This window comes from Coffea eugenioides, chromosome 1 (assembly GCF_003713205.1).
Source record: "Coffea eugenioides isolate CCC68of chromosome 1, Ceug_1.0, whole genome shotgun sequence".
In the NCBI taxonomy this organism is placed as follows: Eukaryota; Viridiplantae; Streptophyta; class Magnoliopsida; order Gentianales; family Rubiaceae; genus Coffea; species Coffea eugenioides.
The window spans coordinates 47,694,087-47,758,042 of NC_040035.1; the positions used below are offsets into that span (position 1 = coordinate 47,694,087).

Consider the following 63,956-nt stretch of genomic DNA (forward strand, 5'->3'; position numbering starts at 1 on the left):
ATGGTGATAACAAGATCAAAACAGCAAGTTTTTGGATACATTAAGGATAGTATCAGTAGAAGAATGAAAAGCTGGAAGAACAAGTTGCTTAGCCAAGGAGGGAAAGAAGTGTTATTGAAGGCAGTTTCCATGGCAATGCCAGTTTATACAATGTCCTGTTTTATACTCCCTAAAAAATTGTGTAAAGAGGTGACCTCCATGTTAGCTAACTACTGGTGGGGAGAAAAGGATGGAAAAGATAAAATGCACTGGTGTTCATGGGGGAGATTGGCTAAAGAGAAAAAAGATGGAGGATTGGGGTTTAAAGACTTGCAGACTTTCAACAAAGCCTTGCTGGCTAAACTGGTATGGAGATTGATTTCCAAACCAAATTTATTAGTCAGCAAGGTTTTGAGAGCAAAGTATTTCCATAGGGACTCAATCTTTAAATGCAAAGTCCCAAAGTGTGCTTCCTGGATTTGGCAAAGTATGATGAAGGTGAGAGATTTTGTGCAAAATGGTACTAGGAAGAAGATTGGCAATGGCAAGTCTACAAATATTTGGGAGGATAAATGGATCCCAGGAAACAAGGATTGGAAAGTCACAACTGCAAGGCCTCAGAATTGCAATATCAGAAGTGTAGATGAGCTGATCAGTGGCTTTAGATGGAGGAAACCTTTGGTATACAGAACATTCAACAGGAAGGATGCTGACGAAATTCTGGATATCCCTATAAGTATCTCAGGAAGTGAAGACAGCAACTACTGGATACATAGTGGCAATGGCATCTATACGGTCAACTCTGGATACAAGGCTTTGAGCAGAGATGCAACCCAACACATAGGAAGAGGAGTTGATGAGGCAGAAACGAGTTCAGCAAACTTCAATGGAAAGCAATGGAAGTGGCTGTGGAAGCTAAAAGTCAAAAGCAAAATAAAACACTTCATTTGGAGGAGCCTAAATGGGCTACTGCCAGTTAATGCTTTGGTGTTTAATAGAACTCACCATGGAGATCCAATATGTGAGGGTTGTGGAGAACATAGTGAGTCTATTGAACATATGTTTTTTCAATGCAGCAGAGCTCAAGAGGTATGGAAAATGGCCCCAATACAGTGGGATGGGCTATCTGGACAGTCAGGGAATTTTAGAGTTTGGTGGACTGCATTGCTAGAAGCTTCATGTAGGAAAAAGGGGAGGGAGCATATAGAGCTTACCACGAATATCCTTTGGCAAATTTGGAAAAGGAGAAATGAATGGAAGTTTAATGCTAAACGAAAGCATCCTTGGAAAACAGTCAATAAGGCACAACAGGAATGGCAGGAGCAAGCTTCAGCTTGGAGTACTGAGACAATGACCCCTGGGGATGCTGGAAGGGAAGGTGACGAAGTAGAACCAATGGAGGTACGAAGTGATGAAATGCATATCAAATTATCAATTAGTGTACAGGAACAATCCAAAAGGGTTGGTATTGGGATTTTAGCAACTAACCACAGCTATCAGGTGGTGGCAGCCTGGGCACTAGTTGATAGGATATCAGTTAATCAGTTGCAGACTATAGCAGAAGCTGTGAAGATGGCCATTATAAAGGCCAGACATCAGCAATGGCAGAAAATCTCAGTCCATGTTCCCAGCCCACAACTGCTGAAAGTGTTTACGTCAGGAGTGGCTAAGGATATCAAAATATCTACTTTGGCTGATGATATTAACAACCTCAGAGCATTGTTCCAAAAATGCTCCTTTTGCCTAGATAGGAGATTAGATAAAAGAAGTGATTTGATTAGTGATTATGCCTTAGGCATTCTTCAAGATGAGGGATGGATTAACCCTCAGTGTTTCTAACACTTTTGTATAGAACTCATTGGGCCTTTGCTCATATAAGTGTACATCTTTTGCCAATCAATACAAAAACTACCGTTGCAGAAAAAAAAAAAAAAGAACCCAAATTTCAATCTGAATCAAATCACCAATCAACCTGATTACAAATTTCGGGGGTGTAATTGATAGATCACTTGGTTAACTCAACTTGATATTCATGTGAAAATTAATGAATCTAAAAATAAAAAATTATAACATAAAAAAGAAAGATTAATCTTTCCTACATTATCATTGTATATACTGACGGTTTTATGTACCACCATATCATTTTAATTTAAATTTAAACACCAAATTTTATATTTATGATACACATCTAGATTCGCAAGCGGATATACTAACAGTGCATGAAAAGATTTACCAAAAAAAAAAAAACTCTACTATTCCAGGACAAAGAATGGTCTTTTATGTTATAATTTTTATTTTTTTGGTTTAATAAATGTCATGTGAATATGATGAAGTTGACCGAATGATCTATCGATTCTATTTTCGAAATTTATTACTGAGTTATTGGATGGTTTGATTCATATTGGAAATTAGGTTCAGGGATGTAATAGCTCTAATTTTTAAATGTCAGGGATGAATTTGCTTCATTTTAAAAATGAGGGATGAAAAGAATATTTTGCGAAATGTGAAGGATGAAACATGTCATTTTCCCTAGTTATTTTATTTGAATTCGAGAAAGAATCTAATAGCTAGTTATTTTAAACTATTAAGAATGACCAAAGTATAATAACAAAAAATGTACATGTCCAGCCTAGGTTTGGGCCACAGTTTCCATCACATTTTGTGTTGGCTCGACTTAGAGTCCGTCAATTTACCGTACAGCCCAAGCCCAATGCTTGTTAAAAGTCCCTCCATTGGAACCCGCCACCTGCTCTGTCCAAGCGGCTTAGAGTGCAGAGATGATTAGAAAATCCTCAGCTTGCTTTGCTTCTGCAACTACAATTTCAAGAATCGTTCGCAGAGGTGAGCTTTCAACGTTATTCCTTAAACCCTTTAGTCCCTCCTCAAAAACCTCGACCCCACTCCCAACCCCAGTTGATAAATTTCTCAAAACCGACTGTAAAAATGCCAAAGCCAACAACATCAACGATGCCTTGGACCATTTTGATCACATGCTTCAAATGCATCCCCCTTTACCCATGTCATATTTCAATTCGTTGTTGGCTGCTGTAGCTAAAAATAAGCATTATAATCATGTATATTCCATGTATGGTAGAATTTTGGACGCTGATTTAGAGCCTGATTTTATCACTCTCAATATTTTGCTTAATAGTTGTTGTACTCTGCAAAGGGTCAGTCTTGCTTTTGCTGTTTTGGGGGTTATTTACAGGAAGGGCTATAGGCCAAATATTGTAACTTTTACATCATTGATCAAGGGTATGGGTTTGGAGGGAAAGATTGGTGAAGCTGTACGACTTTTCAAGAAAATTATTGAGTTAGGTTGTCAACCTAACATTAAAACTTGGGGAATCTTGATAAATGCATTATGTAGGAGTGGACACTCGGAGAAGGCACTGGACCTGCACAGGAAAATGGGGAGTGGGACTGTTCCTTCTGGTTCTAAGTTTAAGACTAATTTAGTTTGTTATAGCACAATCATCGACGGACTTTGTAAGGAGGGTTTAATGGATAAGGCCAAAGAACTCTTTTTGGAGATGGAGGGGCAAAGGATATCTCCAGATGTGGTTGTTTATAGCTCATTGATCCACGGTCTGTGTGATGCGGGTGAGTGGGAGGAGGCTAAAGGTTTTTTCATTACCATGCTGGACCGGGGAATTCGTCCCAATGTTGTTACGTTTAACATCTTGATAAATGCACTTTGCAAAGAGGGGAAGCTGAGTGAGGCAAATGGGTTATTAGATTTGATGATTCAGAGGGTTGAAAATCCTGATGTTATTACCTTCAACACATTGATGGATGGACTTTGCTTGGAGGGTAAGGTTGATGATGCAAGGGAGTTGTTTGTTTCAATGGCTGCAAAAGGCCATGAATGTAACGTGATAAGCTACAATATATTGATCAATGGGTATTTCAAGTGCAGGAGGAGTGATGAAGCCATGAGGCTTTACAGAGAGATGGTGCAAAAGGGATGTAAACCAATGATTAGCACATTCAATTCTTTGCTAACTGGCCTTTTTCAAGACGGTATGGTTGAGGATGCAAGGAAATGTTTTGCAGATATGCAAGTTTATGGCATTACACCAGAGTCTTCTACTAATAATATATTACTGAGTGGATTTTGCAAGAATGATTGCCTTATGGAGGCCATGGAGTTGTTCCACAATCTGGAGAAAAGTGGATGTGAGCTGCAGATTGAAACCTTCAACTGCATCCTGGATGGGTTGTGCAAAGGAGGAAAACTCGATATTGCCATTGAGCTATTTGGCACATTATCTGAGAGAGGTTTGGTGCCAACTGTTGTTACGTATTCCATCATGATACATGGATTTTGTAAAGCTGGTAATTTGGAAAAGGCAAGTAATATGTTTTTGGAGATGGAGGAGAAAGGTTGTGCTCCTAATTTGGTCACCTTCAATACGCTTATGCGAGGTTTCTGTATTAGTAACGAGGCAGATAGAGTGATTGAACTTCTTCAGAGATTGGCAGAGAGAGAGTTTTTACCAGATGCATCTACTTTGTCTGTGGTGATAGACTTGCTGTCTAAGGATGACAGACATATGAAATACCTTAACCTGATACCTACCTTTCCTATCCAGGCTTAACCATAGAAAACATGCTAAACTATAGCAGCCTACATTGTATATTATTGGGAGAGATGCTATATAGGACAAATTGTTCATGTTGCAGTTCGGCGGTGGAGCCATAGAAGCATATATATTGGTATTAGTCATATGGGGTTATGCAGTATGTGTACAGGCAATAGTTTGGAAAACTTGTTTTTGCCAAAGGATGTTGATGATGCTGCAAAAGGGTCCACCTTGACTTAATGAGTGGTAGGAGGTTCAGGCACGTCCATGCTTGATTATTCCTTCCGTTCCTATGAACATGATGTGGTGGAGAGTAGCTGTACATTCAAAGAAGTTAAAAATATTTACGAAGCAAGTATATGAAAACCTTGATCTAACCCTTGTTTCTATTGTACAACACTTGCTTCAGATTGGTTTCCTCATGGTCTCCAACAGCAGTTTTAGACTTGTCTACAGTACCTGGGAACCGCTTAGTCTTGACGTGTGGCCTGAACTACTTTCAGGTATTTGCAGTGGCCTTGATAAACATTTTCTCCTTAGGATATTATGAACTTAACGAAACAATATGTTAATTTCTATTTCGTTCCAGTTTGAAGAAAGCTCATGATACTTCATATTTGCAATTGGATATAGTTTAGAGCAATGCCTGCATCCAGTTTCCATATTTGGACCAGTATACATGCTCACAGAAGGAAGAGGAGAATCCCCTTAATATTGCCAACAAGACTCGGTACTTCTGAATCAGATGGCTTGTGCTTTACACTCTGTTACTTGGAAATTGGAATTGAGTGTATAGCCATATCGCGCATGCAAGGTGAGCTTAATCTTTATAGTAACGTATATATGTGGACTCCCTCAAAATTGTTAATGAAATTCTGTGTTGGATCCTCTTCTCTCTTTCCTTTCTTTCCCAGATGCCAAGCAAACAAATAACAACACTCATCGGGCAACAAAAGCATGGCAGTTCTATGAGATTGGAAGAATTACTCTTACCGAGTAATGATGGGAGAAAATTAAAGTGCTGAAGTTAAAGTTTGTGAGTGATTAAAGTTTAGGTGTGGCTTTTATAATTTCAATGCCTGGTGATAGTGATGCTAAAAAAGATCTGCCTTTTGATTGGATTTCTTATGTTAGTGGTCCAATTCTTTCTTTGAGCTATTGGACTACGTATATGAACAAGTCAAAGAAGGAATGAAATACAGTAGCAGTAGCTATTACCTTCCAAATAGTAATAGACTTCATTCGCTTGTTTTCACACTTGGAACACCTATTGTTTGATGTTGGTCCTTGTGAAACCATTTGTTCCTTTCCACCAACTGGTTACATATAAGGTCGTGATATGGTGTTTGTTTACACCCAAAAGAAAGGAGAAGACAATTTTTAAAAAAAAAAAGGGAAAATAAACCATGATCTGGTAATGTATATATGGATGATAATCACTTAAAAATACATGCATTTTCCTTGTCAGAAGGAGGTCAAAGCTAAAAGAAAAGCAGATGCTAGAGGACAAAAAGATGGAAAGAAAAAATGAGGGTGGCGAGCAGTGGACCTTTGGTAGGTGTAATGGAAAATGATATTAGCATTTGTAAAAAAGGTCTTTAGTACTCCATCTTCCCTTTAAAAGCATAAAAAGAAAAGATGGGAGTATCAGAGACTTTTCTAGAAGTGCCAATAACATCTTCCGGTGTAATTTGGTGTTGACAGAAATGTGCTGTTATCGGAATAGTATAATAATTATACGCACAAAAACTGACCTATTGGGTGGGCTTATAGCCTGAAACTTGTAATGTTGTCACTAGCCTGAATTGTGGAACAGACATGATGATCAACTGAGGCTTGCAGATGCATTGACGGACAGAAGAAAAATTTCATCAAACAGTCTAAGGTAGAGAAATACCATAACACGCCTCAATTAAAAGAGGAAGAACCAAGCAAACCAAAGAGAAGGCTTATGCACGCGCATCTTCTTTTCAGCAAAGAAGTTTTTTCGATAACCATCCTTGTCAACCGAATCCTGCAACTTGGAAGGGAAGATGACACAAACGGCACGCATTGGAAATTCGGTCACAGAACCATATCCTTTGAGCCCTTTATCCGTCTAAAGACACGAGCGTGAATAACAAGTTCGATTGCGTTGTACGCGTATGTGTGTATGTACATTATTGCATGGAATCATATTATTACTAAATGAGTTTTCCCATTTTTCCTACTTGACAAAACTTTCCTGTCGCGCCCACCGCCCAATTTGCCGAGCTACAGTCCTCCCGAGAAAAATTTTCCGCTCTCTCCTTTTCTTTTTGTGGAAGTGATGTGATGTGATCTTCTTCTTTCCGAGTCTGCAGTTAATAGTAGCGGAAAAGCATAAGAGAGGAATGGATCACTAGCAATCGTTGCGTTAAAATTCAAAGCCAGATCCAATTTAGACAAGTCTTGGGTAGGGGAACACAGGCAGGCATCGATCCCAGCTGATCAGAGAGGACATGGGGTTCTCATTTTTTAGGCAATAAGCCATGAAACATATACTCTGGAAACAAATTAAGCAGACATTGGATCGTGATGTACTGACAACTGCAAAGCACAAAACAATGGACGATTTGAAGGATCTAAATTAGAAATCCAGGCTGTGCATGACAATACAAATACATAGGTAAGATTACAGTTACAACGAAGTTGGCTGTCTAACCTTTCACCTCCACATGACAAATTTTACAAAGCGATCCAATCCAATGCAGTCAATATTCAATTCGCCACATGCAACTCGAAGCTACCGTCTTACCATCTATATATATACATATATATATATGCACGTGTAGACAAACACGCACTCGCGGGGCGCAAAATTACCTGAAAGCAGTGATCATCATGATCATGATACACACACACACACACACACCTTTTATCTATACCTGAAAGCAGTGATCATCATCATGATTTTATATGCTTTCCGGTTGATCATCTTGCTTTCTTCTTGGAGGGTTCGGGGACACATACCATCGAGATTAATCCCAAATCAACATCTTTTGTACCTTTTACGTCGGAAGATAAGAGAAGCCTGCAGCCATAAAATTAAATTAGGCTGTATGGCTGTGGTGGTGCCCTCCAAGTTGAGGGGAATGAAGCCTGGTCCGAAATCATTCAGGGACAAACCTCTCAGCTGCATATATACTGTACTCGAGCTCCTCACGAAGGATTTCGAACCAGACGACATTCCCCTCAACAATTATGAAGGGGGTTGCATGAACAACTGTTGGACTTGAGGAGGAGGAGGAGGAGAGTAGTAGTAGAAAATGGGAGGAGGAATCAGCGATCCATCCATCACAGGGTTGTGATTTTGCCATGCATATTACTTTCCAATGGGGTCCTTATATACGTAAGGTGTGAGGAGAGAATCTTTGTCGGGTCACATGACATGGAGTCCACTTTCCAGTTTCCACACCACCCCCGCACGCAATTTCTACACATACGTAGGGAAACAATTCATTAGCAAATCATCTTACACAGGATATAGAGATGTTTGTTTAGCAGTATACTAAGACGTATCATATCATTACGTGACTTTTCGGATAGAAGATAAAACAGGATTTTGCTTCTCGGGTCACAGATCTGATCTAGTGGCTTCACCTCGTCCTCTACTAATTATAATTAGGTCAACTCAAAAGGGAGTCGCTCATACATACATATATATGTAGTTACCTTACAAAAGTAGGTGCATGATTCAAAGGTCTCGCATACCATTCAACAGCCCTTATACAAATTAATTCTTTAGAAGATTCGCATTCTGACTGCCATCTAAAGTTTCCAAATTCCAATAGCAAGTTCTCACCTTCATTTCATTTAACTATTGCAGATGGCTTCACAATCATGAAGTCAACGCCTGCATCAATAATATACAAGGTTATACAATCATAATGTTGTACGACTTTAAGGATTTCATGATTCCATATCCTTCCAAGAGTGTTGCTGCCAAATAAACTGATCAACAAGTCTAATCGTCAGACTTGCTATATGTTTGTTAAATTTGATCATGCATATAGCATTAACTAATTTTTTTTTTTACCTTAGATTGTTTTCTTGTCCAATATGTTAAGAACAACATTTCCTTTCCTAAATTAGGCTGCGTCATGAACATTTTTAAGGTACTTAATTGATACTTATTTTAGTTACGGTCATCAAGTAATATATCTTTATCCGATATTTATTTGTTCACAGAACCTCAGCATAAAGCTGAGTGAAGGTGCTTTCACGGTTGACTTGATTTAAAGGACATTGACATGTTGGTGCTTATTCTCAAGTAAAGGATATGTCTTTTGCTTCCCACTAGGGTAAAGGGAAGGTGGGTATTAGCGAACCTTAATTGATAATGATGATGATGATGACCATGATTTGAGCATATGTAGCTACTGCCGATGCCAAGCTTAAATTGCAAGCTTGGTAGAGCTACTACAGGTTGGCCTGTTGGGGCCTTTGTAAAATGAAATGAAATGAGCTGAAGCGGAGAAGAGTGGGAGAATGGAGAAAGTAGTAGATCTTGTTTTGTTAATTTGCTTAATTGGCCTTACCAAAGGATGAATGAGGTCGATAGATACTTCGTTGAATTAGGTGAAGCGTTTTCTTTCCTTTCTTCCTGTCGATTGTGCATGTGAGAATGACTTCCCGTTTTGCGGGGCATGCCACCGCAAGAAAACACATTTAAATTTTCATGCTCATATCTATTCTTAAAACCTAAAAATATTTTCGTTCCCGGATCTATTCTTGAAGCTTTGAGATATAGCTATACCTACATGATTTAAGAATTCTGACAGAAGTGTTCACATCTGTAATTGATTTGTGATCGATCCCTCACAAAAGAATTTAAGCCCTTGCGATCCTTCTCTTGTTTCTCCCTCTCAATTTTTTTTTTTTTTTTTGTATTTTTTTAAATTACAAAAGGTATGGTTTTTTTACCCATCCCTCCCCCAAAAGAATTAAAAAAAAAATAAAAATCCAAGCAGGGCCTAAGTACGTAGCTGGAAACTTGAACATATCTTCAAGGCAGAGAGAAGAAGAAGAAGAACTCGGAAAATGCTGTTTGGTGTTAGGTAATTAAAGCAGTTTTACAGTGCATGGATGTGATTGGGTTCCTGTCGAGGGAGGAGTAAAGCTACCTTTCATAAAGCTAGAAAGGGCCGTAAGACATCAGACGTTTGACGCCACGCAGCTGCTAAATGTTCTTCAAGAATAAACATTAGAGCACCAATTCTGCTGATTGCCTGATAGTGATATCCCATTTTTGCAGCTCAAAAGATGTCTCTACTCTGTAGCACTTTATTTTTGGGACAACCTTTTCTCTCTGTGTTGTTACTTTCAGTTCCCTGTTTTTCCTTTTGTCTTCAACAATTTCCTTTAATCTCGCTTGCATTACTGCCTGTTCTAGTACTGAACCGCCTTCTAATTGAACTCCCTTCACTACTCCTGCTACGTACGCATGCCATACAGAGTTGTTACATCACTTTTTCTGGTTAAGCTTTGAAGAGATGAACTGCACAAAATAGATTTGTGCCTAGAGCTCTGTATTTGGAGGCGGGAGATCGTTCCTATCAATTATTAAGTCTGCTCAGGCATTTCATGCACTAAATCAGCCAGCCAAATCAAAGTCGTGTGCGGGTTGTTGTGAGTCCAAAATGACTGCTGCAATCCAACCCAAGAAGGGGAAAAAAAGTCCCAATACGTACAGTTTCCAGAACAAGCTGAGGACTTCAGCAGCTTATGATTGATCTTGAACAAGATTGATTAATTATGCCGATCAGTGTAACTTCGAGAATTGCAAAATAATTGACTGTCTAAGAGGTAATCTGCATCATCTGTTCCTCGTGGCAAGTCCTCGTCGAGAACGCAGGCCCAAAATCAATCTGCATTATTAGTATGTTGCAGACTCAGAAAATCACGAAACACGCTACTGGTGAAGCGCTTTCCAACACTATTGTTGCGACTCCCATATTTCTAGGCCAGCAACTACTGCATATAAACAATCTATCACAAATTGAAATCACAAAAGTCAAACAATTTTATATTACTGTATTGATAAAATTAAACATTCAAAGAAAAACAAACTTATAATCAGTAATCAATCCAAATACAACCTTGGCTTCCATGCATGGCGATAGTTTTTTTTTTTTAGACGATAATAATTGTATAATTTATTCTATCATAAACTGGAGGGGAGAGAGAGCCTAAAGTAGAGGTGGCAAAATGGATAGGTGGGATTTGTTTGGGTTTGAAATGGAACCAAGTCATATGGGTTTGGGCTCAATCTTACCCATATATGTTTTGGAACTAACTTGGGCGAGATCACTTTGGAATGGGTTTAGATTGATCCCGGCCAATACCCAAATCTATTTTCTACATATTTTTTTCCTTTAATTCATTTTTTATTTTTTAAATAACTTTAATATTTTTTATTTATTAAATTTCTTTTAGTCTTATTTTGAATTTATATTTTCATGAATTCATTTTACACTCTAGAACGATCAACAGTTATTTCAAAAAGACATAACATTTTCATAAGTATGAACATATCTTCTCTCTTATCAAGAAATGTCAAATGTCTCAACAAAACAGAGGAAATAGTACAGTGCTTTTACAACGTCAAACTGTAGCCAGCCTCAGACCTGCAAAATCACAAACTATGCAAGTTCTTAGGACAACTACTCAGCTGCCTTGATACTCGATAACATAAAACATTTGATTATAGTTATGCAATTGAACAAAAAATTACAAGATAAGCTCACAGCAAGAAGGGATCCTTCTCTTTGATCACCCAAAGAGGATTTGGCATTCCTAGATGTAAGTTAAGCCTATCCGCTGCTTCAATTTCTTTGTACAATATTGGAACATTTAAAATACAAAGAAAATGACAGAAGAAAAATCTATTGAGATCTACCATGTAGAAATTTTGTTAACCTCAACATTTCCATTGTTTTATTTCATGATTCTAATCAAGGGTTTCACTCTGGATACAATAAAAAGTATTAAGTGGAAGTTGTGTCAAAGTACTTGTTTATACACCATTAATTCCATTCTCAATGAGTAGGATCCGGATTAAATTTTACAGATTCCCGCCGAATGAGCTCCTTGATGTTCTCTTCAGTGAAGGATGGCTGCTCAAAATCGAAAACAAAAGGCCTAGGACAAACAGGCTCCTCATTGATATCACGAAGAGGTGCCAAATATGGGTGGGGAGATATTGGGGTCCAATGGGTACCCAAGTATTTCCCAACATTTTCCATCAATAAATGGGTACAATTGAGATATGTCCCATTTTAAACCCAATATCAAATTATAATACACATTCCGCCCAAAGTCCCTTTGGGCATGGGTAACCCATTGGGACTTGGGACAAATTGCCACCTCTAGCCTAAAGAAACTTATGTTAGGGTCTAACAAACACACAAATCTTACTAGATCAAAAGGATATTTTAGTACCACCATTAAATTTTTTTCGCTATAAGTTGGATTTGAATCCCACCCTTAAATCAATGTTATGCATGGTGATTATACCTGGCAATTGGGCGCGTTGGGTGGGTTTTGGGCGGGTTGATGTTGGGTTTTCATTTAAATGGGTTACACCCAATCTGCCCAACTTTAGATTGGATTAATTTTAGGTTGGGTCATATTGGGTTATCTTAAACCCATGACCCAAATATGACCCAATATATTAAATAATAGATTTTGATACATAAACTCTCTCAAATATATTTTCACATACAAAAAAAAATTCACACACATAAATACATTTTCACATAGATAAATATATTTTCACACACTAAAACACTCACAGATACAAACACACACTCACTTTTTAAGTTCTTTTGAAATACTTGATTTTATTATCCTTTTAGAGTAATTATTTGACATGTTGCTCTCGAACCAATGAAAGAGTTTGACATAGATATGCAAAGATCTCACTCGATCTCATTTAATATGTCAAGTGGATCCCACCTAACATGTAAATCTCCAATGTAAATTTGTTGGATGGGAGTGTTTTTAAAAAATTAATTTTTCAAAGGGATAATATCAGAAACCTCCCCTTAGGTTTCTCTTAATATCACCTGATACCCCTAAGGTTTCAAAAATATCACTTACCTCCCTTACTTTAGTTATTTGTGTAACAAAATTTTTAAAAACCCTAAACTACCCTTTCACTTACTAAATAAAAATGTTCCTAAGTCACTTTGTTCATTTCAAGAAAATCATCACTTCAAAAGCAATCTCTTGTAGTACTACTACATCACAATGCTATACCCCATAAAAATATAAATTTGAAAAATGAAAATGATATTTGAAAAGAAATACATTTGTATCAATTTAATTCGATATGCTCAAAATCGATTTCTTATGAATTTACATTTTTTCCACCAACTTCTTTACCCTTGCTCAAACCATTAAATTATACCAATTATTATAAAAAAATCAACTCAAAATAAGCAAATAAATAGTACCCCACTTTATCACAATCACAAAAAGTAAAAGATAAATAAAATTTAATTTATTATAATTTATAATATAATATTGCATATTCATCCAAAAAATATGAGGAAGAGAGAATGATGGAAAAAAGAGAAAAAGAAGAAAGATGACTTCCATTTCTTTTTTTTATTTTTGAGCTTCATTTATTTAATATGTTGTAAATTATGTGTTAAGTGAGGGTTAGTATAGTCTTTTTACAATTACCAGTGGAGGTAAGTGATGTTTCTAAAACCTCAAGGGTGCTAAGTGATATTAAGAGAAACCTCAAGGGAGGTTTCTGATATTATCCCTTTTTCAAATACAATAAAAACTTTTAAAAAGTATTCTAAACGGTAATCTAAAAATTAGTTTAATTTTTTTTAAAATTTTAAAAAATATCTCAAAATATATTTTAGAAACCCTTCTACTCTTAAATATCCCAAAATATTTTCTGAAAATATTCTAAAATATAATCTAAAAACTCTATTACAGTAAAGTTTTTTAAAAACACCCTAAAAAACAGCTAATCCAAACGGAGTCAAAGCTATTGAAAATCTGGATATTACTAACATCTGTAGATGTGGACGTCCAAGTCAAAATTTCATCTTCGTCCACATGCGTGTTCATATTGCGCTCTCATTGCCTCTAGTCAACTTCTATTTCCTACTTTCTATGCAACTAGACATCTGCTTAGTATAAGCCATGCATTCTCATCAAGTTTGGTTGTACCTTCATCAATTATAATCACTTTCTATTATCACATTTAAGTAGAAACATTTGTACCTTTTGTCCATGAATGCTAGATAACCTATTTCGTCCGTGAATGCCGGATGGCCTATTCCGTCGGTTAATTAGATTAGATTTTAATTACAAAAAAAAGATTAAAAATTATGACATGTCTATTTGATAGATACAAATATGAAAGTTAAATGTCATTCCAACTTAATCAAAAAACACTTAAGAAAAATATATTATCTTCATTGAGAATTTTTGAGGTAGTCCTGACATTTTTCACATTTTTTTGCTGATGATTCCCTTATTTTCTATAAAGCAAGTTCGTTTGATGCCACAAAATTGATGAGAATTTTAAAATCTTGAAGTGGCCACAAAATTGTTGCATTTTGCGTTTAATTTGTTTTTTAATTTAAGTTGGATAATGGATACTCAACACAAATACCCAAACCGCCCAAAATATGTATGAATTTTTATTACCCAACCCAAAATTGACCCAATACCCAACTTACCCAATCCAACCTCTCAAATTTGTGGGTGGGTTATTGGGTTTTGGACATAATTACCAGGTCTAATGGTGATAGTCAACAAGGGATCTTTCTCATAAGTCCGGTGGAGATGGATAAGAGGAGAAAATCGAGAAAATCCATGACACTTGTCATAAGAACAAGAATAAAGAGCTCCCTTCAATTTCTCATGGAATGACAATATTGCCCACAATATCATGCAATAGTCCATTCCACGTATGCAAACGCCATCTTACGCTATAACCGGTTTGTTGCTGTCCATAAGCCAACTCACACTTTTAGTATAGTTAAGATTAAGATATGACATAATGCACTTTTCCCCTCAATTCCATATATTAGCATATTAATCGCAATTGAAATTTGCCTGTTCGCTGTCTCCAAGGGTGTGAGTTTAGGCTCGTTTTGGAACCTAAATTAAATCGATGAAAGGAACGTTGGTAAGTAGGGTAAAATTTGATATGAGCTAGCACTTGACCGATGGAGGTTAATTCGACTAGAGGGTCAATCTTTAATTCATTAGGATTTAATATTTACCAACGGATAATTCAATAGGATTTAGTAAGAGAACAAAAAACCATGTATCCTATATATCAATGAATTGACACCATTGCGGAACTTTTTTTTTTTTTTTTTAGTGTAAGCGGGAGGACTCGAACCCGAGATCTCTTGCTTACACTCCCTCCCCCTACCATTGCAGAACTTGCTTGTTCTCTTTAGTTTATATTCAATTGACACATATATTTATCAAATAAACTGTTATTTGTTGTGTTTTTGTACAACTTCTTGCTAGGAAACATGGGAATAGTTGATTAAATATTTTTTTAGAAGAATGTTAATTTTACTATCCATAAAATGTTGAATTTCGTTGAATTTACCAAATTTCAAAATTCAACATAGTGCGTTGATTCATCACGATGTATATGTATTGATTTTAGCTTCACAAAATCTTAACTCTCCTTTTTTTTTTGAACTATTTAGATTAGTGGGTAGAATGTATCTCATGGGTTAGAAATCTATAGGTTATCCGATAGGGTTTGATAAAAAATTTAAAAATACAAATTAGAGTTTGGTAGGAAGAATTTTTTTTAGACACTCGACCCTGCTATTATCGCTTGAGATGAGACGGATCTGGTTGAATAATCAGCCTAAATTAGTGGTCCCATTACCAATAAACAAGAAGCATGTAGCCAATTTGACTCCTATATGTAACTGAAGGGACGAAAACACAATTATCGGCAAATCGCTGGCTCTATTCCGATAAAAACCTACTCGATTTCTCCTGTACGCCAGAGCCACCCATAACTCGCGAACCCTCGTCCTGCTCTGCCTGTTAGGGCTCTCTCTCTCTCTCTCTCTCTCTCTCTCTCTCTCTGACCTTTTTCACTCGAGGCTTTTTCACGAGCTCTGTAAGTACTTTTGTACCAGATAGATTGAACTTTTGTGCCAGTACTATTGTATCTCTCGCGTTTTCTGATTTTCGTATTTTGTGGCAGTAAATAGGGTTTCCTGCATAATATTATTCCGTTTTTTCTTCTAAAGGCTTGTTACCAATTTGGTGTTTCGATATGAATTTCAGTAGATGAATTTGCTAATACTCCTCAATTTTAGCTATTTTTCTTTTGGGTGGGCGGGGGTGATTTTATTTGCTAGGGCTTTGGTTGATCAATTGGTCTAACCGCATACTTTAGTTGTAGACCTATATTAATTCTTGTGTACCCACTTTTTGAGCCTTGCGTGCCCACTTTACTTGTGTCTGTTTTACGATGACGATGACATTGTTCTAGGAAAATACCTCTCTTATATTTTGGGCTTTGGGTTGGGGCGAGAAGGGAGGAAGTTATTATCTTTGCTGTTCTCGTACACATGATACTGGTGAGTTGCTTTTTAGTGCTTCCTTGCAAATATGGATCCGGGAAGATGACATAGTTCTATAACAATAGTTCTTTCTCTTCCTGCGGGGGGGGGGGGGGGGGGGGTGCAATGAAGAAAGTTACTGTGTGGGCTGCTCTGGTACCCTCAATTTTCTAAGCATGGTGAAGGTGGGGGAAACTGATTACTTTCTTTCTGTGTTTCTTCACAAGTTAGGATCTAATTTTGCCAGTATCAGAGTTAGTTTTCTCGTTATTTTCTTTAGTGGCTAGAACCATGAACTATGGTACTGTTATTTCACTTTGCTGATGAATTTTGAGATGCTTGAGCAGATGAATTTTGAGATGCTTAAGCATAGCTGCTCAAGCATCTCAACCTCACTTCTTCGTCCTGAAGCTTGAATATGATGCATGAGAGTCCTGCTCAAGCTCCAATTAATATCTTAGTTGCTCCACGTTGGCCACTCATTGTCTCTTGGTCTGCATATCACCTAGATTCTTTTTCCTGTTGAAAGGCACTTGCAGTGTCTTTATGTGTATAGTGCTTCACGTGTTTCTCATTGGGACGTCTTGTTAATAAGTGGGCGATTATATGGGCCTCAAGTTGCATGATATTGAATGTGCCCAGATGATTCATTTGTCATTGCTTCTCAAGAGTTGCAGTTAGCATATCGGACCAAGAGGGACTAGATTAGTTCTCTTAAGTACAAGCTGTTTTTTCACTTTGGACTCGAGGAAAATTGCGTTTTGTAGTTTTTCTTGGTGGATTTGCATCAAAGGACCGGAGGGGAGGGGGAGGGAATTGCAAGATTTTGTGTCTATATACATCTACATAGGCATTTTGTTACTTATAATGCAATGAATTATTGGTTGGCAGGTTTTTAAGCATTTTTAAGTTGATAAACGTCATTGAAGAAACTTTTTACAGTATATATGAATATTGTACTTGTTCCCCCATTCTGGAGTGCTAGAGAACATCTAAATCTATACATTGAAGTCATTCTAACTGGTTTCTTGAACATTTTGTCAAGCTATTTAAGGTTGCATCTACTTGTGTACAGATGTTTATACACTAAAAAATGTTATTTTGAGCTTATTGCAGTTTTTTAATCTTTAGCAATTCAAAGCTTCAGTAGTTATAGTTTTTTACTTTGTTTGATGCTTTTAGCAACTCAGAGGAATTCAGAACTTGTTGGTACTATTTCTATTAATCCTTTGAGCGTTAGATCTAATCTTTGCCTGTTTGTTTTTTTAAGCTAATGGCTGATGAAAATTTTGAGGAACATGATTTGGTCAATGTGCAAGAGACAGATAATGTGCCTGAGAACTCACAACCGTCAGAAGATGCACATGTGCCTGAAAATGATTCAGGTGTAGCTGAAGAAAAGAGATGGCCAGGATGGCCTGGAGAAAATGTGTTCAGAATGTTAGTTCCTGTTCAAAAGGTTGGTGGTATCATTGGTCGCAAAGGAGAGTACATAAAGAAAATCTGCGAGGAAACGAAGGCTCGTATCAAGATTCTCGATGGTCCTCCTGGGACTACCGAAAGAACTGTGAGCATCTTACAAGGCCATTAATTATTATGAATTGCTAAGTGGAATTTGGATATAGTGCATCCCATTATGTGATTGGTACTTGCTGGTCTTGTGATATGATGAGGATATTTAGTAATGCTAGTCTCAAGAGACTTGCTAATGAATAGTAAAATGGTTTGGATGCCCTATCATAGGGTAACATTATCTTTCACGATATTTTTTGATAAGCAACTTGCCTGTCTTTCTTTTCTTCTTTTTTTTGGGGAGGGGGGGGGGGTGGGGTTGGGGGGAGGCAATGGGGTTGGATGTTGGAATCTTGCAAAATCTAGTCACTCTATCTGGATTGTGGTTCAGAATTCATTTGGATGCATCATGAAGTTGATCCATGTGCTTATTCTCTCAGGAATCCTTTTTAGCACTGAACCATGATATTGGCCTTTGTTTACTCCAAAATGAGGCTGCTTCTTATTTAATGTTACTGATTATTAGGTAATCATCTGAAGTTTAGTTGTGGAGAGTGGAGCTTTGATTTTTCAGAGTCTATGTACATCCTGTTGTGCTGAATTCTGCCTGAAGTAACTTCATTGTTGAGAAATTCAATAATCCATAGGCAAAGAGTTAACTTTTTTATTTCTGAAAATCACACTAGAAAACTAATAAAACAGTCAGGTTGAAGTTTGAAAGTCAAATATCCATAAGAAGTGATGTATACTGTCATGCTATAAGCATTAATAAAGTTATAAAGTAGTAAAAAAAACCAAATTATCTGATAAGTGGGATGCTACCTTTCCCCTACTCAAAAAGGAAAAAGAAAGATAGGCGAGATACCAATTGCCAGTAGCAAGTTAAAGATCACAAATGTCCACCAGAAAACAAGAATGGGAGAGGAAGGTTTATTTTTGTAATGACCAAATGAATGTTTGCAGGTTTTTGCAAATTAGGCAACATTTCAATCGCCAAAGTGGCTTCAAAATAGAGGAGCCAAAGATCCAGATTGCAGCAATCAGCATTGAGCATAGAAGTGCTGAAAGTTCTTCTGACTAGTTGTCAGAAATATCTTGTGCGGGTATCTGTACCAAGAAGCATTGCACTCTGTCTGGTAACTTCAGAACTTGGTCGATTGGTGTCTTGCCTAAAGACAACTAAAAAAAATGGGACAGTAACTCCGCTCATCAAGCTAATATGATGAAAGTGTTAATGCATATGTCAGTTGTTAACATGGTAGAATGATAAAAACAAACCAATATTACAAATATAGTAACATGTAGTACCAATGGCACGTATCATATTTAATAGCAAACATAATTATGGAAATCAATCTATAAGTTGCGGCACTGATTGGGGCTAATAGTAGGTTGGATATTTACTCAATCTGTCTTCTCTCATCTAAGCTTTAAACCGATTAACTTTGTGACTGAGGAGTTAGCCTGTGGCACCATGGATTTAAACCTGTGTAACTCACTAGTTGTATAACATCTGTTTATGATTTCCCTTATCTACATTAAGAGAATCTGAACCAGCTCAACAAAAAGTGAATAGATATTCTGGAGCTATTGATCTGCTAATAGAAATTGGGGGCAACCTATTTACGGTGGGAGTTGTAAAAATATATGCTCCATTGTACTACCCAAAGATGGAAACTTACGGCTAGTTTAAACATAACTGTATTGGTTGAGGTGAGTTTTTGAGAAAAGAAAAATCCGGTTCGAATTCTTGGAAAGGAAGAAAATAAAGTTGGGTTGAATGAATAAATGGATAGGGCCTCGCGGCTTCAATTAATTATAGGGAAAGATAAAGCAACGGGCTTCATATTGTAAGAGTTGGTGACACTGGACCAGATTTAGTTTCATCTTCTGATGACAAACTTAAAATTAATCAATGGGGAACTATATCTTTTTTCCCTTGCATAAGTGTGGCTTGGAAGCTTTATTAATGTGTGATACAACTGTACTTTGTCTATGTACAGCTATCACTGCTACTAAAGTCAGATTAAGCATATTCTCCTTGTTGCTTACTGCTATTGAATTTATTGTGTGGTTTATGATGCAAAAACACAGACCTGCGTGTAATATAGCCTGTTGATACAGTTTCATGCATTAGTTCATAGTAGTGGGGTAATTCATGGACCTGTTTGTTACTTTAATCAGGTAATGGTTTCCGCTAAGGAAGAGCCTGATCTTGACATTCCTCCTGCAATGGATGGCCTGCTGAGGATCCATAAGCGTGTAGTTGATGTTGACTCGGATCCAGCTAATGCTCAGTCAGGCAATGGTAAGACGGTATCCACAAGGTTACTTGTAGCAGCAACACAGGCAGGGAGCTTGATTGGAAAGCAGGGTGCCACTATAAAATCTATTCAAGATGCTTCTCATTGTACCATTCGTGTCCTTGGTGGAGGTCGATTTTTTAAACATCTAATTGCTTTCCTTGTTTGTTTGCTGCATCTCTGTGGATCTGGTGGATTGATTAACGCTTTTCCCTTGTTTTGCATATCTATCGATATACTCTATATTTCTACAAATTTCCCAATCAAAGTGGTGTAAAAAATTAGAAGTTGGAGCAAATTCATTTACATGTTCTACTCTTGTTGTCTACCTTTTCTTTTTGTTAGGAGTAGGTCCTTTCAAATTTTGATATAACTTAGCTTGCTGTAATTGTATCATCAGATAACATGTCATTTCAAACCTTACCTTGACTTAGATTTGAAAGTTATTTTACAGCTTCATTTCAGCTTTAGGTACTATTTTCACCTTTTTCACATAAGTGTTCTCTCCATGAGAATGTACTTGCTGCTCCTCCATGTTGGGGATGTCTCCACTAGAGTTGGCAGATTTATTGTTGTCTTGAATAGTCTCAGTTTTCTTTTTTTAGTTCTTCATCAAAACGAGAGTAAAAGTTGGATGTGTCCATGAGATTTTCATTTAATTTCGCCTTTAGCATTTGGTTCTTTTTGCCATAATAGTTTGCTGCTGTTAATACTCTTCGGAAATGGATTCCTGCAGAGCACCTGCCGGTTTTTGCTTTGCCTGACGATAGTGTTGTTGAGATACAAGGGGAGCCTACGGGGTTGCACAAAGCGGTTGAACTAATTGCAACACACCTGAGGAAATTTTTAGTTGATCGAAGTGTTGTTGGAGTATTTGAGATGCAAGTGAGTGAATCAGAAAATTTCATAGCAATTACATTGAGATGTTACTTTTCTTTTGTATATTTATATGGTTTGTTGTTTGCATTTGTGTTCAGATGCAAATGCCAAATGCCCGAGCAAATCAAAATATGCCTCCACCCCAATCTTGGGGCCCTCCAACTCAAGGATTTCCTATGAATGCTGGCGGTGGACCTGGTTATGGGGCCCCTCCTCAATACATGCCACCTCCACGCCAATATGACAACTATTACCCACCAGCTGATGTGCCGCCTCGGGATAAGCAGCCTCGTCCTGGACATCCTGCTTTTGGGAGAGATGCATCAGCAGGATCGCACACAGCAAGCCTGCAGCCACAACCATCAATAGTTACAAAGGTTTCATTTCTTTCTTCTCTCTCTGTCCAGTCCATTATTTGCACTGCAAATTGGAAATCTTCTGCAATTAAAAGTTGTAAACTCCAGATTGGTTGCTTGACCCTGTTCTATTTGAAGTGTGTTTTTTTTTTTTTCATGTGTTTTTGCTGGTTTTTTTCCATGTTTTGTAGGTCACACAGAATATGCAAATTCCTCTTTCATATGCAGATGCAGTCATCGGTGCTTCTGGTGTAAATATTAGCTACATTCGCCGTGCCAGTGGTGCAACTATTGCAATACAAGAAACTAGGGGTGCCCCAGGTGAAATGACTGTCGAAATTAATGGATCTGCATCACAGGTTCAGACTGCTCAACAGCTGATACAGGTACTGCAAATCCTATGGTTTCTGTGTGATTAAGTGTACCATGTCTGATTGGATGATAGTTGGTGTTTCTTTTGTTAAAATTATGATCATGAGTGATTGTACATTGACAGAATGCTTTCTTGATTGATTGTGGTAAATGCTGTACCTTTTTATTAAAGCTGTAAATAAATGTACATCACGAGAGAGTGGTGGTTGCAAGTGCCTGTATTTGCTTCTTGTGCGTGCTTTTTCTAATGGGAAAACTGAATTGTTTAATTGCAGAATAGTATTGCTGAAGCTGCAACAGCACAGAATTCTGCTAGTGGACCACCTGGTCAAGTTTATAATCCTTACGCCCATGGTACTCTGTATGCATCTCCACCATCCAATACTAGTGGACACACGGGCCATGCTCCGGCTGGAGACTACAGTTCTATGTATGGAGCCAGCTATGGTTATTAGGGAAGCTGAATGGTAGCAGGATTGGACTTCTTTTGAGGAATCTATGCATGTCGTACATTTGACGAGTACTTGTTATGACATTAGGTTGAGAGAATTTAGTTCAGTGTTGTATTAGATGTTCATTGCTAGTAATAGTACAAAACTAGGCTAAAAAATTGGTAGTTGCGCCTCTTTGAACTGGCTTTTGTGTCCTTGGAGCGATTTTTCTTGGGTCAATTTATTACTAGTTACCTAGTAAAATTTGGAGTTTTCAAGTGCGCGTAGACATCTTCGTAAGCGTGGGTTTTGATGTTTGCCTGCTCTTGACCCCATGCCCCCTCCCTCCTCTGTGCGTGCGTCTGGGTTGTTGCTGGGGGATGTGGGGTGGGGAGTGGGGTTGTTAAATTGACAAGTAACTACAATGGTGGTGGGATTTATGGTGCCAGGACCTGTAAGATTACCGTCAATCCAAAATGGTGGGGGTTATAGTAACGGGAATGGCGAGATTACAATTAATTCAAAATGGCGGAATAATTATATACTTGAAAAGGGCTGATACTTGGAATTTCTTAATTTTAGAGTTTCACTTTAGATTTTTTACATTACGGGTATTAATTGTTAGTTATTTGCCCCGTATATCAGAACTTCATGGGTTTACCTGTTCTGCACCTAGTCAGGCCAATGATTCTAATTGCAGTTGTCTGGCGTCCAATTGTGCAGCTAGTTTGTGTGTTTTTTTTTTTTTTTTTTGCCCTTTTACACGCCCTTAGGATGAAGCCTAAAATTCGGCTTAATGGGAAACCCCTGCCTCCAAAATGTGGACTTTTTGGAGTTTGGATATATTATGCCACCAACATGTGAGCAGACATTGGATAATTTTTCGTGGCCCGTACTCGCGCAGACAAGGGAACAAAATCCCGGTGTCTTCTCGTGAAATCCTTGGCATATTGGAAATCCAAAATGAATGAACAAACCAGGTCTGCTTTCAGAGAACTAGAGAGTAAAGACAATGTGAGCGTGACTGTACGAGACCGAGCCCGACGAAAACGCACACACGCAGAGATTTGAGGCCTTGGTTTTGCAGTGCCTTATGAACACTTTCAGAGAGCCGTGAAGGCATGGTTAGAGAAGCGTTAAGAAGACAATTAAATTTTGGGAGCGTTAAGCAGCGAGGAATATAGGGAAATAATACTCTGCTTTTAGCTGGTCAAGCCGAGATGTTGTCAATGTGGCAGAGCAGGAATATTAGACGTTCAGAAAACTACAATAGAGACTACAAATTGCCATCCCAGAAATATTACCTCAAAAAACTATTACCATATGGTAAATGCTTCGTCAGATGACCAAGACTGAATATTTTACAAAATAATCTCATAAAATTTTGCTTTAATGGCATCACAATCAGTCTGAAATCTAGATGACAAACAAGAAATACGTCCAACTTAAGATGTGGTCTAGTTTGCAACATGGGCCAAAAAAATTTAATTGACATTCCCTTGTGATTTCACTAATTGCTGCAGAACTTCCACCAGATGGAAATGTAGCTCATCTATAGCTAAACTAACAATCAGAAATTGTTTACATGACTATCAGTCTATCAGAACTCTTTACATCACTAAGAAATAACCAAACTGTATAGTTGAAATTTATATGGGTGCTGCACAGGTTGTTCTAAAATGTCCAGTCTGGTTACAGCGGCTGCAATGAACCACCCGCTTCACATGACCCCGATCTTCTGCACGAGCTCTTCTTTTCCTAGGTTGTGCAGGGGGTCGAAAGGACTTGGGGGGGCTTACAACCATATCCAAACAACTACCTTCAGTTTGAGTATTATCTGTCATCTCCTTCCACAGGGTCCTATCGGGAATAGGGTGTATGGTTTGAGAATAGGCTTTGCGATATGTTGCTATTGTGAAACAACTCTCAGTAAATCGATGAACATTCTGCCTGCAAGAAAGAAGAGCCGCTACAGCATGAGCACAGGGCAGGCCATATAGCTGCCATCCTCGGCACATGCAACAACGGTTTCTGATATCCACAATGTTTGTCCCCTCGTGAGAAATAACCTCAAATTCAGCCTCATTGGCTCGGAGAACCTGGTAGGTACGTGCCCTTTCAATAGCCTCTGAGACACGCCTTTCAGCAGAGGGAACAAGTACAGATGTCCATTCCATACTAGCTTCACGTCTTTCATTGAACCAAGTCATCAATTGCCGGCGGACGCACTCCATCATCTGAATCAGGGGAAGTGCAGAGGCTTCAAGTATCCAGGAATTTAATGATTCAGCTATGTTGGCTGTCAGATGCCCAAAACGTGTTCCCTCAAAATGTGCAGTGGCCCACAAGCGAGGTGGAACTCGCCGTATCCAATAACCAGCTTCCTGCGATATCTCTTCTATATCATTAATCCTGTTCTCAAACTCAACTAACGTGAGAGCATTTGCAGCTTCCCACAAAAGGTTGACAAGCACAGTATTGTTGAATTCCTTCCTGAAACTCTCAGTGAGATGACGCAGACAGAAACCATGGAAAGCAGTGGGGAAATTTGCATCTACAGCATCAGCAATACTTTTCTGTCTATCAGATAATATTGTCAACCTTGGCATGTTCTCTGTGTTAGTTTCCAGAAGATTATGCAGCTCTGCAAGGAACCACATCCAGTTATCATCATTTTCCTCATCAACAACACCAAATGCTAAAGGAAATAGTGCACCATCTCCATCAAAGCTTGTTGCAAAGAGCATAGTCCCTAGGTATTTGCTCTTTAGAACAGTCCGATCAAGCGCAATCAGTGGGCGACATGCATTCAGAAACCCATAAATAGATGCTTGGAAAGAAATAAATAAGCGCTGGAAAGAATTATCCACTAGATTGACATAAACAGATGCAATGCTCCCTGGATTTGTCCGCCTAATTTGCTCACAATATTGTGGAAGAAGGCGAAAGTCTTCTTCGAATGAACCACGAAGAGTAGCCATGATCCTTTCCTTCCCTCTCCATGCTTGCTTGTACGATAAGGTTATCCCATGAACACGGTGGATCTTTTCCAGAATCTCTTTTGGCTTGCATTGAGGATTTTCCCTGAGATGTTGTTCCACGGAGGTTGCAACCCACTGCACTGAGGCTTGTTGATGACCAAGATGAGCAATACCACCACATGCATGTTCTTTGTGGATGGTCCTTATCGTAAATGTAGGAACACCAGGGAGCTTTGCAGCATGAATGCGCCAAGGGCATCCTTCACTAGCACATTTTGCAGTGAAACGAGTCTTATCAGACTTAACTGTCTGTATTTCAAAGTGAAGAGCAATTGCTATGTCCCTCAGAGCCCGACGACAACTTTGGACATCTGGAAATTCTTGCCCAACAGTCAATTCAAGGGTTGGAGCAACAACTAGTGTTCGAGACTGCAGAATAGGGGATGTAACAAGGACCTGAGAAGGCTGGACAGGCGCCTCTGAAACAGATAGAATTCCCATACCATGATTCTGGTCGACAATGAGCTCTAAGTTTTCATCAATGTCATGGGGCTCTACAACAGTCAATTCCTGACTCCCTGGCAAACCAATTCCACTGTCACGAGGAGTTAGAGCAAGCTGTCGACCATGGTTCTCAAAGCCACTATCATCTTGATCTGCATTAAGTACATCATCTTGACTTGGAGTTGAATCACTCTCTCCACTCTGAGGAAATCTATTCTCATGCTGGTTACCTACATCATATCCATTAGAATGTTCATCAGTATGACCTTGGCTACACTGGTTAGCCAATTCATGGTCATGGACCTCAGCAGGCAAAATATCATGATCAGTGGTGGCATTTGCTGAATCTGAGTCATCAGCAGTGGTTGATTTGAAATCTCTAACATGCTCATGAATCTGTCCTGATTCTAAAGTCTGCACCCGATCCAATATTGAATCTCGACCACGCAATAATCCTAATCCAAAATGTGAGCCCTGAACCACAGATGTATCCCTTGTGTGCCCAATAATCACATCGTGGTTCGCCATTAAAACTAAAAAAATAACAAGAAAAATGTGAGAAATGACACTCCCTGTCAGATTAAAGGCGTAAACTTTAACTCAAAGTCTATCCTCAAAAATCCACTCCTCAAAACCAATCATTCTCAGGTAAAGCTCGAGCAGCACTCCATTCAGCAACATCGAGAAGTACTACAACAAACAATATAATAATATAGTCGAAAAGGCATGGGAATAAAAACGTAATCAACCAACCCATGTTTTAGTTCAGAATAATTATACTTGAAGAACCCAGTCGACATGACGAAAATGATCGGTCATCCTAACTACATTTAAAAGTAATAACAAAATTAAAAAAAAAAAAAGAAAAAGAAAAGAAATCCCAAATCCCCTCGTGAAACAAACTATGGCTTTGCAATTCTAGGAAAACAATAAATACAAAAAATAAAGAAAGAGATAGGGGAGAACACCTTACCATAAAGCGAAAGGCAGACGATACAAAACCCTGATCTTTAATTAAGCAGGTAGCCCCCAAATTTACAGCTTCAGAACCCGAATTCTAACCTACAAAAATGAGGGAGAAAATTAAATTGAAAAAAAATAAAATTCAGAATTTCAAAATTAGAAAGTAAAAAAGCCAGATAATCCACATAAATGTAGATGAACAAAGATCAGAATTATGGAGGGAGGATAAGGAGCCCATAAAGGGCAGTAAAGATTTGATTTTTGGCGGGCGGGCGGTCGATAGAAAAATATAGGACATCGATCGATAGACACACGGGAGAGGAGAGAAAAGAAAATACCTGGAAAAGGGGAGGGCAAGGAAGGGGAAGAACTGAAAATATAAAATTAATAGAAGAGGAGGGGCAAAAGGGCAGAAACACCAAACGATATGGATCATCTCTCTCATCGGTCTCGGAGACGTCTTCAGTTTGGATCCCAGCACATAGAGACTGGCTTTGGCCTTTGGGGTCCGTTCCTCTTCTCCTAGGTGGGGGTATTTAGGTCATCCTCCTCTTTTCCTTTCTCTTTTCTATTTGTACTTGCCCTCTATTGCCCCTCCCGCTTTCCACTTTGCCCTGTTTTTCTTTTTCTTTTTTTTTTCCCCGTTAATAAATTAATGAAAAATAATACTACTACTTAGTAGCATGTTTGGATCGGAGATGATTTAAAACAATTTTTGAAATAACGGGAGTTTTTTCTTTTTTTTTTTGTGACGTGATATAAAAAGATAGTTGGGATTAATAAGATTACAAATGAATTGAGTCAAGTCAAATTTTGAACTTATCGAATCGACTTGGACTTGTTAATGTGCGAGTTTGAGTTCAAATTCAAGTTCGAACTCGTCGAACCAAAAAAATGAAACTCTAATTCGACTTGATTTAAAAAAACAAAAAGAAAATTCGAACTTGACTCATTTCTGACTCGCAAGTTTGGCTCGATTTCTGGCTTGCGAGCAGTTCGAGATGTCTGCTCGAGTTACGTTCGACATTATGGCTAGTGAGAAGCTCAAAGTCAGCTCAATTTTAATTAATGTAGGGGTATTTTTATAATTTCACATCAACTTAAGTTTTTCAAGCTGCTTGTTGAGCAATCGAACCTAACAAATGGCTACTTCAGTTCGACTCGTATATATTAACGCTTAGATTGAGCTCGATGAACACCGAACTCAAACAGTTCAAGTCAATTGCAGCCCTAATTGTGAAGATAAAAATCAATTAGAGAAGATGTTTATATTTACAATAAAAATAAAAATTATATTTTTTTTATCTCTGAATTTTGGATTTTGCATTTGACTTTAATATTTAAGCATATTCGTCAGTTCAAATGAACTTGAGATTATCGAATTTGGTTTTTTTTTCTTAAACCATCCATATTTGAAAAAGAGAAAAGTTTACAAATTTAACACTTGTAAAATCCAAATTTGAAAAGTAAGTCAGGTTAACTAGTACACAAGCTAAATTTGAACAAGTTTTTATTGAGCCAAGTTTCAATAATGTCAAGTAATTTAGTTTATTCTTCGGTTTACTGATTGACTTAAAATAAATGTGATAACCTAAGGACGTATGCAATAGAGTCAGAGTTCAAGTCATGAAGTTACGATTATATGTCATCGCTCATGAACCGGTAAATTAGTTCCAAAACACACTAACCATTCCAACTTTACCGGCTTTACTTTCCCCTTCGATCTTTCCAGGTGCTCTCTAAGTTCATGGTTCATCGTACCCCCTCAATTAAATGCATAATTACAAATATGAAGGATACAAAATTGCTCTTTGCAAAACAGGGATCAGTATCAAAATATTAACCACAGCCCCACAGGGAGCTGTAAGGTTGTCTAGGTGTACTAGACAATTTAACAAGTACAAACATCACACCACATAATCAACGCCCAAATTTAAGCACTCTATAAACGTTAAAAGTGTTTAGAATATAGACCTTGAAGTCTTCTCCAAAATCTTCAAAAACATGTACTTCGTGGTAATTAACACGAAGCCATACAAAACTTAGTAAAATTTTTTCACCAACAAACTTTAATAACTGGTAAATACATATAGTTTTTTGAGAACCGCCACAATAATAATAATAAAGTCAACTATTAATCCAGGCAAAATTGTATACTGTTAGATAGTAGAGATTACAGCCCCGATACATTACGGGAAGCTTTTCATTACAGTGACCCAAATTGAAAGGCAAACATACTCGGTTCTACGAACCAAAATCTTTCAAGGAAAAACCATTAGCTGCTGCTGCTTTCCCCGCTCCTAACATGGTACATCCATATCAGACTGCAGAAAGAAATTCAATAAACCGCAATGCCTAAGCCAAAAGAAATCCTTTTAATCACAAATCCAGATTCCAAATAGGAACAATTACAAGGAATGTTAGCAAGTTTCATCTGCTGAGAAGATATTCAAGTTCCTCCATGTAAATTTGACAGAGTACATATCCATATGGAGCTCCACCTCCTACGCCCTTTTGTGACCTGGAAAAAGAGGAGCAATCAAGATCTGGTCTCACGAGAAGAATCAATTCGCTGTTTCTGCATAGTTTGCATTCTTCACGATGGTACAACCCTTTCTAACCTGACGTGTTCGAGCTTTTGTAACATTTCCAACGCCACTTTTTCCAAGCATAAACGACTCAGCTGACCATTGCTCCCATTTATGACCATATTTGAAAGCAGTGTTATCTGCTCTACGTCCAAGTCTTTATCAAGTAAATCCATCCAAAAACTATCATCCTCATTGAGGTCTGATCTCCTTACTAGTTCTATTACTTGCTCCAGGCTTGCCACATTCCTACCAGCACCACAGCCCATAGCAGTTGCAGCACCCACTGCATTTGCTATCGTCAGCGTATGGACCAAAGGCATTTTATGTATAAAACCAAATGCTATTGCAGCCACAAAACTATCTCCGCACCCCACTGTGTCAATGACATCTACCTGTTGAAGACCAAGTTGTTAATTTAGCATTAAGTATGTAACAGGTATTTCCACTCAACTAAGGAAGATTCTGATGTCAGTAAAATAGAGAGACAACAAAACAGAGGTCTCGCGATGCAGTTTCTTATCAAATAACTAGCATTACAATCGTGAAACTACCAAGTTTTCTCCCCTCTATTATTGCCTACAAAAATGATCTAGTGGTGGGTGGAAAGCTATGTGGTAAAAGGTATTTATAATTCTATTTATAATTTCAGAGATCAGAAAACATATATTGTAGCTTCCTAGGTTGTTGAATGTCCCCTTTTCCCTCATTTCCTCTAAGAGCATCCTACCATCAGGTCATGAAATGAAGTTTCATTAATATTCGCGCCAGATGCTCTATAACAGGAAGGACTACAGATTGATACCTTGAATGCAGGAGAACAAGATATGCTAGATGTTGTAATTAAAAGTGAACCCTTTGCGCCCATTTTGATAATAACCCACTTCGTGCGGGTCCCTCTCCGAAGCAACTCTTGTCCTGCCAGAACTGGGTTCCCAATGCCAGTCAATGATTCAGCCTGCCACATTATTATCATGAATAACATCCAAAAGCACTATTAAAAGGAAAACATTAGAATTGGAAAAAGACCATAAGGAAAAAAGGAAGGTGAAATAGCAGAATTGAAAATATCCCCACAGCAACTTAGAAGTTATTAAGATGTTGAAGCACAAACTTAAAAATAAATAGAGTACACAAGAAAACAGGACAAGCAAGCACAAACTTAATATCTGTTCTGCAGTCAAAAATAAATGTCGAAGATTACCAACTGAATACATAAAACTTGAAGAATCCATTTTAAGAAACTGCTTAGTCAAAATGCTTGCTTCCTAGGGATCTTGAGAGTTTCTTAAACACTGAGTAATAACCAAATAGTTCGACCAAAAAGTAAGATTTAGTCTCCCTTGAATCAAAAAACAAAAAAGTAGTAACAATAACAATATTATTAACAATAAAAAAACAAAAACCTCATTGAATTAAAAAATGATGCAAGACAAAAATAGACTCTCAAGAAATAAACAGGAGAAGAACCAACAAGCTTGAAGTCAAAGATGAGGTTCCTGAAAGCTGCACAAAATTTCCCTCATACTTTGACAAGTAATGCAGAGGCAAACCAAAAATACATTATTCTACTTTGTACAAATGGACACAGAAAACATAGCTGCAGCGATAATGGATAAGTTATCAGCCCAACCTCCTCAGAAGTTAACAGAAGGACATCACTCATTCTTAAGAACTTGCTAAGTGCTCTTTGTTCATCAGGTGATCCTGAATGAAGCGTCTTCCCTCGTGGTCCAGGGTCAAAAAAGACTGAGGTTCCAACTTCAACAGCATACTCCAAAGCAGAAACAAGCAGGCTAGGGGCAAGCTCATCAAAGCCGTAACCATTGCAGAAAAGGATTTTTGAGTGCTTAATAGCCTTCTTCGCTTCAGGGGATAGTTTTTTCATCCAAACAAAAGCAGGCTCATTGCTGAAATCTGCTCGACTGAACCCACCCCCCCCAAAAAAAAAAAAAAGGGAAAAGTATTGCCCATCATTTTTTGAAATGTACAGAACAGAGAGAAAAAATGAAAGAAATAAATAAAATACCACAGCTAGTAAATCCATAACCAAGAATATATTATGACGATATTGTCATACCTGCAAAAACCATGTCTTTGCATAGGGTCCACCAACACCCAGCACAAAAGTGTTTCATAGGCTGCACTTGCACTGCTAACTTCATCATTCTCTCCATCCATCCTAACTACACTAATACCCTCGTCTTCAAGGACATCCAGGAGGAATTGCCCATAGATTTCATCACCAACATGACCAATTGTAGCACAGCTAAGACCAAGTCTTGCCGCTGCTATTGCCATATTACAGTTGCCACCAGCTTCCCAGTTTCTCTGTGAGGAGAAAGCATACATAAGGTAAAGCAAACACAAGCTACAAGAATTATAAAAATGATAGGGTGCAAGTAGAAGAACAAAACTGTGACAGGAATTATTACGTCTCATCAATGCACGGGCACTGAAACCATAAGAGGAGCTCATAATTTACACAAATGGAACAGTCAAAAGACTCTAAAATGCATTTACTTTTGGAGCTTTGGAAAAGAATAACTACAAGCAGGTCCACAAATTTCTCAAGAGCAGAATTGTTCAAAGCTCCAACTAAAACTTTTCCCCTTCAAACTGAAATTTGGAATGCTTTATTATCTGGAGTTACATTACGATGAAAAAAATTAAAAGGCAGTCCCCAGTGCCTAGAGTCTTAAAAAGAGACCTTTTCAGGGCAATGAAAAAGATAAACCATGCTGATGAATTGCAAACGAAAACCGTTAATTGCTTGTATTCAGACAGATAAGACAAGCCTCAATTACATAAATCAAAGACAAACGCATAAACTGCTACACAACAATTCGCAGAATACCAATACAATACAGCAGAGGAGCCGACAATACACTTAGATCGGCGCGAAAAGTACTAATTGTCTCTCCTGTTTTGAAAAAAAAAAAGAAGCACTGAATAAAGGTTATAGAGTCCGTAAACCCACACAGCAAAATTTAAAAATATATAAAAGAAAAGTCCCACAACCAGTTTCCCATCCCATAAAAGAAAACTCCCTATAAAGCACAAATTTTATACAAAATTCTTAGATGAAGTGTTCGTGCTTTCTCAGTTTACCCAAATATTATTTAAAAAAAAAAACAGAGAGAGAGAGAGAATACTAATAATAAGAAGAACCTTATCAGGAGGGGATTTTGATACGTCATCCAAGTAAGCTTTACGTTGATCGAGAGGCTTGGGAGGCAATCGAGGAACATTGAGTACAATGTCAACGCAGAGGTTACCTAGAGTTGCGACGTCGATTTCCTTAATCACTCCGACATTCCTTAGCCGCTCATCGTCGTCGACGTCGACGTCGAAGGAGGAGGCATTATTACTGTTGCAGAAGCTGAGGGAATTAAGAGGCTGCTGCTTGGGAAGAGGGATTTGAATACCGGCACTGCAATTAAAGATTGAGCAGTAATAATAAGAAGAAGAAGAAGGGATATTTCTATTGGAGTGAAAGAAATGGTTGGAGGTAGGGTTGTGAATGGTGGTTGGATAAGGAGGAGAGAGGGCATAATTAGGCGGTGGAGGGATTGGGGATTTGAAGGATATGGCGTGATGCAGATGCATTCAGGATTTTACTACTACTACCAGTAGCGGTTAGTGCTCCCTTAGTACTACTAGTAGCAAGTCACAATCCTAGAAAATACTACTACTCCTACAGTCCTACTACTAGTAGACAGACCCCCAAGGGAAGCGAAGGGAAGGGGAGTAGCAGGAACTTGGATTATGATACAGTAGTATTTGAGCAAACTGCAGAGGAGGCGGCCCAGCCAGGAGTGGAAGGTAAATTGAATCTGATGGGACGTTGAAGATGGCAAAGAGGCCAGTGACGCTCCCGAGTCCCAACCGCTCTTCTTATTATTATTTTTTTTTTTTTGTCGACGGAGTGGGTGTCCGGGTCAATTCCGTAAAAGCGGCCCGACTAATCCCACTTCGGTCCGGCCCGGCCCAGCACCCTAACCAGACCTAGCACATTAGATGCACGGAAAAGCCGATGTTGCTGCGGAGGTTCGACCCCAGGACCTGACGGTCCCGAGGAAGAGGCGCCAACCACCAACCCATTCACGTGGGGGCTCTTCTTATTATTATTAGCTAGGGATAATTTCAGAAACCTCGAGAGAGGTTTCTGACAATTTCATCTAATACCCTTAACGTTTTCAATATTACACTTAACTCCCTTGATCCTATAAAATGATCATAATAACCTTAATATATTAATATTTTTCATGTAATTAAGTAATACACTCCTAATCTTGTGCATGGGAATGCACCGCACAATTAAATATTTAATGGAAACAACACTAATTCTTTTATCTTTTATAACTTAGATTGAGATTTTAGAATTTACGGATTGATGGTAGCAGTGGGCATGATGATAGTGGTACTAATTTGAGATGTAGGTATATGAAAGGTTTAAAATAATAGAGATAAGGGTTGAAAATAGATTTGAAATTTTGTGCATATTCTATTTTTTTTTAATCAAATTTTATAACAAAGTAAAATGAATTTCAAAATTCACGAGGACAGTTTGGGTTATTCATTCAAAAATTTGACCACTGAATAGTTTTTGTTACCAAAATGATAAATTCAAGGGAGATATGTGTTATTTTTAAAATTTCAAGGAAACTAAGTGAAATTGTTCAAAACTTGAAGGGAGGTTTCTAAAATTATCCCTATTAACTTACGGCAGCCAGCTCCCCTTACTAGTCTAATTTCTTTTTTAAATTTTATTTTTTCTTTTTCTTCTTCTTCTCTCTTCCTTTTTTTTCTGGTGGTGGGGTGGGAGGGGCAGCCAGTAAGGGGGGGGGGGGAGATTGGAAGAAAGGGTCCATATAACTCAAGTTGATAATTTGACAACCCAATACAAATCCCATTCATTCACACATTCTTGATCTCCAAAAAAAAAAAAAAAAACCTGCTAAAAATTCCTTTTTTCGCTCCTTTCCCTAAGCTTTTAGCCTTTCCTCTTTTCAATTCTTAGTCAATATTATATTATATATAGGCTTGGCTAAGAAGATTGAATAAAAAATGCCAAAGTGTCACGGAGGGCGGATGGTGTGATTATAAGCTCTCTCCTAATTGAAGAAACGAACCTAAAACTCCTTTTGACCATCCTTGTTGAATTTATTATATTCCCGGGAACGATCATCCATCCCACTGGCATTTTAGGTCTCCATCCCTCATTTCTTTATTAGCATTTATTCAAATAAAGCAAAAAGGCGCATATTATTAGTATTAACTTTTGAGGGATCTGCTAAAATGACCGGACGAGTCAAAGAGATGTACTAATTGATCCAAAGCTTCTTGTTTATCCGAGAAAAGTTTGGAAGGCTGACTATTTCACATTTATGTACTTGCTATTCTATTCATCTCAGCAGTGCGTCTTTCATTTATTTGACAAAATGTTAAGCAAAACGACGTGAAGAAGATCAAACAAAATGAGTTGAAAGAGAACTTAAAGGCCGTATCACCATTTTGCCCGCCCGAGACTTGCAGCAACCTTGCAATAATAAGCTGCACTTTCAAGCAGCTGCAGCAAATGCATAATACAACCACACCTTTGACGGGATTATACATGTTTCAGTTTCTTCTTCCCTGAGATAATTAACCACAACAGCAGCGGCCCATTCCCAAGTCCGGCTTTCACCACCACCCGATGTTCCCATCTCAAAAGCTGTAAAAAGCACAAAGTTGATGTTAAACAGCAGCTCACTGCGACCTCTACAGTACTATCTCTGGTCGGAATTGCTGCTCCTTGGCCAATTCGTCAAGTATATTGGCAACTTTCTCGGCCACATCACCGTACGCATGCGAGACTACAGATTCAGGGTCTGATACTACAATAGGAACACCTTCATCAGAACTGCTTCTGATGCCAACCTCCAACGGCACCTATAAAGATGAAATACAACAGATTAGAGCATTAATTAAGCAAAATGTTTGTAGTTTGAAAAGAATCTCATGAAAAATATGCAGCCTCAAGGAGAAGCAAAGGAGGAGGATATTTAGTGCCAAAAAAAAAGAGGACGGAGAGAATTAGAAGCAGGTCAAGATATCACCAGCTACCATATATCAGATAGCGACGGTTCAACAAATTAGCCAGTAGTACAAAAATTCTGGGAATCAAACACTAACCTACCTCTCCAACACAAAAAGAACCTTATTGAAGTAACGACAGAGCGTGTTTTACTTGTAGACTAGGTGGTTGGGCCATAAACAATGATTGGCAGAGGAAATTGTTCAGCTATCTATATGATCAAACTTACAATTTTTCATCCAACAGGTACAGGAAGTCCTAATTTCAGTGCCCAAGACAGAACAGGGATAACACTTGTTATATTATTCTGAAACGATTAAACAACATGCTTATAGGAGGGTGACCTGCAAAACTATCCGAACACCCTAACAAGCGACACAAAAAACATCCAATTACCTCCCCCAGAAACTGCACACCCATTTCCTCTGCTGTTTTGCGCGCCCCTCCCTTACCAAAAATATCCGAAGGTTCTCCGCATTTGGGACATTTAAAATAGCTCATGTTCTCCAAGAGTCCAAGGATCTGTGAGATGAGAACAAGGTTTTAAACAGTTAGCAGTGAACAGCATCTGGGACAAAAGAAATATAGTGTGTGTGTGCGTGCGTGCCAATAGCTTTTGATTGCAGAAACTAGTCCTTCTGTATTTGTTAATTCTCCCATCATGCCCTGTTTTCTGAGGAGAAGCAAAACTCTAATAATCTGATCCAAAACTCAACCATGAATTGACATGCACAAGCATACAGATCAAAAGATTGAAAACCAGGTATGTTGAACCTGGAATGTTATTGACTCTGGTCTTTAGATAGCATTCAATTGTGAACCTATGTGCTATCGTAAACACACTCAAAGCATAAAAACTTTTATGGGAATACAATTTGCTCAAAAAAAGATCATACTGGTACATTGACTTGAGAGAACATTTTCACCCCTCTTCGAGCATCCAGTAGTGCAACATCTTGAGGAGTTGAAACAATTACTGCTCCTGCAAACAGAACAAAGTAGTTCCAGATTATCAAGGAATACAGGTACATTTCAAAATTATCAAAGCAAACACCTCACACCCCCCCCCCCCCCCAAAAAAATCGAATTCAGATTAAGCATAGAATTGACTTCAAATGGTCCATCATCTGAAAAGTGGAATTTGCAAGGAAAAGTTCTCCTGAAAGAGACATGCTGAAAGAGCATGGTTCTCGTTTTAAGTGCCTATAGTTACTGCCAGAATATCCATACTGGGTAAGGAAGAAGTAATGCTGACGAAGCTTAACATATTTGACTAGAAAGCAGCATACTGGAAATATGTATTTGAAAGTTAAATTTGCTCAACAGGTATTACAAAAAGGAAGCTTTATTATACTGAGATGAACGAGCAGCAATTGAGATTATGTTATTCAAAACTTACAACCCCAGCATTATTCTAGCCTGAGCTGCAACAGGCTTCATTTCGACATCCTTCAATCTCTTGCTATTCCAGCATACTACAAAAATGTAAGACCAACTTCCAACAAACTTGTTAGGTACCTGACAGTTGCAGCCTCTGGGAAATAGATATCTGAGCATCACCAGTACCAGGGGGCATATCAACCACAAGAACATCCAAGGTTCCCCAGTTAACTCCCCTTGTCATCTGTTCAAGAGCTTTCATAACCTGCAAGAGTAAGCATGAAACTGATGAAAATATTCAAGGTTCTTGAAGGATGTAACTGTAACCAAATCAGTGTAAACAGATAGGCAGAAGAAATCAGAAATTCACCTCCAGTATAAATAGCAATTCTGAGGAAGAAAATAAATAGGCTTTAATTAACGTAAAACAGAATATAACAGATGAATAAGTGGACAACACAAGGGAGCCAAAAAAAGTGCAGCAAAAATTGCAAAGGGGAAAAACTAAAAAAAAAAGTGCCCCCCCCCCAAAAAAAAAAAAAAAGAGATTCAGCAAACAATCTAAAATGCCAAGTGATACAACAGTGTAACATGATACCATTGGACCCCTCCAAACGATTGCTGCACCAACGTCAACCAGAGATCCCATTGACATACATTTCACTCCATGGTTTTCAATTGGAATCATTTTCTTATCTGTTAAAAGAGCATACCAAAGAGAAGTTAGAACACATTATCAGCAGGCGGAAGAATAAAAATAAAACAAGTATCCTAACTTCTCTAGATAGTTAGTATCAAAACCCTCTTTTAGATAATTAACCATCACTCTAACTGAAATAAGATAGTTCCTCCCACTTAGGAAAAATTAAGACAGTTCATACAATTTCAAGGAATTCAAAGCATCACCTATACTAACTTCAGGCTTTCCCCGAAGTCTCATCATTAGTGGAATTGACGGTCCATATACATCAGCATCGAGCAACCCAACTTTAAGTTGACACTTCTTGGCAAGTGAAACAGCTAAATTAACTGTACGGTCAAGCAAACATAAACATCTCAAAAGAGGTCAAATTGGTAGGAAGGAATACAAGCGAAGAAGGCATGTTTTCATTGTCATCACAATTTTGTAACCATGCACATGACTTAATCAGTTAGTGCAACCGTAAGAACTAAGAATTTAAAAACAGATGGCAAAATACACAGAAATGCTTCTAATATCGCTGTCTGTTATGCCACATTTGCGTTTCCAATATGCATCTCCAATTTATATGATCTGTCTTAAGATATAGAGCTAACATGCTAAAATTCGCTATACTCAGAGGTGCAAGTGGAAAAATATCCTACGTTAATTTTGTTTTTATCATTTTTAGATTGTTAACCCTGAAATCCTATCCACTGCATACTTCTTCAAATGACTAATCCCGTATAGTGTCAAAAGCAGACTTACTTCAGTTGTTTACCCTTCGACGGAAAAAGGAGCAAAACCTTGGTACAAAACCTAACCTTCTATTCAAGAAACTACATCAGAGACAACAGGGAATCGTTTGAGAAATACCAGCTGTAGTGGACTTGCCAACACCGCCTTTCCCGGAAGCAACTGCTATGATGTCCTTAATTCCATCGATTTTGAGGTCTTTGGCATTTGGTCCCTTCCCAATTTGCACCGAGAAATTCCTCACACACCTTTGCTTCAGCTACAGTGGCATAAGAAAAGCAATCATATGAATTTATTCATTCATTACAAAGCACATGAAGAGAAAAACAATCACAATCCCCAGTCACCTACAGTTAAATATCTTGATAAACCCTTCATGAATAAATAACGCTTTACTAAATATAAATCGAAAAGAGGAAATTAATCCCAAGAAAGAAGAAAGGAAGAAAATTTTATCAGAAACCCGTTGTAGATTTTAACGGAACATGGGTGAGGTATTGGGCTGTTGGAAAAGAACGAAACTCTTTTTCCACAGACCCATCATAGAAAGTCCACACCGGACCAGGCCGAGCAGTAATCACGTAGTAATTAGTACTAGATCAAGTAGGAGGCCTTTTTGTTTCTTTTACGCGAGGCCATAAATGATTCATTTGTAATTTTCTCTTCCCCCCAACTTCTTTTAAGGGATTCCCTTTTTCCCACCTTTTCTTCTTTCTCTCTTTTTTTTCTTTTTCTGAGCTTTTATATAGGTTTGGAGGTGAATTTCCAGAACAGATAAATGCACTATTGTATTCTCTAAATTTTTCAAACAACAAAAAAAATACATGGGAGAGTTCTAAGATGCTCTCTTTGGTCAATTGGACGGAAGCCCCAGTGATTTTCCCTTTCTCTTCTTTCTCAAGACGACAAGCGTGGTAGCAACCAAGGGACAAAGCAATAAGAATTGACTAGGCAATGCCATTCCATAAGTACTATTTGGCCTTGCGTTCCTTTCTTCCAGTCTTATTGATTCAATTTCATAATTCACCCAACAACCAAAAAAAAAAAGGAAAGAAAAATGTACCTTGAATCTGGGCTTGGGGATTATATGGAGAGCTTTAATAGGTTTGTTACTGGTTGAGGTTGAGCTGACTGCTAACCGATATACTTAATTCATCTTATCTGCTGCTCATAATTGTTGAGTTATTGCAAATAGATGTACTACTACTTAATTTACGCACAGCAATTTTTTTTTTTTTTCGGACACGACAAATGTTGTATAACCTAATCTATTCTACACTAAAGGGGAGGGGGGCGGACCTAAGGAGGCTCAAGGATAACTCGGAGGGGACTAAACTACCACTGGACCAAACGGGTGCATAACACACCCGCCTGGATTTTTTGAAGCAAACCACTTAAATGTGGCATTTTGGTGGGAGGCAAGGGCTGGTGGTTTTAATTTATGCACAGCAGAACTAGGAATTTTTCACACATTACTGCTGAGGGTAAAAATTGAGTAGTACTTGTTAATTGATGATGCGTGAGTTAAGACTGCAAATGAGTCAAGTTGAATCAAATCTTGATCTAATCAAAGTCGAATTCAACTCAATTTTATCAAGTTTGAAATCGAACTTGAACTCCACAAACTTTCAATATAAAACTCGAGCTCGAATTTATTGTCAAATTCAAGTGTAGTTGAATTTGAGTTCTAAAACACTCAGAACTTAAAAAAACAAAAAATAGTTTATATTTATTTTTTAATTAAAATAAAGTAGTCATTTTTTCTTAATTAATAAAGGAAAATATTAAGAATATATATGTAATTATATTATTAAAATAAAAATTATATAAAATATATATATTAGTTTGTATTTATATTTATATTTGAGACAACCTGCAAGTAAACTAACTAAGTTTCTTAATTAATAATGGCCTCGATGTTAGTCGAATTTGAATCGAATTTTGACTGAATTGACTCACAAACTATTTGCTTTGTTTGCACAATTGAACCTCTTTTGTCATAGGAAGCGCTTGGGCCTTAATTATTGGTAGAACTAGAACCTATACTCTTTTTATAAGAAGGAAAAAGAAGACATCATCGTCGCAGTCCATAAATTTACTTACATGCATAGATACATACATACGTGTGTATACACGCACTTTTGTGTGAATGAGTTATCGGTTTGTCCTATCATTAATATGAGATAATTTCACATTTGTACTTAATCAATTGCATTCATAGCAGAAGCAGAAATTCGTACGTCCTTATTTTCTCATCACGTGGATGCATTAACTAGCGGATGATTGAATTTCCAGAGCCTTTTTCGTCTTTATACACCTATACATATTCTTATGCCGAATATTTTGAATTGCTCTTGTTATTAAACAACAAAATTCATCATAAGAAAGCAGCAGTGCATTTAAAACTCTTCATAATAAAAAAAAGGGAAAAGAGTCCCATTGGCCCTCTAACTATTAGCCAGGTGAACTTTTGGTCCCCCAATAATTAAGAGTCAAATTTTAACCCTCGATCTATCGAAAGTGTAAAAAGTTAAACCTTCTGTCAAGTTTAGCTGTTAAAACTAATGGAAACCAACACCACGTGAGATGCATGCCGAAATACAAGGGGCATTTTAGTTCAAGCTGTCATCCACTTAGTAAAAAAGAGTAAAAATCAGTTTAACTTAATTGTTGCCTTCTACCATTCTCTCTCCCTCCACCGCAAGTGGTTGGAAGCTCCTGCAATTCGTCGACCATCATCACCAGTGCACATCTCTTGAAGCTTCCGCCGGGGAATTACAGGTTCCAAGAGGAAATGGTTGATTTTGAGCGATTTGAGTCGACGAGTGAAGGGGTTGGATCTGTTTCTGAGATGGGTTGGTGTTGATTTTGGCTGAAGTTAAGGTTTCTTGATCTTCTGGTATCTACCGGTTCCAAAAAGCTCTCTCTAGCCTCTGCCCCATTAGTCCACCATAATTGCCACATGATGTTCCCTCCACTCCTTCCTCACCAAATCCAACTTGGGCCGCCTCCTCCTTCCCAACTTCTCCTCCTCACTCCCCCCCCCCAAAGTCAATTCAAGAAATAATTAAGCTATTCAATCTCTGGCTCCTCTCTTCTGCTATCATGTCAAAGAAATTCATGTCAAAGAAAATGCTTCACAACAACAATAATGGAGCCAGTACATAGCGTGACGATGGTGTTCCTTGGAAGTTTTAGCTAAACTGCTGCATAAGTGGGGGTGATTCCGTCTAAATTCTTATGACTGTCAGAGCACGAAAGGTTCATAGATCTAAAGCTTGCAACTTTAGTAACCTACTATTGGGAATTGCTTAATTTATGTCGGAGAAGCTTTGCTTAAATCATACTAAAGCTTCAGCTGCCAGGGAGATTTTCTTCCTATAGCTTTTCGTTGGGGAAGAAATCCCTTTTTACCGAATAGAAAGTTGCTGGACAGACTAAAATGCCCTTCATATTTTAGCATAAGTTTCATATGGTGTTAGTTTCCGTCAATCTTAACGAGTGAATTTGACAGAAGGTCCAATATTTTGCACTTTCAATAAATCGAGGGCCAAAGATTTACTCTTAATTGTTGGAGGGCCAAAAGTTCACCTGACTAATAGTTAGAGGGCTATTGGGACTCTTTTCCCTAAAAGAAAGGACTCATGCATTTTGGAGATTCCAAACTTTACAATGGATAAATGGGAATTAAAGAACTTAAAAATCGTAACGAAGACCTTATAGCTACTTGATTAATACTTTCAAATAAAAATTTAAAAAATATATCATTTCACTTTTCACGAATATGCCACGTAGAAATAGATGTACATGTTGGTAGTCCATGATTGCAACTTTATGAGCACCCTTTGTATATTGCGTATTTTTTTTTCCAAGAAAAAAAATAAGAAAAACAAAAGGTGCCCAGTAAATTTACTTGGAAACCCATTGGCCCCGCCCACGCCTCCTTTCTCCGATAAAAAATTTAAAAAGTCAAAAAAGGAGAAAGTAAAAGCTTACTGACAGAATAAGGAGGGGTTTTTTTTTTTTTTTTTCCCTTTATTTTCCCCTTATCGGAGCCTAGGTTTTAAGCAGCCGACTACAAAGTGGGAAACTGAAATTCAGTTGGTTTCAACGGTCAGTCAATTTCCGGGGCAGGGACCTCCATGTAATTTTTGCGGGATCATTCATTCATTTTTCATTTTTATCCGTTTAATTTCCTATTTTCCCCCCCACGCACCCCTCATAAATCATTATCATGACTAATGATGGTGATCGCCATCATCTGATGTCCATCACCTCCTCCTCCTCCTCCTCCTCCTCCTCCTCCTCCTGTTCCTCTTTCTCCATCATCAATTCCACCGTAACCAGGTTTGAATTATCTCCTCTATTGCTTTGTTTAATCTCACAATCGATTTTTATGTTGTTACAGTGCACAATCTTTCTTGAAGGAAAGTTCTCTCACTCTCTCTCTTTTTTTCTTTTCTTTTTTTTTTTTGCTTTAAGAATCTATCTCACAAATTCCACTTTCTTTCTGCCCTCTTGGGCTAATTTAGATATGGCCCCAATGTACATTGTTTGCATTAGTTCCCTGCAAATTTACTCGTGTATTTGATCCCCCTTGATTCATTTTGAACTGATAAACTTAGGGTTGCGCTTCTAATGATCACTCTTTGATCAACCTGCAATTCAAATTTTGATGCTTTTTGTGATATTGGTTCATGGATATAACCTTTTTTTTCCCCAGATATTAATACCTAAGTTTATGTTTTGGCTAGTGTACGACGATTGGGTACAATTCTTGTACTTGAACAATGAATTTAGGGTTGTCCTGACGGCTTTTATTTTCTTGCAAGGTTTACAGTGTGCCATCACACGAGGAATTGATTGATATTTGCTTGAGGAATCAGGACTTTCGGTGTTACTGAGCTCTAGTTACTGGTATGATCAAGTTGGAAACTTAATGTGATATCGAGATTTGTTCTCCTGAGAATGGCTGCCATGGGGAATTCATCTGTTAGGCTGAGAAATCATCGCAGATTTATGACTCTCTTAACTTCTGCAGCTTGTGAATGGTTCCTCATATTTATGCTGTTTGTTGATGCTACTCTGTCATATTTGCTAACAAAATTTGCGCATTACTGCAATTTGCAAACACCATGTCTGCTGTGCTCTAGGATTGAGCATGTTTTTGGGATAAATAAACATGGATACTATCGGAGTTTATTATGTTGCAATCACAGAGAAGAGATATCATCTTTAGTGTACTGTCACAACCATTGTAAACTTGCTGATGTTGATACCACGTGTGAAGACTGTCTCATGTCGTTGGCTAGGAGGAGCAAATCTAATTCAGAATCGTGCCGGTTTTTGGTTGCGAAACTAGGGGTAGATACTGACGAATCTGGTCTGAAGAGCCTTCTTTTGAACAAGAGTGTCATCTCTGATTCTTCAGGTCCAAGGACCTGCTCTTGTTGCAACAAGATATTAAGAGTTAAATCAAATGCTCAAAGGTTGCTCGAGGTTGCCCCAGTTGGATATGGTGCTTCTAAAGCCAATGTCAAACCTCCATTACCTCGTGTGCCAGGTCGTAGTCGTTTCAGCCGTCGTGATAGCCTGAAGAGATTAAGGGATAAGTTTTCAGGGCCATCGGCCCCTTGTCCTGGTGGGAGTACTTGTGTTGACTCTCTGTCTCACGTGGGTTACACAGAGTTGAAGATTACTTCTGATTCAGAGTCAGAGGTCCCATTTTCTGATGATGACGATGCAACTTCAACATCTCATGGAAACAATAATTTTGGGGCAGAATCTAACATCCAATTGGTTACAAGAAAAGTGCCTAAGGCACTAGCAGGTGATTCAATTCCAGTAAACCAGAATTGCCAAACTCCTGAACCACTGCCTTCACTTCTTGATCAACCCGTGCAGCTTGAATCAAGTGAGGCCAACCATGTTGGTCACTTGGAATCAGGTGCTTTTATGAAGCATGGTTTGGAAGAACTTAATTGGATACAATCCAATCCAAAGCCTACTACTTCTGCTGCATTGCCAGAGCTTGTTTCATTGGATGATATTCCCCAGTCAGTAGAGAAAGACAAGCCAATTGCTGCTTTCCCACAACCTTCCGACCTGTCTATACTCTCCGAGCTTCTTTCACTTAACAGTGTTCTTTCATCATCCAATGTCGTGAAAATTTCTGAGAAGTGTAAGTGGAAGTTATCTCTCTCTCTCTCTCTCTCTCTCGGTGTGGTTGTGCATGCGCCTGCATCTGTCTGCGCACCAGCATGGAGCGTGTTTTTCTTTGGGGGGGGGGGTGGGTGAGTGTTTTGCACTTTCATTCTGAATAGCTCCTGATGATACTCTAAAATCAGTTTGCTCAATGCATTTATCTTGTTGCATTTGGCTTATCTCTGATCTGGCCAATGGCTTACAGCGGCAGAGGCGACAGGCTGCAGTGTGAATGGGAACAGCTCACTTGCTAAGCACAAAATAGGAGCAGGATTTACAGATGATTGTAATCCTACAATGTCCAGGAATGTCAACTCAGCCAACAAATCAGCTTCTACTAATAAACAAAAACCGGAACCTGATGTCCTTGCAGAGCCACATAAAACCAATGATTCTGGAAGAGTAGAAGAAGCTCTGAGATCACCTTCACAAATATCTTCGTCGAATGTGGACCTATCACCAAAAGACAGAAGTCCCAGAGCTCATTGTGATGCCCTCCTAAAAAGTGATTCTTTGAGCTCTGATGCAATAGATATGGTTCAAATGGCTGCTGCATTGGAAAGACATGATTCTGATCATGAATCTCTGGATGGAATCAGTGTCAAAGAAATTGAGGGTGAAACTCTTCTTGAAAGGTTAAAACAACAGGTTGACTATGACAGGAGATGCATGAAAGCTATGTTTAAGGAATTGGAAGAAGAAAGAAATGCTGCTGCAATAGCTGCAAACCAGGCAATGGCCATGATCACAAGATTGCAAGAGGAAAAGGCAGCACTACATATGGAAGCGTTGCAGTACTTAAGAATGATGGAGGAGCAGGCAGAATATGATATGGAGGCACTGGAAAAGGCTAATGATCTTCTTGCTGAAAGAGAGAAAGAGGTGCAAGATTTGGAAGCTGAAGTAGAGATATATAGGAATAATATTTTAGAAGGACCTGAGATAGATTATCACTGTAAAGAAACCAGCAATGCTAAAGCAGAAAGCAAGACAGCTGAGAAATATCATCTGCTTCCCGTTGAAAATGGCGACATTGCCACTGATGATTCAAAATCTGACAATGCATTGAAAGGAAGTGATAAACCTAGACAGTTAAGTAACTCAGAGCTGGATTTTGAGGATGAAAAACTATATATTTCGCTTTGTCTGGAAAAGTTAGAGAAGAAGTTTCATCATATTTCTAGTAATTGGGTGCATATAAACTTGGCAAATGGCGAATATGCTGAACATGCAACCAAAAGGGTTGATGATGATGAGGAGCTGCCTTATGATACTCAAACTCAGATAAGCCATCAAAAAGGAGAGTGTGCATTGTCATTGCATAATGATTTGTGTGCACCAAATGGAATCTCTGGGGGGGATGTGTCTGCTAAATTAGTTCAAGAAAATCAACTTCTTTGTGAAGAAAGTGATTATCTGGATGTTAGCCAGGAAAATTTATCCACAAATGGAGGTGTAAGAAAATTAGATACCTTTGAGAGTGAATTTATTGACCTTAAAAGCAGGTTGGAAGCACTTGAGATGGACTGGGATATTATCAAGCATGCTTTGAACTCACTCCGGAATGGGAATGATGGATTGCAGTTTATTCAGGAGATAGCTTATCAATTACAAGAACTACGTAAAATTGAGTTCAAGAAAAGGTGCCTATCCATCCCTTGAGGCTGCTATGCCCCACTTGCGAAGTAAGTGATATCATGATACCGATATTCTGAGTTGCATATTCTGTTTAAGTACTAGGAAAGTATATTTTATGCATGAAGCATTATGCTTGGCTAATAATAAGTGCTAGGTTAACTAATGTCTAGGCCTGAAGTGTAATCTACCATCCCTGCCATAATGGTTGGCTAGGCTAACAAATGTTTACTTGTCTCCACTTTGTCCTGCAATGTGCCAGTGAGTACATATTTTACTGTTTCCAAGTATCAATTTATATGTCAGTGGATAAGTTATTCAGCAAAGATAGTGAGTCTAATTTATGCGATAGATTCTCGAATTAACCCCACAAAAAAAAAATTGTGCATCACATTATTACTTTTCTAGGCAACAAATCGGGTTACAAACACCATGGCATTCAAAAATTTTTGGCTACTAAATTGAAAGGTTTTGCATTATAATGTCATAGTTTGACTTTAAAGAGATGCATCGGAATCAAGAAGATGACAATTTTCAAAATTTATTGTCCGTGATGTTTATTCCTACTCTTCCTACAAGATTTCCTATTTTTGTTGGAACTCGAATGCAATTATTTGTTGGAATTATATATTCTTTTTTATATATATAAAATGAATGGATGAGATTTTACATTTCTTTTATCAAATTGGTCGCAAGATAACTGATTTTAATATGCATGCTTTGCCTTTATGAACTTTTCTGGTTGTTGGAACAAATATTACTGCAAATTCCTTTAGCTCTATATGCTTCTTGTTACAAAGTTTGATGTCTTCAAGAATCTAAGTTTTCCAGATGCATGCAGAATTGCAGGAGCTGGACAGAGAAACATGATCAGTATCATTGCTGGAATCCGTGACATACAGGATTTCAGTTACATTCTGGTCTGCCGTAAACACAAGGTTTGTTCAAAAGTGCCAAACTAAATTTTTATTAAAGCGAGGGATAGCTGGGATCAGGAATGTCTTATTTGAACGAATGCAAATCCCCAACTGCAATTTTGTTTTGTTTTTCCTGAAATCTGGGTAAAGCTTTGTTTTCCACGTTGAGCTGAATCGAAGTGTGAGTTTAGCAGGTTAATCATGTCTTTGATTTTAGAAAATTTTGTTGGGATCTATGTAAAGAGAATTTGGATATTGATCAATTTTACTGTGTATATGGTTTTAATTGCCTCCCAAAGTTCGGGCACTATGTAAATGCGGAAAAGTCCTCGGAGTAGTTTTGAAGTCGGGCTGATTCATTCAATGCACATTGTGTTGGTTTCTCCATTCTGAGAAGCTCCAACTGTTAGCTTCCTTTTGTTACCTGGATGTCATGCACGAAATTCTACAATGATATTTGTCTGCTCCGTGGCCTTCATCGTGGTCTTGATTTTGTTCTGGGCAGTGGGGGTAGAAAGAGATTGATTGATACGATGCAAGTTCTGGTGCTTCCGTATGTGCTTATGTTCATATGTATTGAGAGTAGCTGTAGGTATCATGTTGGAGTTTGCTCAAGAAATGAGAGCTGATCTGGTGCTTACTAACAAATTAGGGCATATTATTGTACGGGTGAGAAGGAATGGAACAATGTCCGGTCCATGCAGATGCTGGCTGGTTCAACTGATGAACCGAAAATCGGTTGGGTGTCCGGTCCAAGCTTACTTAGAAAACCGACCGGCAAAGAATTAGTGAAATCTGGTCAACGCCACTGAAAATTTTTTCCCCCAAAAATAGCAATGACTAATTTCTCAGGAAAAAATGCTACTTGTAATTTTACTTCTGCCGTACGATAAGGAATTCAGTATACAGTCCGTTGATTAGAAGTTATAATTGAACAGTTGCTATTTTGAAATTGTTCCAAAGGTTAAGGATTTGAGGTAATTTCTTATGCCTAATTAATTTGCCTTGCCATATCCAATGCAGATGTGCAGCATTGTGTTGCATTCAGAAGTTGAATCTTTTCCCTAATCCTATGATTGACATGAACGGAGTAAAAAACTTTCTAATAGCAACAAGAATAATAAGAATCTTAATCAACCTTGAAAATGCACAATTGACCATTAGAATTATTGACTCCAAGATCAAGAGATAAATTACTTCACATAAGTCCGAAGGTTGCAAGGTATTACACATGCAATGACGCAAGGGCAGAGTTAAGTTCCAAGTAGTGAAAGTTGGGACCCGAAGAGAGACTAGTGGAGACTTTAGCTAATAGAAAACTAAGAAAGAAATCCAGAAGAGTGGAAACTGGTGAAATTAACTAGACAATTCTGGCAATGATATAAATGCAACTATATATATATAAGTGGCTAGCTGCAGCAGCAACGCAGTGTAGAACCAATCATATATAACAAGGTAAACCATCCACATTGTTCTTTAACTAGACAATTCTGGCAATGATATAAATGCAACTATATATATATAAGTGGCTAGCTGCAGCAGCAACGCAGTGTAGAACCAATCATATAGAACAAGGTAAACCATCCACATTGTTCTTGTACTACTAAATTTACAAACAATGTTGAACATTAAGATGATCAAAATTACTTTTACAAGCAAGTCCAGCTCTGGGCTCCCAAGATCACATCCAAGACATACTTGAGAGATTTGCATCTGATAACATCTGCAGAATAGCTTTCGGGTACGATCCTCAGCATCTGTTGCCATCTCTCCCAGAGGCCAAATCTGCGGCTGCTTTCGAAAATGCAACTCGGATTAGCAGGGACATATTCAGTTCGCCCTTTCCTTTGATTTGGAAAGTCAAGCGGGCCTTAAATATTGGCTCAGAGAAGAAACTCAGGTTAGCTGTCCATGAAGTTCGTGATTTTGCTAAGGAAATCATCAAAGAAAAGAAGCAAGAACTGAAAGAAAAATCAGAATTAGAATCGGTTGATCTCTTGTCGCGATGCTTCAGCTCTGGTCACTCTCATGGAAGTTTCGTGACCGATATCGCGATAAGCTTTGTCTTAGCCGGTCGGGACACCGCATCTGCTGCATTGACATGGCTCTTCTGGTTAGTGTTCAGCCACCCAGAGGTTGAAAAGAGAACTCTGGGAGAGATCAGAGAGAAGTATGAATCTCATTTTATACGAGACTGTATCCATCAGTTCCCGTGGATACGAAGGAAGCGGCAAAAAATGGATGTTTGGCCAGGTGGGACGGTAGTGAGGAAGGGTACCAGGGTTAGCTACCATCCTCACGCAATGGGGAGACTGGAGGCTGTGCGGGGGTCGGATTGGGAATCCTTCCGGCCCGAGAGGTGGTTGGAGAGGGATGCATTGTCTCCTGGAAAATGGAAATTTGTGGGTAAAGATTCATGTATAATTATCCTGTAATTCAGGCTGGACCCAGAATTCGTCTCGGGAAAGAATTGGCTTTCTTGCAAATGCGGAGGGTTGTTGGTGGAGTGTTGCGCCAATTCAGGGTGGTGCCCGCCATGCATGAAGGCGGAGCTGTGCCGGTGTTCATCTCGTGCCTGACTGACTTCCAAGATGATGGGCGGTTTCCCTGTGAGGACTCTGGAGAATGAATTTACGTTGAATTAGTAACAAGCAGGAAGCAGTCTGTGGAGTTATTTTTCTGGATGCATATGTTATACTAGTAATATATGTTAGTAGAATATTTATACGTCTACCTAACTACATATAATACTATTGTCATTAAGGTCCGTTTGTTTCGGGTGAAAATGTTTTCCAGGAAAATATTTTCCTAATTTCCCGTGTTTGGTTGCACAAAAGTTACTGAAAATATTTTCCTATGTAAAATATTTTCACTCATCTTATGGAAAACAACTTCCCTTCCAAACTTACTGAAGTTGTTTTCCGAAATGCATGCATCCCGCCTGTAGTATGTTCCAAACTTACTGAAAACATCCTGTAGTATGTTCTTTTTTTTTTAGTGTAAACAGGAGGATTCGAACCCAAGAAGTCTTCCTTACATTCCCTCCCCCGTACCACCCAACCCAACCCAACCCAACCCTCCCCCTAGTATATTCAAAATAAAAAAAACCTCATCCTGCTCATCCTATGCTAGTAATTAATTATGTATAATAGGGACATTCTTTTCTAGAGAAATTTTCAGCAGTGAGAGTGCAAGATATATGTCACAATAAGCATTGCATGTGATTGATATTTGACACTAAATGGCCAGCAATTTGTTTATTGCTTAAGGAGATATTTTTTATTCATATATACATTTCTCCAAGATTTTTTAAAGTTAAACAATGAGATAAATTTTCTTATTTTGCATGGGAAGAAGTATGTAGTTATAATGTGTAGAAAGTAAAGATAGAGATAAAAGTGAAAATATTTCAAAAGTTAAACAAACACTAGAAAAATGAAGTAAGAAAATATTTTCAATAAGCTAACCAAACACCTGAAAATGATGAAAGGGAAATGATTTTCATGGAAAATTACTTCCACGAAAAATATTTTCCCAAGGAAAATATTTTACTTCCAACCAAACAGACCCTAAGTGACTCTCCCCTTACTTACTTAGAATGATACAAATTGTATAAATGGATGTGGATAACTAATTACTATATAATTCTAAAAGGAAGAGAATAAATATGAATAATTAATTATAGAATTCAAAAAAAAAAGAAAGATAATTAGAGAAAGTAAAGAGACGTAGATAAACAAACGAACAAGACATTGGGCCTGGATGCATCTTGGGTCTTAGATCTAGAAAACTTGTGGGATTGTTACACAAAAAGGATGAAAACGAAGATTTTGGTGGGCTTCATGTTACGTACGGTCGTCCATCACTCAATCTTTATGGGTAGAAATCTGGTGCTGAAGGTTAGCAACTCAGATCTTCTTCTCTAGAACCAGCCGCGGACCCCTTGAGGTCTTAGCTTTGACCAATAACGCAATAAGCAGTGTATTAATCAGTAGCCGCAAGTAGGAATGGATGATGACCTTTTGTGCGTCACGATCCAGCGTCATCAATGACGAATTGACCAGCGTAGTTGGACACGTAAACATCTTAGACTTGATCAATTTTTTTTTTCTCGATCAACCCGTAACTCCTACGCGATCCCGCGTGAATGGTCCAGCGATAGCACCTCCCACCGGTGACCGAGAGGTCCCAAGTTCGAGTCTCTGCTCTGCTGGATTCCTCCGCGCACATATCGTGCTTGGGCTGGGCTAGGGCGCCTGGCCAGGCCGCAGGGGATTAGTCGGGCCCCGTAAGAATTGACCCGGACATTAGAAAAAAAAAAAAAAAAAACCCGTAACTCCTACACCAACCTACTACATTAGAGACCGCTCTAATCCTTGTGAGCGGAGGGTCTAACTGAATTAAGGGAGAAAATTCCAATTCTAAAATAAAGTAAAGAGGTGCACTAGTTTCAAATCTGGCTTCAAGTACAGAAGAAGTTTGAACCTTAACCTACTAAGTTTCAATTCATAGAGAGGAAGTTAAATTACTTGAACGTTTGCTCGGTATGCATGAAAACACCCCACTAAGGTATTGACCTGTATACAACCACTAAGCCAGCGGTTGGTTCAGTGGCCAGCACGAAGGGACTTTAAGTCTCTCTTTGGGCTGTAAATGGGATTTAAATCCCATTTACAGTAAAAAAAAATTCAAAAATTGTGTCATAACATTCCCTTATCTAGTCAGGCCTAGGGCTACTACTGAATCGAGTAACTTGACTCGAGTTCGCGATTGATCGAACTCGAGCTCGAGTTCTAGCTGCTTGATAGAAGCAACGGGTCGAGTTTAAGTTTCAATATTTTGCACTCGAAATCTCGACGAGCCTAATCGAGTTTTTTATAATATATATTTTAATTTTTATCATTGTGAAATGTCAATAATATCCTTATTTAAAATAATATATAAAATATTAATTTTTATTACGTGAGCTTGATGATTGAGCTCGAATAAGCTCGATTGAACTTGATTTGAATTGATTACATTTAATTAAACTCGAATTCGAGTTCGAACTCGAGTAACATAACGGCGAGCTCGATCTCGAGCTTAGTTATTTTACCTCGAGTCACTGCTCGAACTCGACTCGACTCGAACACAGCCCTAGTCAAGCCTCCTTAGGTTCTCCTGACCAGTATACGAATCAGGAAAGGGCACAATATGGCTGACGACCGCACTTGCGCTATCTCATCTTCTTCCCTGGTTTAGATTACACCCATTATCAAGTAGTAAGTACCAACTATTACACGTAATCTACTATCTACAGACACGCCATCTATTTATAAATTACAGTATAATAAATACTTATTCAACATATTTAGACGAGTTGACCGCTACAGAAATTTAAAGTTCATTAAAGGTAAATTAAGAGATAAAGTTTCTAAACTTGAAGTTAATCCAAAAGATGTTCAAGCTTAGAGGAAATTTATTCCCCTCGGTGTTTCCCCTTTTTATTTTTAAAATTTTTCCGACAATGGAGGACGGAACTTAAAGAAGTAGAGAGAAGGCAGGGGGCCTCTAAGCTTGTATATTTATTTCAAAACATTAATATCTGAACTCCTCCTTCAACGAGACATTTTGTAAACAATAATACTTTTAGTTTATTCGAATATAAGAAAAGTTTATTATAAACAGTACCTTAGGTAACGTTCAACAATTTTCATTTATGTTAGAAAATAGTCGCATTGTCATTCAACTAAATTGAATTAACTTTTTCTAGTGCAAAATCTAGGCTACATTGACCCAGCATCTAACTTCTAAAAAACTAATATTGTTTGTTACTCCACCAAATAATTTCTCTATAACAAAATGATGCTATAATGATGCTATAAAGTTATACCTCGAAACTCATGTTTTTATGCTAAAGGCACAAACCACTTTTTTTAAGTATTAAAAAATGCATAGGCTTAAAACTACATTGACGTGTAATCGACTTTGAGAATCCTATGATGAAGGATTGAATCTAACTGTCTTATTAGTCTGGTTACAAAAGAAATTTCGAAGTATTGGCTAATCTAAAATGATAAGAGTATGGACAATACCTCTGTCATTGTTTGCACAAACAAAGTTTCCAAAATAGGGACCCGGCAAGGTTGCTGAAAGGAAATTTCCCTTGCAATAGTGGGGCTAATTGCTCAGATTATTGTTCAAAAAAAGAAAAACCGCAAGAATAATTGTGGTACGAAACTATGTAAGCCCAGCAGCCAAAAAAAAACAAAATCCCAGCAGCCCACATGCAACTTTTTAAAAACAAATAACATGGCTGCTGACATGAAAAGCGAAAAAAAAAAAAAAAGACTCTGGCAATGGGTCAGATATTGGAAGCTTACAAACTTCATGATGAATTGTTCTGCTTCCATTATTACTCTTGATGCATTCTAGTCTGATTAGGACTGCAAACGAGTCGAACCGAGTCGAGTTTTGACCTAATCGAGTCGAGTCTCGACATAATTTCATTGAACTCGAACTCGAACTCGACGAGCTGACAATTTCAAACTCGAGCTCGAGTTCTAAAAAAATAAAAAATAAAAAATATATATAATATATATACTTAAAATAAAAAAATAAAAAATATATATATACTTAAAATAAAAAATATAAAAAAAATATATATATATATACTCGAGCTCGCGAGCCTGCTCACGAGCTAACGAGCTTAATATTTTGAACTCGAGTTCGAGTTCGAATTGAGCTTGACTCGAGCCGCTAAAATAAAAAAATAAAAAATATATATATATATATACTCGAGCTCGCGAGCCGACTCACGAACTAACGAGTTTAATATTTTGAACTCGAGTTCGAGCTCGAATTGAGCTTGACTCGAGCCGCTCGCGAGCGGCTCGGTTCGTTTGCAACCCTAAGTCTGATATTGATATCTAAATAATCCAAGATTGTAACCAAATGCTTGGCAATTGAAAATCTTTTGCTTTTTTCGAAAAAAAAAAAAACTTTTGATATACAATGGTGTATTAGCCTAAATCATTTTTGTCCATTTAACTACTATACCAACCTTACAATTTTTTTGCAACAGCTGCACTATACTACGGAAATTATTACGTCCAGCTATTGTGCTCCTTATCATTATTATTATTTGTCGGTTTTATCTTATCATTTTATTTTCTTTTAGTTTGTTAATTTGTTCATTTTTCAGCATTACTAATTTATGACAAATTTTAACGTCTTTTCCTACCTTTCCAAAATGAAATATTAAATTTACACATGAAAAAAAAATACTAGGGGTTCAAAAATTTGCATTAAATTTTTATGTTAATTTTTATAATACTTAGTTCAAATTTTTATATTCTTATTATTCAAATATTAAATAGTATGTAATTTTACGACATAGAGTACGGATGAAAAAAATTAATAATTAAGCTTATTTAGCATTATAAGTAAATATTTAAAACTAATGATGGATGCAAATGATGGTATAAATTGATAACTTAGTTAGCAAAAATGAATTCAAATGAGTTTGCAAAACTGAATTCATGGAGATTGATGGGTTAACTTTGAATAAAACTAGAACCGATGAAGGGAGAATCTACAATCCATTCCCGCATATCATATTGGAAGCAACTGCAGGAACCATCAAAATAGGGACCCATCATCTAACATCCCCACTTTTTTTTTCCAGTTTTGATGATGGTTGTTGGCCTGTGTCAAGCCGACAGCCATCATATTTTTAGTGCAAATTATCCGGTTGGCCACTAAACTTTTGCGATCGTCGAGCTTTAGTCACTCAACTATTAAAAGTCTGGTTTTGGCCACTAAAATGTATAAAGTTAAAACGCGAGGCCATTCTGTTACATTTGGCCGTTAAGTTCGCAGATATGTCTGTCTGCGCAATTTCCAAGACAAAAGGAAGGGTCAATATAGGAAGTTCAACATCCACTTGTACCTCTTGTTACCCTCTTCATAGGTCGACCCAACAAGCTCTATCTCTCCACTCTTCTGTCACACCTTCTCCGTCCAAAACAAGGCCTCTCCAAGTCTGCTCCGCCAGTCCTAGATATGCTGCAGTGGAAGAAAGATGCGTTCATACAGCTCAAACCCCAACACTGAGGTCTAATTACCACCAGTACAGCGGTGGTAGCTTGCACCAACAATCCAGAGGCATGACCAGTGCGGTGCCTAATTACATGGCCGCAACAGAATCTACTAAAGAAGAGATTGTTGTTCCCTGTCCCAGACCCATATGGTGCAGGCACGAGCTACAGAGATTATATGAGAAGCCCAAGCTTTAAAAGTGCTTGTGGAGTGCATTTGGGGTTTGAACGGCAATCTAATTATTCATCTTGCTACACCAAGAGTCTGACAGCAGGAGAGATTTCACCTTCTTCGACTGGCGACTTGAGAAAGTGGTTGAGGTGATTGAAGGGGATGAAGAGAAAAGCTTCGATCGAGCATTAGATTTGGAGGGCCCTCGTAATCTGTACTATTTGCTTCTTCAACTCCCAATTTGACTGCGTATTTTTTGCCTAGTTCCAGTTATATTTATGTCCCCGCTTTGCTCATCAGCTTTTAATTCATTTGAACTTCCTAAATTGACCCTGTATTTTGTCTTTAAAATCGCGCGGATAGACAGATCTGCGAACTTAACGGCCAAATATAACAGAATGGTCTCGCGTTTTAATTTTATACATTTTAGTGGTTAAAACCAGACATTTAATAGTTGAGTGATCAAAACTCGACGATCGCAAAAGTTTAGTGACCAACCGGATAATTTGCTCTATTTTTTAGAAAAAAGTTGCACGTGGCTGCCCAGCTTTGTCAGCCCTTATCCCAGAAATTAAAAAAAAAAATTTGATGCAGGGTTGACTTTCATACCACAACTCTATCATAACCTTATTCTTGCGATTTTTTTTTTCAAACTAGGGTCGGTTTGGAAGATGAGTTTTTTGGTGTTTGTATAAAATTTTACTGTAGATCACTGTAGATGTTGTAAAAAAACTTTTGTAAGATGAAAAAACTTTTTTTCCTTTTCCTTTTCCTTTTTCTTTCTTTTTCTTTTTTCTTTTTTTTTTTATTTTTTTCTTTCTTTCTTTTTTCTTTTCCTTCATTCCTTCCCCCTTCTTCTCCCTTCCCCTTCCCCCTCTCCCGAAACTGCCTCTGCAAACACATACAAACTTTTTTTTTTTTTTTGCTTTTCTCCTCTCCCTCCCCCGCCACCCCTTTCCTCCCCTCTCCCCTTTGCCCACCATCCCTTTCCTTCCCTCTCTGCCCGCCACCCCCCTCTCCCCACCATCCCTTTCCTCCCCTCTCCCCCGCCACCCCCTTTGCCCTTTTAGATACCCATTTAGATTTCTCTGGCCTAAGGGAGATAAGAGCAGTTATGACGCTGCCATATTCGTGAAAGACGTTGTCCCAATTTTGACGGAGGAAAAGGACGATAATAATGAGAAAAAAGATGAGCTGGATCATGATGGGCGAAAAGGGAATTGGGTTTTCAAGATTTTGCACGTTAGGTCCCTGTGGAAGCAAGAACAGCAAGAAGAAGAAGATTTAGAGGTGAGGACACCGGTGGAAGAAGCAAAATTAGAAAACAATGGGCTGTAGGGGAGGAAGAGGAGAAGAGGGAAAAAGGAAAAAAAAAAAAGACCGGCACCGGAAGAGGTGATCGGCGCCGGAACCGGCGGTGGGGTGGTGGGCGGCAACGGAGGTGGTGGTGGGGGAGAAAGAAGAAGAAAAGGGGAAGGAAAATTTTTTTTTTTTTTGTGTTTTGGATATTTTAAGTGTGTAGGTTAAAAACTTGGGTTAATCACATTTTATCCCCTTAAAGAATACCCCATTTACTCACTTAACCCCCTTTAGGACAAAATTGCCCTTGCATTATTTTGACTTTTCATTTACCTTGTTTTCCTTTTTTTATTTTTTTTCTCTTTCTTCTTTATTTAATTCTTCATATTTCCCACAAAAATCTTCACCTTAATGATTGAAATTAAAAAAGAGAAATTGCAGAGATCTATCTTCTCCTTAAATGATTAAAAAAAATTCAAATTACTTTCCTAAAGTACAATTTTTTTAGCCTTTCAATTCTTTTAATTTTGGATTTTCCTCTTTCCTTTCTAGTTTCTCATTTTATTCCTAAGAAAATATCTTAAGATGAAATTGTGACTTGATTAATAATCATCAATTGAAATTTGTGACACGTGGCATCACACAAAAAAATCAAAATTAGTTTTTGATACTTTTTAAACTTTCACCCGGAAATATGCAATTACAAACTCAAAACAAAAATTTTTGTTGAAATGGAATTTCTATTGGGAAGGATGAAAGAGAGAAGAAAGAGAAAAAGAAATAAAAGAAAGGAAAACAATTTCATCTTATGATATTTTCTTAAGAATAAAATGAGAAATTAGAAAGGAAAGAGGAAAACCCAAAATTAAAAGAATTGAAAGACTAAAAAAATTGTATTTTAGGAAAGTGATTTGAATATTTTTTTAATCATTTAAGGAGAAGATAGATATCTGCAATTTCTCTTTTTTAATTTCAATTATTAAGGTGAAGATTTTTGTGGGAAAGAGAAAGAATTAAATAAAGAAGAAAGAAAAAAAGAAATAAAAGAAATGAAAACAAGGTAAATGAAAAGTCAAAATAATGCAAGGGCAATTTTGTCCTAAAGGGGGTTAAATGAGCAAAATTAAAGGTTAGGGGGTAAACTGAGAAATGAGATATTCTTTAAGGGGATAAAATGGGATTAACCCTAAAAACTTTGATAAGTTTTTGGAGTTCCTGTAGTAAAAGTTATTAAAAAACTAGTATAATACAAACTTGCTAAAAAACTATACTTCCAAACAGGCCCAATAATCTAAGTAATTAGCTCAATAGTGGGTCCGTTTGAATGGTATTTCTCTTTCAGAGTTGTCTAAAAATTTGTTGTACCGTTGCTATCGAATTTTTACCCAAAAAAAAATTGTTATACCGTATCTATACTGCTTTATGAAAAAACTAACAATAAAAGTTGTCTTTTTTTTTTTCCCGAAATGGAAGAAACTCACACACGCACACAATTAAATTAGAAACACTTGAAAGTTACGCCCGTTAAACCTAAGCGGGACCCATAGAAAACCCACGTCCAGCCAATTGGTAACGGGACGAGGACCGTTAAACAATAAAAGTTGTCAACTCCATGTAGAACACGTAAGTTATAAAAATAATAGAATTTATTTTGAAACTATATGAAATTTATTGTCAAGAACTATATGACATATTTGTGAACAATATATTGGAAGCAAGCATATTTGGTTTTAAGTATTATAAATTATATGTTAACCTTATACTGTTTACACATGCTCAATTTTAACTGTAAATTATTATATACAAAACATCTAATATTCGGTTATTATATTAACAAAACATCTATTTATTTGAATTTAATAACACTTAACTTCTTAAAATATACACTTTAACCCCCTTAAAATCTGAAAAGCCACACTTTATCACAACTACTATAAAACTAATACTAATACAATGTAAGATTCGAGTTGTTTATGTGATGGGTAATATGCCAAAAAAAAATTAAAGAGTTCAGAATAAAAAAAAAATAAGAAGAGTACTATTCTTTTATTCATTTAAACCAAACTTCAGTTTTCTATCACTGATAGAAGAGGGGTTTTATCCCTATTTGTAGAGAAAAGTACAGTAGCTAGAATTCCAGAATAAATGTATGATAAACGTTGTATTCATTTAAACGTTGTATTCTAGAATTCCAGAAAAGAATAACCCAACTAAAACTCAAAACTAAGAAAAGAGGAAAAGAACGATCCAGAAAGGTAAGCCGCGAGCAGCAAGCGGACGACGGGGAGTTGCCAACCACTCCACCTATAAATTGTACCACCACTGGGTGGCAGCTCCTCATTCCCAACTCCAATTGCATAATCCAACGATTTCAAGATTGATTTTCTACTGCATCTTCAGAATGGCGAACTTTGAGCTCTCAGCATCTCTTCTCTTATGCCTCATTCCTCTGTTCTGCTTTTTCTTCGTGTACTTCAAAACTTTCGTGAGAAACCTCTTTGCTGTTGCTTTTGATGATGCCATGCGAATCAGTAGTCAAAGATTCTATTCCCCTGTTCCCTTGATTTGGAAGGTTAAACGGGCTCTGAATGTTGGATCAGAGAGGAAACTTAAGGAAGCTGTTCATCAAGTTCGGGAATTTGCTAAGCAGATCATCAAAGAAAAGAAGGCAGAACTGGAAGAAAAATCATCAATTGATTCAGTTGATCTCTTGTCACGATTCTTAAGCTCAGGCAATTACGATGAAGATTTCGTCACCGACATTGTTATCAGCTTTATCTTGGCAGGCCGAGACACAACCTCTGCCGCATTAACATGGTTCTTCTGGTTAGTCTTTGGCAACCCAAATGTTGAGAAGAAAATCGTAGAAGAAATCAAAGAAAAGTCTGAATCTCCGGTATACGATGAAGTGAAGGACATGGTTTACACGCATGCTTCGCTTTGCGAATCCATGAGACTTTACCCACCGGTTCCTACAGATACCAAAGAAGCAACGGAGGATGATGTATTGCCCGATGGGACAGTTGTTAGGAAGGGCACCAGGGTGGCTTATCATCCCTATGCAATGGGTAGGATAGAGGACGTGTGGGGTTCGGATTGGGCAGAATTCAAGCCAGAGAGATGGTTGGAGAAGGATGGGCTGAGCGGAATGTGGAACTTTATTGGTAAAGACTCGTACACCTACCCTGTATTTCAGGCTGGCCCAAGGATTTGTCTTGGAAAGGAGATGGCTTTCCTGCAGATGAAGAGGGTGGTTGCTGGTGTCCTGCGGCGATTTAAGGTGGTGCCGGCAATAGAGGAAGGAGTGGAGCCGGTGTTCATGGCGTACTTGACCTCCAAGATGAAGGGTGGTTTCCCAGTGAGAATTTTTGAGAGGGTAGGATACTGTTGAACGTGTTGTTACGGTCATAGTCATTTGACTTTTCAATTGACTGAACCTATCAGATTACTTATTTCTGTATTGTGTAGTGTAACTTACTAGTACTTTAATTAATGCGTAAATTAATGGCTTTCAACGTTTTTTTTCCTTCTTTTTTTTAGAGTTATTAGTAAGGGTGGCAATTTTCGACACGACCTGAAAACACGACACGAACCTAACACGAAAATAATGGGTTTGGGTTGAAGTTTCGGGAATTCGGGTCAGAATCGGGTTGAACCCGATGAACCCGAAAAGAAAACAGGTCGATTTCGGGTCAACCCGTGGTGACCTGATATGACCCGTTTACGAATTAAAAATAATTTAATAAACATAAAAATAATTTTATCTAACTAAACTAAGTTATTCTTTTTTTTCAAAGGCATTAATTACTTAATCCTAAATGAATTTATTTAATTTGTGTGAAGTTGAAATTATTATATTTGGACAAATAATATATTATATTATTTTTTACTTTTATACTGTTTTAATTTATTTTATATTTTGTTTGGGATAAAACACTTTTATGGTGTTTAATTTATTTTAGATTTGGTTTGGAATTATTTATTTAAATTTTTATTACTTGATTATGTAATTAGTTTTGTGAGAAATTGATTTTATTAGAAATTACAGTGATAAATTAATAAATTAAAATTAAGTTTCGGGTCATTTCGGGTCGACCCGTCAACCCGCCAACCTGAAATTTTCGGGTTCGGATCAGCATACCTGACCCGTCACGGGTTGACGGGTCGGGTTCGGGTCAACAAGTTTTCTGACGGTTCGGGTCAGACCCGACCCGCCAACCTGATTTGGACCCGAATTGCCACCCCTGGTTATTAGTATGTGACTATTAGCCTTCTTTTCTTTTTCAAAAGACTATTAGCCTTAATTATATAAAATAAAGAGAATTTGGATATTGATCAATTTTACTGTGTATATGGTTTTAATTGCCTCCCAAAGTTCGCACTTGGTGACATGTTTTCTATGCCAACTCAATGCCACCAATAGTGTTGCGTCAAGTGTCATGTTATTATTTACACTTTAATTTTCTAATAATTCAACTTGGCTTGGTTTAACACAAGTGTAAATAATAACATGACACTTGGCGCAACACTATTGGTGGCATTGGGTTGGCATAGAAAACATGTCACCGAGGATCCCAAGTGCAAAGTTCGGGCACTATGTAAATGCGGAAAAGTCCTCGGAGTAGTTTTGAAGTCGGGCTGATTCATTCAATGCACATTGTGTTGGTTTCTCCATTCTGAGAAGCTCCAACTGTTAGCTTCCTTTTGTTACCTGGATGCCATGCACGAAATTCTACAATGATCTTTATCTGCTCCGTGGCCTTCATCGTGGTCTTGATTTTGTTCTGGGCAGTGGGGGTAGAAAGAGATTGATTGATACGATGCAAGTTCTGGTGCTTCCGTATGTGCTTATGTGCATATGTATTGAGAGTAGCTGTAGGTATCATGTTGGAGTTTGCTCAAGAAATGAGAGCTGATCTGGTGCTTACTAACAAATTAGGGCATATTATTGTACGAGTGAGAAGGAATGGAACAATGTCCGGTCCATGCAGATGCTGGCTGGTTCAACTGATGAACCGAAAATCGGTTGGGTGTCCGGTCCAAGCTTACTTAGAAAACCGACCGGCAAAGAATTAGTGAAATCTGGTCAACGCCACTGAAAAATTTTTCCCCCAAAAATAGCAAGGACTAATTTCTCAGGAAAAAATGCTACTTGTCATGTTACTTCTGCCGTACGATAAGGAATTCAGTATACATTCCGTTGATTAGAAGTTATAATTGAACAGTTGCTATTTTGAAATTGTTCCAAAGGTTAAGGATTTGAGGTAATTTCTTATGCTTAATTAATTTGCCTTGCCATATCTAATGCAGATGTGCAGCATTGAATATTGGCTCACATATTCAGTTCGCCCTTTCCTTTGATTTGGAAAGTCAAGCGGGCCTTAAATATTGGCTCAGAGAAGAAACTCAGGTCAGCTGTCCATCAAGTTCGTGATTTTTCTAAAGAAAAGAAGCAAGAACTGAAAGAAAAATCAGAATTAGAATCGGTTGATCTCTTGTCGCGATGCTTCAGCTCTGGTCACTCTCATGCTTCAGCAACCTTTTCTTTCTTAGCTGTCGAGTACATCTCATCTAAAAGTTCTTGGGCGTCGGCCACTTTTGCCGCTTCTATCATGACTGGGTTTGGGTGAGAGCGAAACGATTCTTCGGATCAATGGATTACGGCTAAGCTGTCGGATTATTAACAATAAACTACGAAAAACCACATTGAATTGAAATGGGGTAGTAGCAGAATTTGCTTGGGTTTGAATCCCTTGCTTACCAGTTTAGAGATGAGTCGCATCTGTGCATATTCCATGCAACCTTTAAGCTCAGTAAGGGAATGTCTCAATTTAATTAATTGTGAAGGTGCCCTGTTCCGATTTCAAGTCCCCTCTCTTTCTCCTTTGCATCATCCTGAGATTTTTATTTTTATTTTTTTGGTACTCTCTTAAATAAAGATAGAAATTGAATTAGTATAACTTTGTAAACTTCACGTGCGTAAACCCTAGATGATGAATCTGGCAGTGCCAATTAAGCAAGAGTCAACTTGGCTACTTATTTGGGTAGTAATACTTTAGTATGACGAAAAACAATTAATCACTCAAAAGTTGGCCAAATTAATTTTTTTTTTTTTTGGGACGCCAATGGAGATAACGCACAAGTGGTTTTACTTTTTAGACAACGGTCGGATTGGGGACAAACTATACTAATTATAGAACCAGCCGCCGACCCATTAGGTAGGGTTGTGAATCGAAATCGAAATCGGTAATTCGGAACTTTGAAATCGAAATTTTTTCAGAAATTTGGCATCGGAATTTCTGACCAAATTCGAAATTTCGAATTCATCAACTCCGAATTTGAATTTGTTCAGAATTCAATTCGAAATTCGATAAATTTCGATTTCACCGAATTCAGGAATATAAAAATTATTATTATCTATATTATATTATATATATATATATATGAAAAACGAATTTGAAATCGAAATTGAATTTTGAATCATCAAATTCAAGAATATAAAAATTATTATTATTAATATAAATGTTATATTACATATATATATGTGAATATTATATATATATATATATATATATGCAAAATGAATTTGAAATTGAAGTAGAAATTTCGATTTGAAAAATGTCATTATCGAATTCAAACCAAATTTGCATAATTCGAAATCAAAAAATACGATTTCAATTTTGAATTCCGAATTATCGATTTCAAAATTTTTAAATTCAATTCGAATACGGTAACGCATTAAGCAGTGTACTATTAATCAGTAATCAGTAGCCGTAATAAGTAGAAATGGATAACCTTTTGTGCTTCAGGATCCAACGTCATCAATGACGAATTGACCAGCGTAGTTGGGCACGTAAACATCTTAGACTTGATCAATTTTTTTTTTTTTTTTTACTCGATCAACCCGTTTCACCATCCTACATTAGAGACCGCTCTAATCCATATGAGGGGAGGGTCTAACTGAATTAAGGGAGAAAATCCCAATTCTAAAATAAAGTCAAGAGGTGCACTAGTTTCAAATCTGACTGCAGGTACACGTGTTTGAACCTTAACCTAGAAGTTTAGTTCTTGAACATTTCCTCAAAACACCCCACTAAGGTACTGACCAGTATAGTATACGAATCAGAAAAAAGTATGGCTGACGACGGCACTTGCGCCATCTCATCTTCTTCCCTGTTCAGATTACGGTTACAACTTACAGGTAATCCACTATCCACACACACGCCATCTATTTATAAATTACAGTATAGTAAATACTTATTCAACATATTTAGACGAGGTTTAAAGTTCTTTAAAGGTTAATTAAGAGATAAAGTTTCTAAACTTGAAGTTAATCCAAAAGATGTCCAAGCTTTGGGGAAATTTATTCTCCTCGGTGTTTCCCTTTTTTATTTTTAAATTTTTTTTCGACGGGGGAGGATGAAACTTAAAGAAATAGAGAGGAGGCAGGGGATCTCTACGCCTGCATATTTATTCCAAACACATCAATTATCTGAATTCCTCCTTCAACGCGACATTTTGAAAACAATAAATTAATGGGTTTGTTTGGATACCATTATTATTTTAAATTATATTTCGCTTGCATCATAAACACATTTTCATTTATGTTAGAAAATAGTCGCATTGTCATTCAACTAAATTAAATTAACTTTTTCGAGTGCAAAATCTAGGCTGCATTGACCCAGCATCTAACTTCTAAAAAATTA

At 37.7% G+C, this 63,956-nt stretch overlaps 7 protein-coding genes and 1 pseudogene across 12 annotated transcripts; 5 read left to right on the plus strand and 3 right to left on the minus strand.

The window, feature by feature from the left end:
* The first annotated feature begins 2,768 nt into the window (after positions 1–2,768).
* LOC113780106 (putative pentatricopeptide repeat-containing protein At1g12700, mitochondrial) lies at positions 2,769–5,843 on the plus strand. 3 transcript variants are annotated; one of them, XM_027325928.1, is made up of 3 exons: positions 2,769–5,068; positions 5,155–5,379; positions 5,480–5,843. In XM_027325928.1, exon 1 carries the CDS (start codon positions 2,970–2,972, stop codon positions 4,578–4,580), a length of 1,611 nt encoding a protein of 536 aa, XP_027181729.1. In that variant the 5' UTR covers positions 2,769–2,969; the 3' UTR covers positions 4,581–5,068; positions 5,155–5,379; positions 5,480–5,843. The 3 variants fall into 3 exon arrangements, with proteins under 3 accessions (XP_027181729.1, XP_027181726.1, XP_027181734.1); XM_027325925.1 differs by having other exon boundaries at positions 5,199–5,379; XM_027325933.1 differs by having other exon boundaries at positions 5,204–5,379.
* Positions 5,844–15,609: 9,766 nt separating this feature from the next.
* Positions 15,610–22,302, plus strand: LOC113764962 (flowering locus K homology domain-like). Of its 3 annotated transcripts, none has more exons than XM_027309012.1 (7): positions 15,610–15,714; positions 17,433–17,729; positions 19,859–20,108; positions 20,714–20,862; positions 20,955–21,233; positions 21,404–21,598; positions 21,860–22,302. In XM_027309012.1, exons 2-7 carry the CDS (start codon positions 17,436–17,438, stop codon positions 22,037–22,039), a joined length of 1,347 nt encoding a protein of 448 aa, XP_027164813.1. In that variant the 5' UTR covers positions 15,610–15,714; positions 17,433–17,435; the 3' UTR covers positions 22,040–22,302. The 3 variants fall into 3 exon arrangements, with proteins under 3 accessions (XP_027164813.1, XP_027164820.1, XP_027164828.1); XM_027309019.1 differs by lacking the exon at positions 15,610–15,714 and adding an exon at positions 18,638–18,810 and having other exon boundaries at positions 17,643–17,729; XM_027309027.1 differs by lacking the exon at positions 15,610–15,714 and adding an exon at positions 18,638–18,777 and having other exon boundaries at positions 17,643–17,729.
* Positions 22,303–23,473: 1,171 nt separating this feature from the next.
* On the minus strand, positions 23,474–26,935 carry LOC113751973. 2 transcript variants are annotated; one of them, XM_027296119.1, is made up of 3 exons: positions 26,802–26,935; positions 26,474–26,562; positions 23,474–26,033 (listed from the first exon to the last, which is right to left on the minus strand). In XM_027296119.1, exon 3 carries the CDS (start codon positions 26,026–26,028, stop codon positions 23,665–23,667), a length of 2,364 nt encoding a protein of 787 aa, XP_027151920.1. In that variant the 5' UTR covers positions 26,029–26,033; positions 26,474–26,562; positions 26,802–26,935; the 3' UTR covers positions 23,474–23,664. The 2 variants fall into 2 exon arrangements, with proteins under 2 accessions (XP_027151920.1, XP_027151925.1); XM_027296124.1 differs by having other exon boundaries at positions 23,474–26,190.
* A 1,570-nt stretch (positions 26,936–28,505) lies between these two features.
* LOC113778031 (fructokinase-1) lies at positions 28,506–32,907 on the minus strand. Its single transcript, XM_027323282.1, has 6 exons — positions 32,223–32,907; positions 31,132–31,382; positions 30,685–30,976; positions 29,857–30,009; positions 29,085–29,446; positions 28,506–28,984 (listed from the first exon to the last, which is right to left on the minus strand). The coding sequence occupies exons 1-6, from the start codon at positions 32,658–32,660 to the stop codon at positions 28,894–28,896; spliced, it is 1,587 nt and encodes a 528-aa protein (XP_027179083.1). The 5' UTR covers positions 32,661–32,907; the 3' UTR covers positions 28,506–28,893.
* A 1,659-nt stretch (positions 32,908–34,566) lies between these two features.
* On the minus strand, positions 34,567–38,700 carry LOC113765093 (iron-sulfur protein NUBPL). The gene is made up of 8 exons (XM_027309189.1): positions 38,297–38,700; positions 38,066–38,204; positions 37,417–37,539; positions 37,109–37,206; positions 36,649–36,775; positions 36,027–36,112; positions 35,527–35,652; positions 34,567–34,985 (listed from the first exon to the last, which is right to left on the minus strand). The coding sequence occupies exons 1-8, from the start codon at positions 38,321–38,323 to the stop codon at positions 34,815–34,817; spliced, it is 897 nt and encodes a 298-aa protein (XP_027164990.1). The 5' UTR covers positions 38,324–38,700; the 3' UTR covers positions 34,567–34,814.
* A 3,508-nt stretch (positions 38,701–42,208) lies between these two features.
* On the plus strand, positions 42,209–47,250 carry LOC113748731. Its single transcript, XM_027292309.1, has 4 exons — positions 42,209–42,292; positions 42,786–44,126; positions 44,355–45,834; positions 46,626–47,250. The coding sequence occupies exons 2-3, from the start codon at positions 42,914–42,916 to the stop codon at positions 45,809–45,811; spliced, it is 2,670 nt and encodes an 889-aa protein (XP_027148110.1). The 5' UTR covers positions 42,209–42,292; positions 42,786–42,913; the 3' UTR covers positions 45,812–45,834; positions 46,626–47,250.
* On the plus strand, positions 46,567–49,346 carry LOC113773938 (annotated as a pseudogene).
* A 9,120-nt stretch (positions 49,347–58,466) lies between these two features.
* On the plus strand, positions 58,467–59,762 carry LOC113769909 (cytochrome P450 94A1-like). Its single transcript, XM_027314259.1, has one exon. The coding sequence runs from the start codon at positions 58,652–58,654 to the stop codon at positions 59,639–59,641; it is 990 nt and encodes a 329-aa protein (XP_027170060.1). The 5' UTR covers positions 58,467–58,651; the 3' UTR covers positions 59,642–59,762.
* The last annotated feature ends 4,194 nt before the right edge of the window (positions 59,763–63,956 follow it).

Bases quoted from the DNA above. Each gene is read 5' to 3' on its own strand.
- LOC113751973 (XM_027296119.1), bottom strand. From the start codon at position 26,028: ATGGCGAACCACGATGTGATTATTGGGCACACAAGGGATACATCTGTG.
- LOC113778031 (XM_027323282.1), bottom strand. From the start codon at position 32,660: ATGCATCTGCATCACGCCATATCCTTCAAATCCCCAATCCCTCCACCG. The intron at 29,447-29,856 runs GTATCAATCTGT...GGTCTTCAACAG, and splicing joins CTTGTTCTCCTGCATTCAAG to GTAGATGTCATTGACACAGT. The intron at 28,985-29,084 runs GTTAGAAAGGGT...CTCTTTTTCCAG, and splicing joins CAAAAGCTCGAACACGTCAG to GTCACAAAAGGGCGTAGGAG.
- LOC113769909 (XM_027314259.1), top strand. From the start codon at position 58,652: ATGGCGAACTTTGAGCTCTCAGCATCTCTTCTCTTATGCCTCATTCCT.
- LOC113765093 (XM_027309189.1), bottom strand. From the start codon at position 38,323: ATGAAGGGTTTATCAAGATATTTAACT. The intron at 38,205-38,296 runs GTAGGTGACTGG...ATGCCACTGTAG, and splicing joins GTTTATCAAGATATTTAACT to CTGAAGCAAAGGTGTGTGAG. The intron at 37,207-37,416 runs GTGATGCTTTGA...CTCTTTTAACAG, and splicing joins AAAGCCTGAAGTTAGTATAG to ATAAGAAAATGATTCCAATT.
- LOC113780106 (XM_027325928.1), top strand. From the start codon at position 2,970: ATGCTTCAAATGCATCCCCCTTTACCCATGTCATATTTCAATTCGTTG.
- LOC113764962 (XM_027309012.1), top strand. From the start codon at position 17,436: ATGGCTGATGAAAATTTTGAGGAACATGATTTGGTCAATGTGCAAGAG. The intron at 20,863-20,954 runs GTGAGTGAATCA...ATTTGTGTTCAG, and splicing joins TTGGAGTATTTGAGATGCAA to ATGCAAATGCCAAATGCCCG. The intron at 21,234-21,403 runs GTTTCATTTCTT...CATGTTTTGTAG, and splicing joins AACCATCAATAGTTACAAAG to GTCACACAGAATATGCAAAT.
- LOC113748731 (XM_027292309.1), top strand. From the start codon at position 42,914: ATGGCTGCCATGGGGAATTCATCTGTTAGGCTGAGAAATCATCGCAGA. The intron at 44,127-44,354 runs GTAAGTGGAAGT...AATGGCTTACAG, and splicing joins CGTGAAAATTTCTGAGAAGT to CGGCAGAGGCGACAGGCTGC.